This window comes from Manduca sexta, chromosome 5 (assembly GCF_014839805.1).
Source record: "Manduca sexta isolate Smith_Timp_Sample1 chromosome 5, JHU_Msex_v1.0, whole genome shotgun sequence".
In the NCBI taxonomy this organism is placed as follows: Eukaryota; Metazoa; Arthropoda; class Insecta; order Lepidoptera; family Sphingidae; genus Manduca; species Manduca sexta.
Window position 1 is genome coordinate 3,569,358 of NC_051119.1, and position 60,948 is coordinate 3,630,305.

General features: G+C 37.1%; 2 protein-coding genes across 2 annotated transcripts; both read right to left on the bottom strand.

Moving 5' to 3' along the window:
- Positions 1 to 34,088: 34,088 nt before the first annotated feature.
- Positions 34,089 to 38,473, bottom strand: LOC115450298 (UDP-glucosyltransferase 2). The gene is made up of 4 exons (XM_030178297.2): positions 37,137 to 38,473; positions 36,488 to 36,710; positions 35,877 to 36,096; positions 34,089 to 34,468 (listed from the first exon to the last, which is right to left on the bottom strand). The coding sequence occupies exons 1-4, from the start codon at positions 37,956 to 37,958 to the stop codon at positions 34,192 to 34,194; spliced, it is 1,542 nt and encodes a 513-aa protein (XP_030034157.1). The 5' UTR covers positions 37,959 to 38,473; the 3' UTR covers positions 34,089 to 34,191.
- A 129-nt stretch (positions 38,474 to 38,602) lies between these two features.
- Positions 38,603 to 42,435, bottom strand: LOC115450303 (UDP-glucosyltransferase 2). Its single transcript, XM_030178303.2, has 4 exons — positions 41,507 to 42,435; positions 40,548 to 40,770; positions 39,629 to 39,848; positions 38,603 to 38,949 (listed from the first exon to the last, which is right to left on the bottom strand). Exons 1-4 carry the CDS (start codon positions 42,335 to 42,337, stop codon positions 38,652 to 38,654), a joined length of 1,572 nt encoding a protein of 523 aa, XP_030034163.1. The 5' UTR covers positions 42,338 to 42,435; the 3' UTR covers positions 38,603 to 38,651.
- Between the last annotated feature and the right edge of the window lie 18,513 nt (positions 42,436 to 60,948).

The following is a 60,948-nucleotide window of genomic DNA, read 5'->3' on the forward strand; positions in this document are numbered from 1 at the left end:
GAATGGAGGTGTTTTAGGATCGATAAGTCTTCATCCCTCCACGCCTATTGATAATACGTGATAAATATGTAGGTACAGTCGTTAACGACGTTGTTACAACAAAATAGACTGGGTATTTTTGTCTTGAAAATTAGTCGCAGCTCGGAGTTAGGAGGTTAGCGGTGAGATATCCCCCTACTTCGAAAAGCAAGTAAAGCTGTTGGTTCTGCGCCTGATCTCTCTCCGGTCATGTCGGATTTCCGTCTCGCCGAACTATGAGAGTGAAGGAACAGAGAGTGCACCTGTATATTACACACTTGTTCTCTATAATATTTTCGTCATACCTGGTTGATTACTGTTGAGATTGGCTGTCATGGCCCATATTTGGCTAGGAGGGATTCAACAGAGCTTACTCACACGTAGTAACTCCTATTATCCCCAAAGAGATAGAGAGAAGCGCAATACCCGTTAAGCAAGTCCGTACTTGATATTTATTACCGACCAATAAATGGTACAAGCTTTGTGATCTCAACTGTACGTATTTAGAAGCACACGCTTGCCAAATTAGATCGTCCAGCATCCACTCAATTCATCCCCTATCTCCCCACTTTTGTATTTTCCACACGTAGTGGAAAACCCATTAGTTTTCTATCAGACCGTGAAATACACTTAGTTTTGTTTGATGTTGGTGTGACTAGGGTTGGGTTTGACACCTTTGTGACGTATATAGCGGGGTACAACCACCGCTGAGGTCTTGGATTCAAATCATCGGGCAAAGTGATACTGTTTTTTTCTGACCCAATATCAGCTTGATGCAATTTGTACCCGATATGGCGAGATCGCCCTGTTTTAAGGGACGGAAAACACATAGCGAAAAAGAGCAGTATTTGGGCCTCTGTCTACCTCTTTGGAGATAAAAGAGGTGTGAATGTGTTGGCTTTGACTACTCGCTTCCGTGGCATAAGTTGGATCAGTTATTGAGGTTTGAAACGCAGTTCAAGTAATACGAAGTTTAGAATACATTTTACTTGGGATTCAATTCCGGAACCGGTATACAACAGTGACTACACACTGTTGCTTGGCGGCAGAAATAGATATTGCAGTGGTATCTACCCAGATGGACCCTTACATATGAGAGACCTACAACCAGTAAAGTGCATAAGTTAATTTTATCAATATTTATGCTATAAGACTTCGCTGTCATAGTCATTTCAGAATATTAACCCTTCAAGGTAAAAATAATTTTGTACTTTCGAGTTGGTTTGTAAATTTAATGTTTGTTAAAAGTTTTTGTTACTGAAGAGCTTTAAGTTTACTTGTTAGCCTTCAGGTTTATTATCGCAATAAAGCTTTCATTTATAAGAGCTTTCGTCTGTACCAATTAAAATTTAAATTCAATAGTCATCAATCTTAACATTATTAGAATTGATTCAATAACTATTCGAGTGCCGACAACAATAAAATTATCAATTGATATTTTAAGGTTTCTATAGTTATGCCAAACAAAAGAGGGCTTTTTGGAGTTCACATAAATACCAACAAGAAACGACTATCTTTCGTCAGTCGACATAATTTTCAAGGGTGAGATCGATTTGTAGCCATTATAATTAAGTGACAGTTCATGTGAGATCAGTTTATTAATAAAGCCCTCCACATTATAAGACTTAAATTCTTATATCTCATAGTAACAAGCGCACTACAATGCTACGCAGTAATTTTATTTGTTTTCTACGGTGATGATATTTATTAACAGTCGTTTTGTTAACCTCAGGCGAGCATTGCTCATCTTTTATTAAGTGGCAAAAAATGCAGCGTATGTAAGTTATAGTAAAGTCGGAGTTAAACTTCTCTAAAACGTCAGCTAATTTCTAATTGATCCAGAGAATAGACAAAGCCGGGGTAATTGTATGACGAGGGGTCGCGTCAAGTGGCCCGGAAGGCGATAACGCAATTTATGACATGCACGTCCTGGGGGAAATTCTGATGTAGGAGACATAAGTCGACAGTAGAATATGTGGTCAGAAACGTTATTTTTATCCTACTAGAGACTCGTCTTGACTTAGCTTCGGTAGTGGTACATTATAATATAATAATAATATCAGCCCTGTATTATATACTGTCCCACTGTTGGGCACGGGCCTCCCGAGAGGGATTTGGCCTTAGTCCACCACGCTGGCCTAGTGCGGATTGGTAGACTTCAAACACCCTCGAAAATTCTTAATAGAGAATATCTCAGGTAAGCAGGTTTCCTCGCGATGTTTTCCTTCACCGTTAAAGCAAGAGATATTTCACAAAGAATACACACATAATTTTTTAGCAAAATCAGAGGTGTGTACCCTTGGGATTTGGACCTGCGGACATTCGTCCCGGCAGTCCGTTCCACAACCAACTAGGCTATCGCCGCTTTAGTGGTACATTAGGTTCTCGAAATTCGTAACAAATTGCTGACGGTTACAACCGAGATTTTTTTTAAATCTTTATATTTTCTCAGATTATAAGTAGCCTATATCCTTCCCAAGGCCTCAAACTATCACCATATCAAATTTCATCGAAATCCGATCGGTAGTTTTTGAGTTTATTACGTTCGAACAGACTGACGCGACGAAGGACTTTGTTTTATATCGACGGCTGACAGGCTAATTGTCTTAAGATTTTTTTGCGACACTGAGTTTCAAACATAGTAAAAATCAGCACATTTTTCTATGATTTTTTAACCTAATTAAAATTTTTCGATAAAAAATGGCTCTTAAGTCAATTAGACTTTCACATAATATGAGAGTCCACCTGGGTAGGTATTACCGCAATGTCTCCTTCTGCCGTCAAGCATCAGTGTGAAGTCACTGTTGTGTTCCGGTTTGAAGGACATCGTAGCCAATATAACTACTGGACATAATAAGATTTAACCTCTCATGTCTCAGGATGGCGAGCGCAGTGAAATACCAAACAATTCTTTGTAATGGTGTTGGATGGTGTTTCTACTGTTTATGGGCGGTCGTATCGCTTACCATCAGGCGAACGGTAAGCTCGTCTCGTCATTCAAAGCAAATAAAAAAAAAACCCCGTCAATATGTAATTTTTACAACAAACGAAAGGCCATTAATCGGTAAATGAAATAAAATGATTAGCCGCATGCGAGATGCGTCCTTAATATTAAATGTATACATTCCCATTTCCGATATTATGTCGACATACTCGAAAATGTCATGTGAATTACCCCCTAATACGTGCTGGACAACGCTTTGTTGGTTTAAATTTTGATTTATCGTTAATTTGCCTTTGCTGTTTACGCTTTTAAACGATTTGGCTTGTTTTTAGCGATCAGGACAACGTATCTGCACCAGTGCCTGTAGCTAAGACGACTGCAATCGTTAACGCTAACAGGGAACAAAAAAAATATATCAAAATTACATGATGATTGATACCTGTATTATATACTGTCCCACTGTTGGGCACGGGCCTCTTCTACTACTGAGAGGGAATAGGCCTTAGTCCATCACGCTGGCCTAGTGCCGATTCGTATAATTCACACACCCTCGAAAATTCCTATAGAGAATTTCTCAGATATGCAGGTTACACGATGTTTTCTTTCACCGTTAAAGCAAGCGATAATTCACAAAGAATACACATAATTTGTAGAAAAGTCAGAGGTGTGTGCTCTTGGGATTTGAACCTGCGGACATTCGTCTCGGTAGTCCGTTCCACACTTAACTAGGCTATCGCCGCTTTTTATTGATACCTTCCTAACCGAATTTCGGGCACGGTGACGAATCTCAACAGAGATCAGCCAGGTACGCAGGATATATTATAGTGCACGAGTATGCGCAATACACAAGTATCTTCTGTTCCTTCACTTTCATAGTCCGGTGAGACGGCAATCCGACATGACCGGAGAGATCAGGCGTAGGACCAACAGCTTTACGTGCTTTCCGAGGCAGGAAGATATCACACCGCCAACTTCCTGACTCCGAGCTGCGACTTAGTAATTTTTAAAATGGAAAGACCCAGAATAAATTACATATCCAATCAATAAAACGACTAAACTGAGGCACGGAGGTATCACACCGCCAACTTCCTGACTCCGAGCCGTGACTTTTAAGATGGAAAAACCCAGAAATAATGACAAATCCAATCGATAAGTCGATGAACTTATCTATAGAGTATCTTTAAATAATTTAGGCCAGCAGACAATGGTATTAAAATAATAGTTAAATTTACGATTGATCGTAAAAGAATCGTTATTCGCTGTAACAGGCTATCAAAATTTGTAAAGATATTGTTTCCATTAATATAAAGGTTGGAAGATGTTAAAAGGTCTATATAAAGAGAAACTACAGGAGTAGATACTACTAGTAGCGACTTCCATAATTATTTTTCATATAGTGATATCTTAGGTTTCATATGTTCACAAACATTTTAATTTTCACACAATAATTTGAATTTAAAAGGTAGGAGGTACCTTTAGGAAGGAAGGGGGGCGAGTCTACTATTTAATAAGTGACTCGCCTTTCTTCGATAGTGTGACAGTGGAGATATAGATACGTAGGAGTTCAAGAAAATTATTACAATCACCATACAATTGGTGTAAAGCCCGCCATGGTGGCCGACGCGTATCGTGTCCTTGGGCTGACGAGAGAAGATTGCCTCTCGCCGATCAACTATGCCCGCTTGTTTGAAGAATATACACACAAACACACACACATTTTATCCCCGAAGGGGTATGCAGAGGCGCAACCATGGCACCCACTTTTCGCCAAGTGTGTTCCGTCCCATGATGTAATAGGGGGCGAGCCTATCGCCATATCGGGCACAAATTCCAGACTCCGGGCTGATACTGAGCAGAAAAACCCAAATATCACTTTGCCCGACCCGGGATTCGAACCCAGGACCTCAGAGCGCTGCCGTACCGCGCATGCAGTACAACTACGCCACCGAGGCAGTCAGAAGATTATAGCCTGTGTATATTCTTAAAACAAGCCAGCATGGCAATCATCTCTCGTCAGTCGATACTTTATTTAGACCCTTTTCCACCAGGTGCAGTGGGGTCCCTTTGCCATGTCCGTATGAAAAAGGTTAGTTGGTATAATGGCTGTGCCTTTCAGCTGTGAGCCATGAGCTCTAGGATTCTATTCCCAGATCAGGCCTTATTTTTGGAATATTCGAACACAATTTCTCCAAGATAGATTTTTTCAGAATAAATTGATATTAAGCAAGCGACTAGTCGTAAAATTAAACCAAAATATTCTATAACATGTAAAAAGTGTGTTACGCCGATCTCAATTTAGAATGATAGAATAAATAGATCATTCAGAGATTGACATGAAGACATTGTATTTTACTTAACCGAGAATGACTCAAAAGACAGCTATCCAGCGCCGTAAATAAAAAACATTCGTAAACAAGAGGAATAACAACGTTTTCACGTACCGAGTCCCTACGCGCATCAATCAAACGTTTACGCGTCGTTTCTGATTACGTATAATAGATTATGTGCCTTATCCATTTGACAGAAGGTCGTTTTTCACTGTCAAGTCAACAGCTTTGTTTCGGAAATCGAAACCGCGACGTTTGTGAAATAAAGACGCGTAGGAATTAGAGTTTGTTGGATTTTCGGCTACTTTTTAGGCCTAATGGTTCATTTAGACTATTGGTTAATAAATATAACTGAATTATTAGTACCAAATACATCTAAAGCTATTTAGGTACACATGTTTGTGACTATTATATATTCGGCAAATATCTAAATGATAAAACATTTTTAACTAAATATTTTTTTTAGATTCATTTAATTAACGTAACTATTTCTTATGTTTATGCGTATATAATTAATGAAATAAAACTATCCGCCCGTGACCACGAATGCTGCAAAGTCTTCGAAATGTCGGAAGAACATCTATAATATAAAAATGAATCGCTGAATGTCTTGCTAAGCGCACATCTCGAGAGCAGCTGAACCGATTTCGCTAATTCTTTTTTTATAATATTCCTTGAAGTACGAGGATGGATTCTTACGGAGAGAAGAATTAAAAAAAAATGCCTGAAAAAGTCTAAAAACAACACATTTCTATATTCCCATACAAAAGATTCGTAACAATACTTAAAAGTCAGTTTGAACTTTAATACCGTACCATAAAGTTTAAGTGTTAGTGGAGGGGTTCCGGGAAGGCAAAACAATTGAGTGACGTTAGTATCGTATAAATGTTAATGTCAATATATCGACTGTTAGGTAGTACGAAGTTCGCCGGGTCAGCTAGTTTTAATATAAAAACCGCGATGAAATCCGTAAAATAGTTTTATTTCAACATGTAAGGTTCTGTTCGCCGCTCCGCTTGCACGAAAAACTTCTAGCATATAATCCCACTGTGTACTCTTTGCGGATAAAATGTAGCGTTTATTATGTAAAGACATGATCTATGTTTGTGCCAAACGCTAGTTTATTCTGCGTTTACTTAAAATACTTTAAACTATATAGTTAGTTATAGACCAGTCATCAGGGCCCAATTTTTGCTCCAAAATTTAGTATCAATTGTTAATAAATCGCTGTCTTATTTAAAATGTCAGTGTGACAAGACGTCACAGCGTCCTTAGATACTACAAAAATAATTGATTTATAGAAAATATGCTAATGTTCGCATTAAAAACGTCCAAATCATGATATGGAAAAACATGAAGTAACATTTATGTTTCGCTATTTCACGGTAGACTGAGTAACCATCGCATGAGCGCAAAATTTTTACTTATTTTTTAATTGCCTTAGAATGACGAGACGAGCATGCCGCTTGTAATAGTAATCAATACAACGACCCATTAACAGCAGCATCATACAGAACGATGAACTACAAAGTACTACGTGATACTGTGAGGTATAACATATTAACAATGCCCTGTTATTATGCTATAACAGCACCAGTGTGTGGTCACTGTTATGTTTCGGTTTGAAGGACATTGTAGCCAGTGCAATTACTGGACATAAGACTTAACATCTTGTCTCAGTATGGCGAGCGCAGTGGAATACCAAACAATACTTTGTAATTCAAGGTGTTGGATGGTGTTTCTACTGTTTATGGCCGGTCGTATCGCTTACCATCAGGCGAACAGCAAGCTCGTCTCGTCATTCAAAGCAATAAAAAAATACAACGTCTGCACGGAGCACAACAGTGCAGTGCATGGCCACTGTTTGTCGGCAGAAATAAACATTGCGGTGGAACCTATCTAGCCGGACTCTCACATATAAGATCTTACCAGTAAACATTTCTCTCCAACAAACCTTGCCTGTTATTCCAAAGTTTTTACCAACTTTCGGTGTAAACACATAGATGCAAACTAAAATGTCCACGTGCTGAAATTAGGCGGGTGATGGTTGCCGCAGTGCAAATTAGTACAAACCGCACGGACGGTAGCATGGATATCTAGCTAAGAATTTTGAAGTGGGTATGGTAAAATCAGCGCTAAGCATTTACAGTCTTATTTATATACTTGTTTTAGAGTTAAGAGGTGGTTAAGAATTGATTAAATAGCTGTCAAAAATATCACCGGTTTCCTAGTTTAAACCTTATTAAGATGGCGGGTTTTGGCTGATCTTGTGAATTTGTGTTTTAACTAAGCATAGCTTTGCGAAATCTTTATAAATAAGACTGTTACTGTTTAGCATATGCTTATCTAAATCATGTTGGCCATGTCGTATTGGAACATATACCAGCCGCACTGGGCGATATAAAAAGATATCAGAATACCTATATTGCTAGCCAAAAAAATGCCTTCTATATTTGTTGTAAATTATGTTGTTTACCACCCAACTAGTTGCATTGTTTTTCTTTCTTTATTTTTTGGTATTAAATCGAAATATACATATAGATTCTTTAATCTGAAGTATAGAGTTTATTTATGAAGTTAAAATTTAAAATTAAGTCACCGAAATATTTTGGTACAAAGCTCATAGCAAAATTGGGTTTATTAGGTAAATAGGAATTTCCGATTATCAGTTAAATATTTTTTCCAACCCCCTACTTCAAAATTCCCTCACAATTTAATATTTTAAAATTACTATTTGAAATTGTCGTCTATATTCATGCTAGTCTTCCCAACCAAGATTGTCGACTGCCATAGCACTGGAATATAAAACTTAATCTTATCGCAATAAGGTCGAATACCCTTTTATTTAAATTTCAAACAATAAATATACAACAGAATTAAGGTATGACTGGGACCTAGCTGTGCTTATAATTGCCTTGTAAATTGTATGATCGTCCAGTATACGTAGAGCTATTATTAGGTCTCTGTTTCTCGTTTCCCTAGGCACCTGTCTCCTTTGTAACCAATGTATGGCTTTGATATTTTACCCAGAGGAATTAGGCATATGAGGTCATCTAGGAAATCAGAGTAATGAGAATCCTGCAGTTTGTACTACGAATTTTAGTGCTTGTAATTTGGACTGCTCTGGTTTACCTTTAGCTCAATACTGGTGATATTTTTAAATGGATGCTCTCAAATTAAATAAAGCTCCGATAGCCTAGTTGGGAACGTACTGCTGAGACGAAAGTCCGCTGGTTCAATACAAAGCACACACTTCTGACTTTTCTAAAATTATGTGTGTATTCTTTGAGAATTACTGCTTGCTTTAACGGTAAAAAAACCTGAGAAGTTCTCTATAGGAATTTTGAGGGTGTTTGAAGTCTACCGATCAGTACTAGGCCAGCGTGGTGGACTATTGTTTAATCCTTCTCAGTACTAGAGGAGGCCCGTGCCCAACAGTGGGACAGTATACAATACAGGGCTGATATTACTACCACCAGAATTTGGATGCCTTCTGATGCAGTCATTGCTAACTTATTAAAGTGGTGTTAGGTATAAACATTAGTTTTACTGGTGGTAGGTCTCTCATATGTGAGAGTCCGCTTGGTTTAGTATCACCGCAATGTCTATTTCGTCCGCCAAGCAGTGTGTAGTCAATTTATGTTCTGGTTTAAAGGGCATTGTAGCCAGTGTAACTACTGGACATAATAAGACTTAACATCTCATGTCGGGATGGCGAGCGCAGTGGAATACCAAACAATACTTTGTAATTCAAGGTGTTGGATGGTGTTTCTGTTTATGGGTGGCCGTATCGCTTACCATCAGGCGAACGGGAAGCTCGCCTCGTCATTCAAAGCAATAAAAAAAATAGTTTCTATTTTGCCTCGTTCAGTTCGATGATTCTAAATACATGTGGATACATTTATTTTGATATCGCTTTGCAATCATCGGATTTCTATATTCACAGCTATGCTTTAGAATGCAGTCGCTATGGAAGGTTGAATGATTGGCTAGTACGCATCAATGTGCTTCGTTTAAAATTTATAAAATGCAATTTTTTTTTACAGGCATTGTAAAATGACACACTGCCCCTAATGGTAAATGGATGATGTGGATTGACGACAGATGATTAATCCCATGGCAGTCGACACAATTATGCCGGCCTGTTGGAACCGGATGTACACAGGCTGATCCCGGAACGCGATACACTTACGTGAGCAATAATGGCGGGTATTATCACCTTGTGTACGGTGGCCGCTATCCGGGCGGATTTAAATATATCCTAGCACAAAAAATCTGGGACGAATTCCAAACCCCAGACTGATACTGAGTAGAAAAACCCAATATCACTGCCCCACCCGCCGATCGAACCCGAGACCTCAGCACTGTACACGCTTCTTATCAAGTTATAAAGTGAATATGGTCAAAAGACAAAAGCAAAATAGAATATATTCCACAGGTAACTGTACTTGGAATATTTGATTTGAGGCTGGACATAAATCTTGATTGTTGCACTAGAAATTCAAGAAGAGATTACTTTTACACCGTAGCGTAATTTTATTTGACTAGTATTTTAAATGCGACTTTGGATATTTGGACGTTTGTTAGAAGTAAACGCAGAAACAACTGAATGGATTTAGATGAAATTTAATACACGGATAGACAATGTTCTAGATCACATATGCTTATTGAACTTTGTAATTTGCTCGTGGTTGAAATAATGCTATTTTTGTTATCATTAAATTGACGCTGGCGTCAAAAAATTTAACGGATTTTTGTTGATGGAAAATATTTTACTTGGGCAAAGTCGCAAGCAACACCTAGTACTCTATATGGCGACCTATTCCATCCTTTACTGTCTATAACAAAATCCTGCTTTTCAAACTTCACCGACATTTTTTTCTAGTTCCATTTTTAACGTAATTGCGAAGTCATTTCTACGTGAAATTGCAACTTTTTCAACACCTTAAAAGCCTGTCGTCCGTCCATTCTCTGCGATGTTCTGATAAGGGCTTTTTTGTTGCCCTACTACCTAGGCTAATCGCTTTGCGCCATTTTACACATAGCAATTGCGGTGTCGCCGACGCACCATACACACGCTACGACCACTGCACTGCGTTTGCCATTTGTGGTGTTCATTTTTTAAGAATTGTTAGTAAAAAAAAATTTTATAGCAATGTAAAATTATGTTTTTTAATGTAAACAATTAGTTAATTAGACAGTAAAATTTCATGTTAAATTAGCAAAAATAAATTAATTAGTGATGGCAACACAGGTAAGAGTGGCGTACGTGACCTGTTTTGCGTGCACCGGCTCCGAACGATGGTTTGATTTTCTATCATCTACATGCGGAAAATAATAATTCTCAGATATAAATCACGCATGATTTTTCTAAATCTAATAATCATGAGTGTATTCTTTGTGAATTATCGCTTGTTTTAACGGTGAACGAAAACATTGGAAGGAAATCTGCATACCTGAGAAATTCTCTATTAGAAATTTTTGAGGGTGTGTGAAGTCTACCAACCCGCACTAGGCTAGCGTAGTGGACTAAGGCCTAATCTCTCTCAGTAGTAGAGGAGGCCCATACCCAATAGTGGGACAGTATATAATACAGGGCTGATATTATTTTTATTATTTTGGCACAATCTAATCGATGGTGAAGACGATTAGTTTCATTTATTAGCCCAGCGTCAAAATGACCCTCTATAGTACTTCTAATTCTAAGTTACACTTTGGTGTAACACAAGACTTTGTTTTGCTATTCACATTGTGTTTGCGTTACATCTGTTATTGTGTTGGTAGCTTTGAAATACACTACTACCCTCATAATGGCTATTGAGTACAGTATTCGACAACAAATATACATAAAGTTAACAGCAAGTAAGGAAGACGGGGCTGCCGAGAACTTACTGTTAAAGCAAGCGATAATTTACAAAAAATACACACATGACTAGAAAAATCAGAGGTGCGTGCCCTTGGATTTGAACCTGCAGACATTCGTCTTGGAAGTCCGTCCCACTCCCAACTAGGTTATCACCGTTTATTGCCCAGAAATATATTTAAACTCTGTCTGACTGCCTCTGTGGCGTAGTTGTACTGCGATACCGCAGTGCTTTGAGGTCCTGGGTTCGAATCTCGGGTCGGGCAAAGTGATATTTGGATTATTCTGCTCAGTATCAGCCCGGAGAGAATTTGAGACCGATATAGCGATAGGTTCGACCCGTATCACATCATGGGACAGAACACACTTGGCGCAAAGTGGATGTCCTGGTTGCGCCTCTGCATACCTCTCCGGGGATAAATGCATGATGTGTGACGCAAATGGCGAGCCAAGCACTTTCATTATTTGAATATATGTGACTGAGGATTCTTGAAAGTATTTTTATCCTCAAAGAGACTTATTATGGCGTGCAGGTGTACTTGTCGATTTATTAGATTTTTTTATACGTTCATGCAAAGTAACCTCACGATAGTCAGTGGAGTGGAGTCTAATAGAATGTCGATTGACGAGAGATGATTACGTTAGAGTTTCTAGCCCGTTCTTCTCTGGTGAAAACTGCTTTGCGAACTGGTGGTAGTTGATATTGGCGGCATCTAAATAGTGTATAACATTTTACAGGTTCAAATAAATTATTTGCTTTATTGCTTGAAATGACGAGACGAGCTTGCCGTTTGCCTTATGGTAAGCAATAAGGCCGCCCATAGACAGTAGAAACACCATCCAACAACTTGAATTACAAAGTATTGTTTGGTATTTCACTGCGCTCGCCATCCTGAGACGTGCGATGTTAAGTCTTATTATGTCCAGTAGTTACACTGGCTACAATATTCTTCAAACCGGAACACAACAATGACTACAAACTGTATTTGATTTCATTTCGATTAACTGTCCTAGTGCATTAGTTCCTTCGGATTTAATCCAAATTTATATAGACGATGCTCAGATCAGGTAAAATATAATTAACACAAAATCTTTAAATTCACAACCATTATATTAAACAGAAAATTAAATACATATAAAAATTAAATACGTACAAACAACCCAGACAGACATAAAGCCACTCAGAAAAGGTCCGCAATTTAACGAATATGACACTTATTTTCACATAAAGTGCACGCCATAACAGTAGGACCCTCGTTGTCCCTTTAGATGACCTCTGAAGCACTTTTGACCAACAAAATTTCCACCACTTTAACTTTGCCGTTGTTGGAGTAGAAACTATCCTTTGTTTACTACGAACATTTGTTTTGTGGTCGCATGTGTATGTTTGCATTTTTTAACAACTTAGACATCTATATATTATTAAAAAAAAATGTTATACGCAAATTGCACGCATGAAGGAGTGTTATATTTGCCATGATTAAAGACAATAGAGGAGTACAGAAAAATAAAATTTATGTAAATTTATGCAGTTTTACCGGAATAAATATTTTCGCGGGATAAATATTAGCTTCTAGCACTGAGAGGTAATAATATAGCTTCCTAATGATAAAGAAAAATTGAAATCGGTTCTGTAGTTCGTTTTATCACTTTTCAACTTTATATATTAGTATAGATATTATCAAATATATTAAATTGGAAGACCGAATTTCGACCACTGGTTACAATTAAATTGATATATCAAACCGAAGAAATAAGAAGAAGAAAGAATTTCCACCACTGATAAGAATGACATTATAAACTCTTAATTTCCACTGAGTTGTCATTTATTTTTCATCAGATGTATTGAATACGCTCTATTATGCTGTATCTTGGGTTCGATCGCCATGTCGAGTAAATTGATATTCGAGTTTTGTTCAGTATCAGTCCGCAGTCTTTCTTTGTGCCCGGTAGTGGCAATAGGTTTGCCCCCTATTTTGGAACCTAATATAACTAGCCAAATGAGGCTTTGAACACCTCTGGCTACGCCTAAACGAGAAAAATGCGTGCTGTTTATGTCATGTTTTACTAGATTCAACGAGCGATGTCGCACACCAAAGCTGTATACGCATTTCCAAGAATATTCAGTATTTTTTATAAAAGCAAATGGCATCATAATAATAATTTCGAACAAAACTAGAAATTCAAGGCAATATAGAATAATTAATATTATATTTCACATCTAACTTTTAGTGGGGTAAGGTTATATTGAGAGAAGTAGCGGAAAGCGGGCTCAGAATAACTTTAAAATTTTATTATACTACACCAGCATTTGCTTGCTATAGCGCGTGCGTCAGTGTCTTTGCGGATTAAGTATTGGCTGTTTTCTAGGATAAAATTATCCTACGTGTTAATCCTTGATGGTGACTTGGCTTCTTTGGTGGCGTAGTTGTACTGCATGCGGGTATGACAGCGCTCTGAGGTCCTTGGTTCGAATCCCGGGTCGAGCAAAGTGATATTTGGGTGTTTCTTCTCAGTATCCCGGAGTCTGGAATTTGTGCTTTATATGGCAATAAATTCGCCCCCTATCGCATCATGGGACGGAACATACTTGGCGAAAAGTGGGTGCTTTAGTTGCGCCTCTGCATACCCCTTCGAGGATAATTGCGTGATGTTGTGTGTGTGTCCGTGTTCAATCCAGGACATGGTCTATCACTAAGCCAAATTTCATCAAAATTCATTCAATTTTACTTTTGACGTTCGGTTATTTTAATCATAATGGTAGTTCTAATTAACTACTATGTCCACATCCTAAAAAATATTTCAACACGCTGCACATATTAAAAACATGCGTAGTTCAACACGTAACAAGCGAAATTTTTCATTCAACCAACAGCGTAAGAATTCGCGCGAAACTTGATAATTCACAAACTTTTCACCATAAAACGCAACCACAAAGTCAATTGAAAAGCCTATCGGAGTTTGTGAAAAACCACCATTTTCTTACGGGACCAAAGCGGAGCACATTACAATATATTTTTATGTGCATCGTAAAAGTGCGATGAGTTTTCACCTTGTACGTTGGGTTGTGTATATGGCATAAGCGGAAGCGATTAGCGGGTACATCTACAACCTAATACGAACAATTGACTGCCTCGGTGGCATAGTTGTAATGCGTACGTGTTTTCGCAACACTCTAGTCCCGGACCCAAGTCCCTGTTCGACCAAAATTATAAAAGGCTTTTCTACCTTGTTATTCCATAGTCTTTCTGCTCTATTATTCCCATCACCTCATGATATGGAACAGACAGTCAAAAATTAGGTGTTCTGGTTGTATCTCAGCTTATAGTGACGATATGTGTGGAGGGGTTGAATAACAAAGCTTTGTGTGGTATTGCACCCCTCCAGCGAGATATTTTATTTATTATTCCAATTGGATGACATGACTGCATTCCACTCGCTTAATTGTACGATACGACCGCCCATAAACAGTAGCAACATCATAAAGAACTTTGATTTACATCTACGTGGCACTCCATCCTTATCCTCAGATATATTGTTTCACAATCCAGTAATAATGATGCAATGTCAAACTGGAAACACACAGAACAATTACAATAAAACATAGCCAGTTGAATATAGAATAAAAACCAGCAAATGAACTTGAAGACTACGTACGGTAACAAATATTAATAGATACAAAAATTTACTGATTACAATTATACAAAAAATATTTATAGAATCTAATCACATTACATACAATTTATGGAATAATACATTATATAAAGTGATGATTGAAGCGGAGATAGTCTTCTTGGGTGTGAAACGGACTGCTGAGAGGAATGTCTGCAGGTTCAAATCCCAAGGACACACACCTCTTACTTTTTTAAAATGATGTGTGTATTTTTTGTGAATTATCGCTCGCTTTAACGGTGAAGGAAAACATCGTGGGGAAACCTGCATATTTGAGAAGTAATATATATAAGAATTTTTAGAATGTGTGAAGTCTACTAATTCGCACTACAGCGTGGTGGACTAAGGCGTAATCCCTCTCAGTAATAGAGGAGGCGCGTGTCCAGCAGTAGGACAGTATATAATACAAGGCTGGTATTGTATATGATCTACTACACAAAATATAATTTCGAAATTCGCTATCGCGTCCTCACAATGTACTCTCTCCGCGCCATTTGCATTAAAATTTAATAAAACCGACTGTATTTAATACGTATTTATCTGTATATCATCATAAAAGTTTATGCCCACGAGGACTTGCGATGTTTTCAAAACTTGAAATTGGCCCTTGCAGATGTTGTGTTATGGTTCAACTCTAGAAAATTTGTTTTTAATAAGCAAGTTCTGTTTTACCGTTTAATAAAGTGTTGTTTTGGAGGTATTTACGACATAATCGTAGTCAGTTGCAATACTGTGTATTATCAGTCTTACTTATAAACTTGTTTTAGCGTTAAGAGGTGGTTAAGAATTGCTCAAATAGCTGTCAAAAACATCGCCGGTTTTCTTGTTTAAACCTTATGAAGAGGCAAGATGGCGGGTTTTGACTTACAGCTGATCGAGTAACTTTGTGTTTCAACTAAGCATAGCTTTGCAAATTTTTTATAAGTAAGACTGATTTGTTGCCGTAGATATCATTGCCTGGTGATATTCATGAATATTAATTAAATTGAAATAAAAAAAAATCTTTCTTTTCCTTATCCAGGCACGCCAGTGACACGGAATTCCCGTGACTTAAAACAAAAAAATACGTAGAGTTTTGGATAAGGTTTTGATACTTGAAAAAAGGTAAATCAGGTAAATCCGCATGCAAAACATATTTACAAGTAGGAGGTAAGGTTATTCATAAACCAAAACCCTTTACATTTAGCACAGTAGGGTAGCCTTGTTACGAGCCTTGAAACGGTAACTGATTAACAGTGTATGAATATTAAATAGCATCTTAAAGGAACCTCAAAGAGGTCACGTAGTTAGCGACCAGTAAATTAATTTACAAACCCTAAAAGATTGATAGACGACGTGAAACTAAATTTAATTAAAGCAAGAGTACAATATTTTTTAATCAGTAAAGTCTCAAGGGCAATTTTCTTGCCGCGAAATTGGTATTCTTGAAAGTAGTGCGTATTACAATTTACGATAAATTAAACACATATTCATGCCCTATTCCGTCTACGGCGGTGAATCCGTCTTATGAAATTATGGGACATATTGACTGCTTTGATAGCCGTTGATGTAAATATGAGCATTTACTTTAGTGACGTTTGTGTTGTGGCAATTCTTATGCCTTTTACGTTAGTGACGTTTGTGTTGTGGTAACTCTTATGTCTTTTACTTGAGCGACGTAAACGGCGTCTTATGGCGTTTACTTTTACAGCAAGACTAACTGTAAGTCAATAATTTAAAATCTTATTTTGGCCGGTAATATACAAAATATGCCCAACAACAAATAATAAAAGAATAATTGGTATTTACCATAGACAAGGAGCAAGTGGGTTAAATAATGTTTTTTAATTTCCATTGAATGATGAGACGAGCACGCTTGCTCAATAACGACCGTCCGTAAACAGTAGCAATTCCATACAGAATTTTGAATTCAAACTGCGTTGCACTTCGCTGCCTTTGTCACCCTGAGACAGCAGTAGGATAATACGATAATAGTAGTCTTGTATGTCTATATAGTCCACTGCTGAGCACGGGCCTCTACTACTGAGAGGGATTAGGCCTTAATCTACCACGCTGGCCTAGTGCGGATTAGTAGACTTCATATACCTTCGAAATTCTTTTTGAATTTTTAAATCTGTAGGTTTCTTAAAGATGTTTTCCATCCCCGTTAAATCAAACGTTAATTGATAATATACACATAACTTCGAGAAGTCAGAACTGTGGGTTTTGTTTTGAACCTGCGAACATCCATCTCGACCTACCGTTCAATTCACTTCACTTAGGACATTGATTCCCAAAGTGATACAGGTGGACCCCCAGAGATCCACGGGAGACTTGACGAGGGTTGTCATTGGCGTGATAAAAAAATGGGGGACCACAATTCGTAACCGGGGATCCACGAAACTTTATCTGGTTTGATAGTCATCATCAGCCCTGTATTCTATACTATCCCACTGCTGTGCACGGGCCTCCTCTACTACTGAGAGGGATTAGGCCTTAGTCCACCACGCTGGCCTAGTGCAGATTGGTAGACTTCACACACCCTCAAAATTCCTATAGAGAACTTCTCAGGTATGCAGGTTTTCTCACGATGTTTTCCTTCACCGTTAAAGCAAGCGATAATTCACAAAGAATACACACATACATTTTTTTTTAGAAAATTCAGAGGTGTATGTCCTTAGGTTTTGAACTTGCGGTTTGATAGTAAAGTACTAAAATTTTAGCTTGACTTTACCTATCAACGTAGGCAGATAATATTGATAGGGGTCGTAAGAGGCACGGTGACCCCAACATAACTCTGCAGACGCCCTGCGATGGCTGTGCGGTAGTTTTAATGCACTTTCTCTGCCAAACTTAAAAGGAGGCCCAAATGTTGAAAGGGATCTATGAGAAAAAAGTTAGGGAGCCTCTGACTTAGGACAATATACAAGCCTGGTATTATTAAGTTTATTGAGGTAAGATTAATTGAAGATGTTAATGTTGTTCAAGCAACTTGTTATGAATAATTTAAATCATGTTGTTTTACTCAAACAGACCTCTAAATATTCAAATTGAGTGTACTTACCAATAAAGTTCATGGAAACCGAGACCAATATTAAGTTAGATCAAGTTGCTATCTTCATGTTTGTTTGTGCATATTAAATACTTCAGTTTCGTCTGCTTTGTTTCTCTTATCGTTTGTACCTTTTTAAATACATCACTAGTTTTTAATTAAATAATAATAATTATTATATTCTTTTTAGTATATATTATTTATACACCGATTTTTCGTTTTAATAAACTGAATTAAATATCGAAATAAAACTAATTTTCAAAAATATCTGAAATACAGTTCTATTGTTGTATGAGTATAAATTTCTAATAGGGCTTCAGACTTATTAAGCTTTGAAATATAAATACAAAACATACGATGTTATAATTTGTAGTTCAAACCTGTAATAAACAAATAAATAGTGAACATTTTTCATAATAAAAAATAGTCAAATTTCATCCAAAACAATTCAGCAATGTCAGAGATAAAAATCCAAACATTTCAAAACTCCGCATTTATAATATCAAGTTATAGGTGTTTGGGTAATCCACAGTTTTAGGTTAACAGCTTCACAATTTAATAAAAAGCAGGGAAAGCAAGTTTTTATACAATATAGCGGTCTCTAGAGACGCTAATCAGGGTAATTGGGTAGGGAGCGTCCCCCGAGCAGACCGCAAACAACCAACTAAATTATGATGGATTTGCTTTGTAGGAGTTATTTTTTATATATAAAAATGCTTGGTGACGCTGCAACAAAGATAACAGCTTTCCTACTAGAAATTAATAAAAAGGACTGGAAAGTATAATGGATAAGAGGTTATGTTTCTAGTTATTTTGGGGCTGAACAAATATGTATATAAGTAACTTATAATAAAATTTACTTTGTTAGGTGAAATCGCTGTAAGGAACCAGGCAGGCTCATGGGAGGTGCGAGACAAAATTGCTACAACATGCAATAATAATATAAGAATAATATCCGCCCTGTATTATATACTGTCCCGCTGTTGGGCACGGGACTCTTCTACTACTGAGAGAGATTATACCTTAGTCTACCACGCTGGCCTAGTGCGATTTGGAAGTCTTCACAAATACTTAAAATTCTTGTAGGGAACTACTTAGATATGCATGTGTCCTCACGATGTTTTCCTTCGCCGTTAAAGCAAGTGATAATTCACAAACGATACACACATAACTTTAGAAAAGTCAGAGGTGTGTGCCTTTGGGATTTGAACATAGGAACATACGTCTCGACAGTCCGTTCCACACCCAACTAGGCAAGCATGATACTATTGAATAGTCATAACTTTACGTAATCATCATCATCATCATCAGCCTATATCTTTGTCCACAGCTGGACATAGGCCTCCTCCAAGTCTCTTTACTCAATAAGTCTATGTAATTTTTTTAAAAGTCAGAGGTGTTTCAACATTATTCTTCTTGGTAGACCCTTCGACTCCCAACTAGGCTATCGGATAGCAACGACAAATATTGCCCTACAATAACTATGAAATTTACAATAGTATCTATTTGGCAACAGTACCTCATTATGGTTTTTGAAATCAAAACAATTCACTAATATTCATTACCGGTGAGTCAAATTCTCTACCTCACGGTTGAGGACACGCCACACTAGACTACTAAGCCGAAGATTTATCATTTATTCGAAGGTACGCGCAGTATTTGGCACAAGCCGTCAATTTTGCGAAACACGTTGTACATAAAGGGCGAATTCCTTTGGCTTATCTGCGGTAAAGCTATGGAATGCTTATTGCGAGGCATTTATACTGGAATCAAATTTGTTAGTGATAAAGGTGATTAATTGTTGTATTCCAGCTTTTTTCTTTGTTCACGGGTAGGCAGAGGTATTATTACACTGATATTATGCCAGCTATTTTAGGTATCATGTAGGAAATGATTGAAGTATGTACGAGATTGTAAGCGGCGATAGCCTAGTTGGGTGTGGAACGGACTGCCGAGACGAATGTCCGCAGGTTCAAATTCCAAGGGCACACACCTCTGACTTTTCTAAAAAATCATGTGTGTATTCTTTGTGAATTTATTGTTCTCTTTTAACGGTGAAGGAAAACATTGTGAGGAAACCTGCACACCTGAGAAGTTCTCTATAGGAATTTCGAAGGTGTGTGAAGTCTACCAACCCGCACTAGGCCAGCGTGGTGGACTAAGGCCTAATCCCTCTCAGTAGTAGAGGAGGCCCGTGCTCAGCAGTGGGCAAGTATACAATACAGGGCTAATATTATTATGTATGAGATTAGAATTATTAGAAATTGCGATAGCCTAGTTGGGAGTAGAACGGACTGCCGAGACGAATGTCCGCAGCTTCAAAACTTAAGGGATGTTTGACTTTTCTAAAGTTATGTGTGTATTCTTTGTGAATTATTACTTGCCGTAGCGGTGAACGAAAACATCGTGAGGAAACCTTCATACCTAAGAAGTTCTCTATAAGAATTTTGAGGGTATGAGAAGTCTGTCAATCCCCACTACGCCGGAGTGGTGGACTAAGGCCTAAACCCTCTCAGTAGTAGAGGAGGCCCGTGCCCAGCAGTGGGATAGTATACAATACAGGGCTGATATTATTATTATATTATGTATGAGATGTATATGATTTACGTGCCGTTTTTGGAAACTCAAATATAAAAATAAAAAAATAAATAAAGAAGGAGCGGAATGCAAAGTATATACGTAGGAATGAGGGGCAAATAAAAGAAGTGGAATCCACTGAAAGTCTTTACTTTTGATCCAATTAATTTTTAATTACACGGTTGCGCGCACGCCCGAGCGTCTGCCGTATCCACCATTTCTCGCGAGAGAAAGAGAAAGCACTTTTACCTTTCTCTCATGCTCCGGAAATCAGGTATGCGTACAAAAACATTTTATTATAATTCTGTTAAAATACGATCGGATATTCCCCACATATATGTAATATGTACCTTGCATTCAGCCCTTTCTTTATCCAGAGGTAGACAGAGATAAGCAAAGTGTGGAGCTTTAGTTGCGCCTCTGCTCAAATAACGCATGAATGGGCAACCAATTGGTTCAAACCTTTCAGTTAAATTCTAACGAAACAAGTGGCCCGTGCAATGGGTTAAACAAATTTGTCCAAGTTACAACAAAGTTAGTATCAGCACGTCTTCGCAGACCAATTCCGTATGATATTCATAATACCGCGCACAAACCGTATAGATTTGTGGCGGTACAATAAATGCATACATCGCCATCTCGTCAACATCGCTGGAACTGCAAGATGATCGATGCGTTGACACAAACGTAGTGATAACACACAGCAATCACGTTAGATGGCGACAAACGATCCTGGATTACGCTTGCACAATTTTAGCGACGCGTTGCATATATAGCACCACCGAATAGGAACCGTCGGAGGGGCCGCGGCCGGTCAGGCGCAACATTAGTCTGTCTAGGAATCTTCCCCTTCCATAGAGGAACGCTACCATCTGTTCTTCTATAGCGGTGTCAACCTTTACGCCGCTAAAGATTAAAATGAGAAATATACACCGATATATACATATTCGTATATACTACGTATTAGATTTAGCGTGCCGAACATTCACTGTGTTCAACTGAATTGAACTGCAATCCATTCAAACTGATATTAGTATACTCAATATTGACAGCTTGTGGTTTTGTGTACGAAGTGGCGCTCATGATATAAAAACTCGAGTCTAAGTGTAAACCTAGATTTGAAGAAAATATATTAGTCAAATAAGTAAAATTATTTGTTGTTCAAGTGAATAAATAAGTTATAACAGTGACGTTTTGGTTACCATTTTAGTTCACATTTTGAACAAATAGTTTATATGGACGTTCGTGTCTATAGAATATACGTCAATATAAATATAGTATATATTTTTAGGTCGGTGCTACAATCAAAAATAATTAAACGTCCGCTGCAATGGCATGTGCTCTCATTTATAATGTATTACCTCTTCTACATACTCCATTTCATTGGTAATTAAAAACGGATGGTGTATAAGGCTCAACCTATAGATTTTTACTGGGCCCTATTTCAGACAGCTGATATTGAGCAGTAGAGACCAATATTTATTTATTTATTTATTTATTTAAGGACCTCCAACAAAGGATACACGGCATATAATAAATACAATGTCGTACTATTGGTACAATTAACAATGTGACGTGCCTCTACAATTATAGAAGACCACAGCATGCAAATTTATATATTAGTACACGGTAAAAACAATAATATTTGTTACTTGTAATGTTTTAAAAGCATCTAGCACAATAGTTTTACCTATTTTATATGCTTTTAAAAATATAAATGGAATACGTAAAAGAAAATAATAACCTCGTGAAACTCTCAAGGATTTAGATACAGAATTAAAGTACAATTTCGCAACCGATGAAACTATAATTTGAATAATATAGTTTATATGTTGTTATACATTAATTTTGGAAGGTGTTTATGGAGTCAATTGCAAACTTCGAAAATTTGATTAAGATAGTTTGGGTAATTGTTTTGACTTAATATTTGTTATAAGATTGGTACCACGTGCTCTAAATAATAAAGATTGCGAAATATCGTATTATAATACATTATGGGTTGAGTAAACCTGGCCAAAGTGGGTGCATCGACTGCCCTACTGCCTATTTCTTAGGGGATAAAATCTTGATTATTTTTGACATAATATGGGTGTTATAAAGACTTATTTTGGTAGTCCATAATTTAGTGAAAAACATACTTATCTTCTTGAAAATAATGCTACAATAGTGTCTCGAACCATAGGTGTAAAATAAATCGTGTAAGTTATGAACAAAATAAATATTAATAAAAATATATATTTTAATTTTACGTGCCCAATACCATTACTACTACACTAACAAAATTTCAAATACATCATAATAAGTAAAATGCATTCACGCACACGCCATGTTCGTTATAAAATCATAAAAAAAAAACTGGGATTTTTGGTGAAAATGTTCGTTAATCATAATTGATTTTTGACACAATATTAGCAAAGGTAAAGAAGAGCATGTCATTTATTAATCCAATGTCAAAATGACCCTGTATGTCTGCCTACCCCTGAAGAGGGAAAAAAGCGTGACGTTGAGTTATGGTCTAGCTATATTACCTTGAACTGGCAACGTATAATTTGTAAACTGAGAAGTCCTAAGTTTCGTTTGGAGGGTATTTGAAGTGTTTTTGGAATTTAACCTGCTTAGTGAAGTAGAACTGCGAATCAATACGACACCACTTTGAAGTCCAGGTTTCAGATCATTTGCAAAGTGATATTTGGGTTTTTCTACTAGGAGCCTGAAATCTAGAATTTATAAACAAATCTAAAAACAAACTGATAATTGATCCTCTTCACCATTATTTGTCACATAAAGAAAAAGCACACGCGTAACCTCGTTTCTTTAAATCAATGCCATGTCGCATTATTTCCGAACGTTACTTTGTCCGTAATATGTTTTCTTGGTATGTTTATATATAACGTAATTTGATTGTTGCCAATGCTTTTACGTTTCTTGAGGCGTATTTTTGGGATATAAGGATATATTTCGAACTAAGTGTTGTTCCAATACTCCCGCCTATAATGTATTTTCACTACAAAACTCCTAAAAAACTGCAGCGATTAATAACTCTATATATAACACGCCTAGGCGGCTATAGTCTAGTTGGGTGTGGAACGGACTGCCAAGACGAATGTCCACAGGTTCATCCCAAGGGCACACACCTCTGACTTTTCTAAAATCGTGTGTGTATTCTTAGTGAATTTATCGTTCGCTTTAACGGTGAAGGAAAAACATCGTGAGGAAACCTGCACATCTGAGAAGTTCTCTATAGGAAATTCGAAGGTATCGAGTCTACCAATCCGCACTAGGCCAGCGTGGTGGACTAAAGCCTAATCCCTCTCAGTAGTAGAGGAGGCCCGTGCTCAGCAGTGGGCAAGTATATAATACAGGGTTGATATTATTATTATTATATGCAACACGCCAGCATTACTGGGATAAAAGTTACCGGTGTGTTAATCAAGGACATAATTGTTTCTGTGCTTATTTTTATTATTCTACAGGGTCATTTTGACATTGCGTTACTAAATGAAACCACATACTCGTCTTCACCTTTGCTGACTGCCAAAAATCATGGATTAATAACTAATATTTTCACCAAAAATCCAAAAATTTAAGATGTTTTGATGATTTTGTAGTGTAATGCGAATATGGCGTGTGCGTGAGTGTATTTCTGACTGAAAGTATGATGTTGCCGCTGTGATGAATTCTATTAGAGTAGTAGTATTAGAGCGCGTTAAATAAAATTACTTTTTATTAATATTTATTTTGTTCGAATCTTACACTTTTTTATTTTACATCTACGGCTCAAGTAACTTATTGTAAAGTGTTATTTCCAAGTAGGTAAGTACGTGGTTTTAATTTAGTAACGCGATGTCATAATGACCTTGTATAAAGCTGAAGAGTTTGTTTGAAAGCGCTAGTTCTAATTTAAAAAATCTTTTAGTATTAAATATTCCATTTATCGAAAAAGGCTTTATAACATCACGCTATGACCAATAGGAGCGGAGCATCAATGAAACATATTGCAAGAAAGGGGGTTTTTCCCTTTTGAGTTTCCGTTGCGTGCGTTGTAGTTAAAGTTAGGCAATAAACATGTATGACGGAATTCCTCTTAACATAAATTAACGCGTCATTGGTAGTCGTTCGTTTTGGCACTTTTTAGGGTTCCTTACCTCAAAAGGAAAAACGGAACCCTTATTCTAAGCCAACACAATCAAAAGATACAGCCGTTTTTGTCGCAAATTTTCGAAACTCGTAAGGGAATCAAAACCTATAGGGAACCTTCTCGTGAACTCTGAATCTTGAAATTTGGTACGAAGCAACGTCTTAAAGTACAGATAAAGGAAAAATTTCGAAATTCTGAAATTTTTTGACCTTTGTCTTTACTTTATGCTCCAGTTTTCCATATTGTAATGTTATGGATTTCATTTTGCAATAAATTACCATAACTATGACTCGATTGTCGCGATGAGTGAATTTTTAATTATATACTTACAGATTTGTAGGGAACCCTCGGTGCGCGAGTCCGACTCGCACTTGGCCGGTTTTTTATAATTGTCATAGTGAAGTAATAGCGGAGAAGGGTCCAAATAATCCGATTACTATCAGGGTAACCTTATTCTCTATTCCGCACGTTATGTTAACAGTGCGTAACAAGCACGGAACACAACGCATCATGTTTACGACTATAGAAATTTGGCTTACAGAATACCATTCCACGCACATCTCTCAAGGATAACATGACACGGCCGCGTTACGCGTTTAGACTATCATACGGAATAAGGGCCCAGGTTCTCTTTATGTAGAATTGATGTAGAATTTAATTATCATTCTCTTTCATTATTTTTTTTTTATTATTAATTATCATATCTTTCCCTATCGGAAAAGTTTCATTTTCTCCATTGTTAATCTATACTTATAATAAATCTGTAGAGAGGTCAATTCTGTACATGAAATATATTTCCAAAATAACTATCAGGGGGTGATTAGGGATCGATACTGATGCCAAAAATGCAATTAGTAAAATTTTTGTCTGTCTGTCTGTCTGTCTGTCTGTCTGTCTGTCTGTATAACCGTTATAGAAACAAAAACTACTCGACGGATTTTAACGAAACTTGATACAATTATTTGTCATACTCCTGTGCTGGTTATAGTATACTTTTCATCACGCTACAATTAATAGGAGCAGAGCAGTGAAGGGAAATGTTGGGAAAACGGGAGAAGTTACTCCATTTATTAAGCTTCCGTCGCGTGTGCAACCTTAATGGTTAAAGCTACACAGAAATCATGTATGACGGAAATGTTCTCCTTAAAATTATGTAAAAAATATCCCACGACAGCATAAGTCTATCTTTTATGGTTGACTCACAATGACACGTGTAACTCCCGATAGCTTAGCAGTTCGAAGCTTTATCATTATATTTGTTTACTAATCTTAGGAACTATCGGTCCAAACTGAAAAATTCTTTTTGCGTTGGATAGCCCTTTATTTGTGGATTGCTATAGGCTATATATCATCACGCTATACCCAATAGGAGCGGAGCAGCAATGGCTAATCTCTGGAACTACCGGTCCAAACTGAAAAATTATTTTTGCGTTGGATAGCCCTTTGTTCGTGGAATGCTCTAAGTTATATATCATCACGCTATGACCAATAGGAGCGGAGCAGTAATGGCTAATCTTAGGAACTACCAGTTGGAACTGAAAAATTCGTTTTGTGTTGGATAGCCCTTTATTTGTGGGGTGCTATAGGCTGTATATCATCACGCTATGACCAATAATGAAACATGTTACAAATACGGGGACAATTTATTAGTTTTGAGAGCTTCCGTTGCGTGCGCTGCGTAAACGGTTAAAGTTATGCAACAATGATGTATGTCGGGATTATTCCTCTTAAAAAGTTCTAAAAAATATATTATAAAACAAAAGTCCCCCGCTGCATCCGTTTGCCTGAACGTCTTAAACTCAAAAACTACCCAACGTATTAAGATAAAATTTGGTATGGAGACAGTTTGAAACCCTGGGAAGAACATAGGCTCCCGGGAAACTACTACTTTTATAATGGAAAACTTTAGCCTGAAAAACTTTATAACGCGGGCGGAGCTGCGAGCAAAAGCTAGTTAATAATAATAATATCAGCCCTGTATTATATACTGTTCCACTGCTGAGCATGGGCCTCCTGTACCACTGAGAGGGATTAGGCCTTAGTCCACCACGCTGGCCTAGTGCGGATTGGTAGACTTCACACACCTTCGAAATTCCTATAGAGAATTTCTCAGATGTGCAGGTTTCCTCACGATGTTTTCCTTCACCGTTAAAGCGAACGATAAATTCACAAAGAATACACACATGATTTTTTAGAAAATTGAGAGGTGCGTGCCCCTTGGGATTTGAACCTGCGGACATTCGTCTCGGCAGTCCGTTCCACACCCAACTAGGCTATCGCCGCTTCTTCATTGTTAATTACAGTAAGATAATTTGTCAAATTTGTTAGTTGTATATCTGTATATACAAAAGAAAGTGGTGTTAGTTACACTATTTATAACTCAAGAACGGATGAAGCGATTTGGCTGAAAATTGGTGGAGAGGTAGCTTAGAACCAGGAGACGGACATAGACACTTTTTATCCCACGGGAACGGGACGTGACATAAGACGTGGTTTAAGAAAACAAAATTTGGTATGGAGATAGTATAAGATTCTGGAAAGGTTATAGGCTACTATCCCGGGAAAATACATAGTGGGACTTTTATCCCGGAAAACTCCTTGACGCGGGCGAAGCCGCGAGCAAAAGCTAGTTATTGTTAAAACAAAGATTTATTATATTATTATTAAATATCTTGATACCTATCTGCTTACTCTTCATAGATGTAAGCGTAAATTATATTAATTAGGAGTGATGTCAGCAGAAACTAACATAGAATTTTTCGCAATCACAAAAGCTGCATAATTAAAAAAAAAAAATTAAAAAGTTATTCGCGCAGGTTTTAAAACTTTCGTAGTTTTCTTTAATCACGAGTAACTACTAAAATTTTAAAATAACCTCGGTTGTAAATTGCACCTTGCTTATATAAATTTAGAGTTCATAATCCTTTGTCAGATACTTGAATAAGCTTAAAATATTATGCAGCCGTGCCTACTTTGATAAATAACACTTTGTTTCGTGTTGAGGGAGTGCTTTATTTCTTAAATTGTTGTACCGGGAATATTCTTAATAGAAACTTCTCAAAATGCACAGCTAGGGATCCGTATCTCAAAAGGATAAGGCTATATTAAAGAAATATTTTGATTTCATACAAAATTTTGTAGGCACGGGTAAAAGTGGACGTATGGAACGACATAGTCGTGAAATAACGACCAAACGCCTTAAATAAAGATTTAAAAAAAAAGGAACCCCTATAGTATGACTAGTTTTTGCTCCCAGTTACGCCCGGGTGAAGAACTTTTCCGGGATAAAAGTCTCACTTTATATTTCTCCGAAATACAAAATAGCCTATAACCTTTTCAGTTTCTTAAAATACAATCAAATTACATAAATATCTGTTTAGAGGATTTTGAGAAAATGGATAACATACAGACAAAAAAGAGGAGTTTGTTTTATAATATCTATAGATTTTGTTGTCCGTCTATATGTCTGTCTAGATCCTTTTTCTCAGGAAAGCGTAGAAACATCAAGCTGAAATTTATTTCAAATACTCGGGACTATGGTTTTTTTTCAGATGTGAAAAAATCAGACTATAAGTAAGTCAACACGATCAGAAGACATGACCGTTTATCAGCCTTTTTCAATAACCGATCCCAATCTCAATCTTTAATCTGATGCCAAGAATGAGCCAATCAAATTAACTCATTTGTAAACGTCAAAACTATTTTGTTCTGATTGGTTCGTTTTTGAGATAGATCAAAAAAAAAAAAATAGAGATCGCTTATTGAAAACGGCGGTTAGTCGCATAATATTTTGCTCCCTTTGACCTAAAATAATATAATTTGGCATGAAACATCTTACAATACGTGTAAAAGAAAAAATCATGCAAATTCATTCAATGGTTTCCCCATTTATTTCTAACAAACATCTAAACATAATTTGTTTGCATTTATAATATAATATTACGCTTCTAGCAACAACAGAATATTATACAAAATAACTATTCAAAATATCTGGAAATTAGTAAAATTTCACGAACAAACAAACTAACGTTTTATTACACAAAAAATGGGACTAGTTCGTGATTGCGTCAGAATATTTGAAAACATACGATGCGATATTCGAAATGAAACGCCGCGTTTTATTCTAAAATCGTTTACTAAATATAGAAAGAATGAAAAATTATTATTAGTCCAATGATGATTCTATCCTAACTTAATTTCGGCTACGGCGGCTAATCTCAACGGAGGTCAGTTAAGTACGCAGGAGATATTATAGTGCACAAGTGTGTGCGCAGTACACATGTGCACTCTCTGTTCCATCATTCTCATAGTCCGGTGAGACGGCAATCCGACATGACCAGAGAGAGATCAGGCGCAGGACCAATGGCTTTACGTGCTTTCCGAGGCACGGCGGTATCACACCGCCAACTTACTGACTCCGAGCTGCGACTGAGTAATACTTTTAGATAGAAAAACCCAGTCACTATCATTTTGGCCCGACCCGGGATTCGAACCCAGCACTTCAGCGCGGTAGTCGTACCCGTACCTTGTACAATCGCAACAACACCACCGAGACAGCCCCGTGTTAATCGGTGATTATTTGTCCACACATTGCCCCAAAACATAATTGTAGTAAATACTACAAATGGTACAGGAAATAAAGATCAACCCCCTTATTCATAGAGCGGAGCATTGCTGTGATAACAAGTCTGTTTCTCAGCTTTGTTTATGTGACAGCTTGCTGTTTGTTCAGCTTTGTTTATCTGACAGCCAACTAGACTATTGTATCTCAATATTAGCCAATCAAAACGGCCCTATGTCTACGCACTGCGAAGGCTGCCATGCCGTCAGCACTGAGAAACAGACATGTTATCACAGCAAAGATAGAGCTTAGATATATAACGTCTCTCCCTCTGTAAAGATAAATAAGTGGATTAGGTTCCATATAGTATCGACTGACGGGGGTAATTACCCTTCTCAAGTTAACACAATTATACCAGTCTGATTACAAAACTGATTACAGAACAGACTGCCTCGGTGGCGTAGCTGTACTGCATGCGCGGTACGACAGCGCTCTGAGGTCCTGGGTTCGAATCCCGGGTCGGGCAAAGTGATATTTGGGTTTTTCTGCTCAGTATCAGCCCGGAGTCTGGAATTTGTGCCCGATATGGCGATAGGCTCGCCCCCTATCACATCATGGGACGGAACACACTCGCCGAAAAGTGGGTGCAATGGTTGCGCCTCTGCATACCCCTTCGGGGATAAAATGCGTGATGTTGTGTGTGTTGTGTGATTACAGAACGCGACACTTCCGGAGTCACTATTTGATATTTGACTGTCTCTGTGGCGTCGTTGTGCTTACGCAGTATTAATACGATTCGTACAACCCTGATTTCTACCTAGCATGATTCGTGAGGTTATTGATATTAAAAATCAACTGAATTTTAATAGATAAGATGGTTGGAAGCTTGCATATGCCTGAGATCCTGTTCTACAATTAATTAAATCGAAACTCAAAAGACCAGCTGCCAGACACTGAAAATTCTGCTTAGACCGGACTGTCAAGAGCAAAAAAATAAAATTTTGTATAATTGTTATATGTAAATAGATATTGTGACTGACGTTTCGGATGACCAACTCCTCGATCCCCCGTGACCAAGGCTGCAAAATCTTCAAAACATTGGGTGAAAATTACAATATAAAAAACCGCAATAAAATTCGAAAAATAGTTTTATTTATGTGAACTATTGCTGGTTTTACACCTTGTATGTGATCGATGTATATTATATCTGGTAACCTTTGGAGGAGGCTCAAGTTCACCAGTGGACATCCTGCGGCTGATGATAATGATATGGTTGCTCCAGGATCCAAATACTACAACTACCAACTATCCATATCCTTGAGGTGAAAACGCCTCCTTAGTTCATTATTTTGTTTCCCGCTTTGCTATGGGAAGTGGACAATTAATATTTCCAACTCCTTCCTATCTTTCTATTTGATTAATTACGTTGCGGGATAATGACAAATTCGTTTTCCCTGAGGCTCGCTGAGCTTCACCGCTCGGTGTCATAAAGTACCACTGCTGATCCTGGCTTACAGTTGTAGTGTAAGTTGTAGTGGTGGGTACAAGCAACTAACACAAACCAAGCGTTTTTAACAAAATAACAATCCGTATGTCCATCTACACCACTTGAATTCCAACAGTTTTTTGGCACCACAGAATGCGACCTGACTTTCGATGTCCAACTGCGCCACTATGAGAATTCCTTTATTGGCGTTACTGTGAATGGTGGAATTAACTTTGAAAAAGTTTCGTGGCACCTGGACTACTATGGGAATTTCGTTAGTGAAATGTTTTTGGGGTTATGGGAACTATTGCTTCTTTGTGCTCTGTGGTTCGTGTAGTAGAAGAAGGTCTAGACTTTGATGCTCGTTAGACTAATATTTTTTTTTATTAGGTCCAATAAACTATACAACGTACATATTATTGCTAATACAATTATTTAAATTTTATTTTCTGTTTAAGTCTAGATTTGTTTTTAATCTAAAATCCGCTCGACCTATTATATTATTGTGAATTATTTTGAAATGGATCTTGCAATCTGGATTTGAACAAAATTTTCCTAAAATTAGACCCCCGAAAGATTCTGCTGACGTAAGTATGTGGCTGTCTTTAAAAAATATAAAACATTTATTTGCACAACACCATATTCGAAACAGGAAGATATACATAATAGAATAAAATAAAGAACACGGACACACATATACAAAACAAAAAAAAAAAAAATAATCACGACTTTACTGCAAATGACTGAAAAGGTGATTTGGCCCATATCTTAGCATTAAAATACCTAAACCATACTTATCTTCGAACTTTTAAGCCTAAAGCCACCAGAAACAACTAGTTACATGCACAATAGTGGATCCGGTAATCTCGACAGCGGAAGTGACGTGTGACGCGCTGTAGCTTTCGACGTTTTCATTTATTCACTGCGGCTCGCAATTTTCCCCAGTATTAACTTGATAAAAATTGAGTTATAGTAAAATATCGTTCTATTTCCAAGCTTGTACGTTTTAGGGATAAGCAGAGATGTCAAATCCACAGTTCATATTTTTTTTATACATAAAGCCATTTATTCACATTTAGCATTCGTTGAGGAACGTCAATCTGTCAAGTGATCCACATAGTATTTGTTATTATGTGTTATGTCAATAATTTTATGCAGGATTTATACAATTTTAACACCGTCATAGCTTTGTCATTTACATAATAATATCAGCCCTGTATACTGTCCCACTACTGGGTACGGGCTTCGTCTACTGCTTAGAGTGATTAGGCCTTAGTCCACCACGCTGGCCTAATGCTGAATGGAAGACTTCACACACCCTCAAAATTCTTTAGAAAATTTCTCAGGTGTGCAGGTTTCCTCACGACTTTTTCCTTCACCGTTAAAACAAGCGATAATTCACAAAGAATACACACATAATGTTAGCAAACTCAGATATGTGCTTTTGGGTTTTGGTAATTATATCAATTTGCGTATAAGAGGCCGTTTAAGTATTACGTAACGCTATTTTGGGGAGAGGGGGCGTCTTGTAAAACGTTACGATGCGTTACAGGGGTGGGAAGGGAGTCTCGTACAAAGCGTTATGTAATATTGTTTTTTTTTATTTTAAAACAATAACAAAGGTATTTTAACGACTTTCTGGTATTTTGCGAAAAATGATTGTGATTACAAAAAAAAAAAATCACTTTAGAGTTACACAACTTTTAGAGGGCGGCGGGGCGTATAGGAAAACGTTACGGCGCGTAACATGCGGGGATGGGGGGTCAAAATCTTCAAAAATAGCGTTACGTAATACTTGAACGGCCCCTGAGCTGTCAACTCACAATAGTTTTCTGAGATCATCATGCTGTCGACTATATAAAGAATTCCTATACCCCGCATCTTCATTCCCGCATATAAATTACCAATTCTGAGACAAGGAGCTTCGATCGGGGATTATTGGCACATGAATATTAACATCATTCCTATCCAACTAAGTAAGGAAAGTGATTACATTGATTAGTGCGGGTTTTGGAAAACAAAGTAACTCACGCCTCCAGCGTTAAACGTTTGCTGTTGGCTTATGCTGATCTAGATCCTATTGGCATTGTTGTGGTTGGACATATACCATCCACACTGGGTGAGTATTTCCGTACGTATGTCTGTAGGTACTCACCCAACTATAAAAAAATATCAGCCCTGTATTATATATACTGTCCTACTGTTGGGCACGGGCCTCCTTTACGAACTGAGAGGGATTAGGCCTTAGTCCACCACGCTGGCCTAATGCGGATTGGTAGACTTCACACACTCTCGAAAATTCCTATAGAGAATTTCTTAGGTATGCAGGTTTCCTCACGATGTTTTCCTTCACCGTTAAAGCAAGGGATAATTCACAAAGAAAACACACATATTTTTTAAATAAAAGTCAGAGGTGTGTGCCCATGGGATTTGAACCTGTGGACATTCGTCTCGGCAGTCCGTTCCACAATCAACTAGGCTATCGCCGCTTTTAACCCAACTATAAAATTCCTCAAAACTGTATTTTCATTTTATTTTTTCTTTTTATATAATTATCAATAATTAGTTTTGTTTACTGTTAATTATGTTTACCACCCAATCTGTGACCAATAAATGTTTTTTTCTTTCTTTCCTTTGTTCTCGAAGGGGTAGGCATAAGTGCAACCATGGCACACATTTCGCCTGTGGTTCTATCCCATGATGTGACAGGGAACGAGATTATTGCTATATGCGGTACAAATTCCAGATTTTAGGCTGATGCTGGATAGCAAAACTCAATATGACTGCTCGATCCGGGATTCGAACCCAGAACCTCATTGCAGTGTAGTACGATACCATTCCGCTTTAATGTCATATAAGCTTTCGAAAATAAATATAGGATACGATTTGTTTTACTCATTTGACTATAAGAGTATAAAGGCTGTCCTTCGTTAAAACATTAAAATTAACCTATTGCTCGGATTTTATCGCGGTTTTAATATTTTAGTTTTCTCCCGACGTGTCGAAGACTTTGCAGCCTTCATGGTCACAGGGGAGACTGAGGTGTTGGTCATCCGTAAAGTCTAAGTTACAATATCTACCTAATTTTTACAATTACACAACTTTTTAAATTTTGGCTGTTGGTGGTCCGATCTACGCAGAATGAGCTCACAGTGTCTTGAAGTCTGGCAGCCGGTCTTTTGGGTTCCTTTTGGGGTCTTTTTGGCTGCCAATTGGCAATTTATGTTAATATAAATACATTATAATTAAATACTCTTTGAAAGTGCTGGTGCAGTTTTATTACTTGGAACGGTTGGATTGTATCTTACATTTAACCATATTAAGATATATGTATAAACAAATTTATAATATACTATTGTTTATTATCCTGAATAAATAAAAAAGAAAAGACAATATTTATAATAAATAATACAGAGATAACTCACAATATCATTGAATTAATAAATATAAGTAAAATTTTAGAATAGTATAATGATACTTTATAGAAATATTCGATCCATTTGCTTAAAAATTTGCTATTTTTCTATACAATAACATCTTTATTAACTCCATTTTACCGTACTAATTTCGGCACCTAACACTTTTTAACCTTAACAGGAGTAACATTAATAAATTTCCACAAAATATACACAATGAAGATGACTATAGATACAGCTGTTACTAAGCCAGCGAGCAGTAGTGAGACCAGCTGTATCTCGTAGTACTGCGTCCAGGACATGTTGGCCGCCGGGGACTTAAGGTGCTCCGCCCCGTGCCTTAGTACATGCTCCGTCCACCAGGCAGCTCGCTCTACGGGGCGTTGAGGCTGGTCTGCTAGTACTTCTCGGAGCTTCTCTATGTTTTCACGGTAGCTGTAATCAATATTATCTGTCAAGCCTATCTAAAGGTTTCCCCTGGAAACGATCTGAATCAATATCAATGTACATAGTTAAATAGTCACTATTTTTATATAAATAAGGTCAGTTATAGGTCAATTATCTAAAGGTATCCAACACATTCACAAGTTACGCTTGTGTAGAGTCAGTGAATTAACATACGACAATCGTTGAAAAATTGAATTGAACACGTAATGATGATGTTGATGTGCAACGATATATCTGTCATCTGTCCCTATAATTATAGTTATACTAGCTTTTGCTCGCGACTCCTTCCGCGTGAAGGAGTTTTCCGGGATAAAAATCCCGCTATATATTTTTCCGGGATAAAAGTCTGTAACCTTCCCAGGGTTATAAACTATCTCCATATCAAATTTCATATAAATCCGTTTAGGAGATTTTGCGAAAATCGATAACACACAGGCAAAAGGAACGCTTACAAGATCACAATATTGTTCGTCTGTCTGTTTGTTAAAACCCTTTTTCTTAAGAACGCGTAAGGGTTTTATTCAGCTATGAAAAAATCAAATTTATAACTGAATGCGATCAAAAGATATAATGTCACATATTTTGCGATCTCAGAAGCGAATCACAACCTATGGGGTATTTAACGCTGACTTTGAATCGTGAAATTTTGCAAGAAGCAATGTCTTACAGTACGTGTAAAGGAAAAAATCTGAAACCTGTTATTTGTACTTTAATAAAAAAAACGAACTCATCATTACAAACTTATTGGTGTAGATGTAATAACCGTGTGTAGGTATCGAGCGGCAAACTGAAGTATGAACATATATACTTTTTTTTATTGCTTTGAATGATGAGACGAGCTTGCCATTCGCCTGATGGTAAGCGATATGACCGTGACCGCCCATAAACAGTAGAAACACCATCCAAAACCTTCAATTACAAAGTATTGTTTGGTATTTCACTGCGCTTGCCATCCTGAGACATGAGATGTTAAAATCCTATTATGTCTAGTAGTTACACTGGCTACGATGTCCTAACAGGAACACAACAGTGACTGCACGCTGCTGCTTAGCGCCATAAATAGTCATTGCGGTGTTACCTACTCAGGCGGGCTCTCACATATGAGAGACCTACCGGTAAGACCTAGATACCTTTCCTACAAATCTTACGTAACTCTCGGTGCAAGTATAACACGCACTCGTCCGGTTTTTGAACATACTGTGTAGAATTTTATTGATGTGAGTACAGTGAATGTGCCATCTTTAGTTAACTTACCTATATCGCCATTATTTAGAACCATTACTAGTGTTTACAGACGTTAACAAATGGTTGACGGCATATTCAGCAGTGGACTTCTAAAGGCTGATGAAGAAGATGTTCTCATACACGCAAGCAGAAGAAGATATAGATTTCTAACCTTTTATCTTCTATCAGCGAAAGAATAGCATTCTTTAAAGAGTCTTCTGAAATGTCTTTGAAATCCAGTCTCACGCCTATTTTGAGTTGGACATATCGCTCCACGTTGAACCACTGGTCTGCCAACATTGGTATCCCGAGCAATGGAACTCCGGCTGTGATGGCTTCGTCAGTTGATTGGAGACCTCCTTGGGTTATGAACACCTTGATCTTTGGATGCCCTAAAAATGGAGATTAAAGCACCAAGCAGACGCTATAAATTGTCCCGTTATATATGCCATAAAATTGCGCAAGCTGTTAATATTTAGTTTCATTTGTCTTATAGAAATTGCTATCTGAATAACGATGTGGAAGAAATATTTATAATAAATTAAGGTATTCTTTTGAATCTGAGGTAATGGTTTATTAAAAAAGAATGTTGTCATTAGTATAATAGGCTAATTCTATAATAATAGTTCTTATACATACACACACAGTATCGTATTTATTTCTCTTTCAAAGGAAGGTTAAGACATCCACATTTTTTTATGTTAGTTTTAATCTAATAGGGACTAACTTATTGCAAAAATAATAGTACATTTGTTTTGTTCTGATATTATTATAATAGCTTACTCAACAAATCAGCCTGCGGCAGCCATTTTTTTAATTTCACGTTAGCAGGTTGTCCAGGCAAATCGTCTTTGTTGAACTTCCACAAGACGTCGTAAGGCAGTTTTGAAAACACCTTCAGAAAGATCTGTATTCTTTCTGGTGGTAATGCTGATGGTACCACGTTTGTTCCCATGCTGAAGTATATTACGCCATGTTTAGATGAGTCGAGATACTTTTGGAGATCCTAAAATAATCAAATTTAATAATCGTTATTGTATTATATGCAGACTTTTAATTTCGGCAAAGTCACCTCACTTAGTCTGGTGTTAAGCAAACAATTTACTATGTGGCATATCTCATGTAAGAGGCGGAGTTCGTCTAGAATTCCACCACCATGTCTATTTCTGGATCTAATCTGGAAAATTAGGCACTGTAGAGTCTCGGATTCAGGTACATTGTATCCAATTTAATTACAGGGCATTATGAGACTTAATATATTGTAATTATAAGACTTAAGATCTTATGTTTTCAGTTAACAAGTACCAAACAACCATCTGCGTGACAGGTGTGTAATTCAAATTTCAAAATAGAGTAGTCATTGTTTCAGTCATATCGTTTACCATTAGGTGAGGACCTTCTTCGTCCGTTCATTCAATTGCATATAGATTACCTGAGGAAGTTTCTTCTCTGGTGTCTGATGTACTCCACCCATGAAAATAACATTTGGCGGCACCGGCCGGTTGTCCTCCCAAATCGGATGCACATTCAGAAACACCATCACCACATTTTTCGACAACTCTTCTACACCCGGCGTGTCTTCTCCAAACATTCTTCTGAGCATAGCATTTTCTTTTGCCGCATGGCGTTCATACATATCATTATAATAATAATATATGTACAATTCACTAAGTCTATCCCATATGGTCAAATTGACTAATTTATAACGGATCATCGATCCGTATAGAATTGGGTGTGTCGGTGCGCCTACTATATCAAAAGTTGACATCATCGATCCAAATGAACTCACATAAATCACAGGAGCTTTGTATAAGTGTGAGAAAATCAAACCTGAACGAATACAATGTTCCAACAGTATCAGATCAAACGTTTCGTTCTTGTTGTTAATTAATGCTTGCACCTCCGGGACTGACAATTGCAGCTCAATTATTGTTTTAAAGAATTCTACTGCCGCTTTCATAACTCTTATAACATCTTTCAAATCTCCAGTACTGAATGGTTCAATATATTCCTCTCGCCGATCGTATGATATATTGTGAACGTCAATTTCTCTTAAATTCTTTGGCGCTTGTCCTTTCGGAAAAGCCGGGTTTGGTGTGATAACTGTGACTTCATGTCCTCGTCTCGCTAACTCCTGCACCAAGGGTCTTAAGGCCAGCTGGTGGCTGATGGAAGGCGTTGGGAATACTCCCAATATCTTAGCGCCATCGATAGAATTTAAAGTAGGAATTAGTAATATAAAGGAAAGCAACATGTTACGAACTTCGTGCCTGATGGAAGATAATACACGAAATGGAGTGTCGTTAATGTCCAATGAATTTATATGGAAATCATGCTTCGTGAGAAGATAACTTTTTATGGACGTTAAAATGTACCCGAGCTAACACGTAAATATAAAATTCGATACATTATTATGTTAAGGCGTCTTTTTGCAAATAAGGTTCAGCTTTCCTCTTATAGCCTGGAAAGGGTTCTGAATGACCTAGATAGTATTATAATACAGATGGCAGTCAACTGAAACAATAGGACACTTGATAGTGATTATTAACGCCTGTGAACTTTCATATAGCATTGTCGTATATTCTATAGACACGAACGTCCATGAAGAAATTAGAACTAAATTTCGCTGCAGTGCTAAATCATCAATCGTCGGCTAACCAAACTTTTTAAACATGCAGTGCTAAGGCGTTTTAAATAGAATATAAAAAAAGGAAACCAAAACCGGTTTGCAGTACACTTCAGTTGAAAAGAGTGAGTGTTCGGAAAGCAAAATTTACTACGTAGTACATATATGTCAATGATAGACAGTGTTTGTAGATAGATTGCCGACTTTAAATCAACAAGGTTGGTTAAATGGTATAAATACAGCCAGAAACAGGTGAACAAAGTAACACGCCATTACAATAAACTATGCGATATCACCTTTATTTCTAAATGTACAACATTATTAATCTTCTTTACCTATATTTTTAATTTTAATATTTACAAAATTGCTGCTAATTAATCTCAACAAAGTATATACAATGAAGACGACTATCGATAAAGCTGTTACTAAGCCAGCGAGCAGTAGTAAGAGCAGCTGTATCTCGTAGTACTGCGTCCAGGACATGTTGGCGGCCGGGGACCTGAGATGCTCCGCTCCTCCGTGCCGTAGTACATGCTCTGTCCACCACACAGCTCGCTCTACTGGACTCTGAGGCTCATCATGCATCACCTGACGAAGTTTGTCGATGTTGCGTCGGTAGCTGAAAGTAATAACATGTCGTTGTTTTGAGTTTGTTTGAAAACTCTTATCTTCGTAACTTTTTCTTTGATTTCTATAATTGTTTTAGTAAAGGGACGCTATCCCAGAGTAATACAATAATAATAATCCTTCAGATCTTCTTTGTTACTGAAAGGGTTTAGGTTTTAGTTCAACACGCTGGTCAACCGTAGTCTAAAGTACTACTCTAGACTACGGTTGGTAGCCTTTAAATATAACATATTTTTATATAATTATATATTATAGTATATATCCCACAGAAGGATCATGTTAAGTCATCATGTCGCTATCACAGATAAAACCTGTTTGCAACTACGTTAAAATGTTTATCTCCAATTCCTTATCAGGCTGTGATAATTTGACTGTGTGTGTAATTTGTTGTATTACGATATAATTTATATTCGCCTCGATAGCAGTCACCGTACACAAGGTGTTAAAACCTGCCATAGTGACCCACATAAGTGTGTCGCGTTCCGAGATCAGCCTGTGTATATCCCGTTCCAAATAGCCGGCATAATTGTGTCTACTGTCGAGGGGTAATCATCTCTCGTCAGTTGACATTCTATTAGCCCGCACTCCACTTACCATCAGGTCCAGTTGGGTAACTTTGCTTTCCCCTTATACCAAAAATAAAGAATAGGTAGGAAATAGTAATAATTAACCTTTCATCTTCTATAATAGTATTAATAGCATTCTTGAATATATCTTCGGTCATCGTATGCAAATTAAGTTGAATTGCTATTTTGTGGTAAACTTGACGCTCAGCATTGAACCATTGATCTCCTAGCATAGGAATAGTGACCATCGGCACTCCAGCTGTGATAGCTTCGTCGGTTGATTGAAGTCCTCCTTGTGTTATGAACAGTTTTATTTTTGGATGTCCTGAAAAAGTGCATTTTTTTACTCCAGATGTTTGTCATAGTAACAACAAATTATTAATAATTCAGATTTATTTTTCAGATTTTATCGCGGTTTTTTATATTATAATTTGTTTCTGACGTTGCGACTTTGCAGCCATCATTGTGACGCGGACTGAGGTGTCGGTCAATCGAAAACTCAAGATTACTAGCTAAATACATTTTGCAAATATATGTATTGTTTTTTTAATAAAAACATAAGGTATCATTAAAATTTTGTATTATAGTAAAGTGTACGTGGATATTGTAACTTTGTATTTTTGGACATGTCAGTCCGCCCCGTGACCATGAAGGCTGCAAAGTCTTCAAAACGTTGGGAGAAAATTATAATCTAAAATCTGTGATAAAATCTGTAAAGAAGTTTTTTTTTTAATGTCTTACATTCGCGTAAACACAAGAAATCACATTTTTTTTAAACATGATCTCATAATCGCTGGTACACAAAATTGGACCTTACTAAAAACTAAAATTCTCGCTAGCTTCATCTTAGCTAATATCCAGATTTCCAAAATATTAAAATGGTTAGTACCTCAACTTCGAGAAGATTGAGTAGTGATAGTGTCGAGCTCCGTGCAATGTAGTGCTTTGTAACTCAAGGTTTTGGTTCTACACCTAAAGCAGTCCTGATGCTTCCTCGTATTGTTATTTATACAAAAAAACTCACGCAACAAATCAGCTTGCGGTATCCACTTCTCTATCCTGACGTTAGAAGGTTTTCCTGGCAGATCTTCTTTGTCATATTTCCACAAAACATCGTAAGGCAGCTTGGAGAACACGTTGAGCATCACTTGAATTTTATCTCGTGGCAACTGAGAAGGATGTACGCTGGTCCCCAAGCTGAAGTATATCACGCCATGTTTGGATGCATCTAGGTAAGACTTGTAATCCTTAAAAAAACAACAGTAGCTACTGTTAAAATAATTTTGTCAACTGTAATGATAAGGAAGATGTATTTAAGATAAAAGTAGGCTGCATGATATTTTCGGAGTGACATGCTTTGAAGAACGTTTTAGTCAGTGTAACTACTGGACATATACGACATTTTATGTCTCAGGATGCCGAGGGCAGTGGAATACCAAAAAATAATTTGTAATTCAAGGTGTTGGATGGTATTTACTGTTTATGAGCGGTCGTATCGCTTGCCATAAACTTGAAGTATATGCTTATACTGACAAAATATTATACAGGGTAATTTTAGGATTGCATTACTAAATGAACTACATGCCTATTTTCTTGTAAATAACACTTTGTAATAAGTTAATTGAACCGTAAATATAAAATAAACAAGTAAGTTTCGAACACGATTTTTAACAGCAATTCTTTGCTCATAATTAATTAAATACTGCATCAAATGCCTAGAGATTATTTGTTTAATTTGTATTGTAATATCGCTTAGCTGCCTTTATACTTGGTAAAGAGACTCGTCAATGACATAAGTCTTTATTATTAGTTTATGGAGGAAACATATTTAAGTTATTTATAGTTGGAGGCTTTTTTTAGCAAACTCAGTCCGCTGTAAGCCTTTCTAAAATGAAATAAATAAACGAAATTATCAAAAATCTGATTTAAACTTTTTATTTCTCTATTGTAAGGATGGAAACTTATATCATATTTATTTATTACCTGAGGCAATTCCTTCTCTGGCTTTTGATGCACGCCTCCCATGTAAATAACATTTGGCGGCACCGGCCGGTTGTCCTCCCAAATCGGATGCACGTTCAGAAACACCATCGCCACATTATTTTTTAACTCCGAAACACTAGGTGTATCTTCTCCAACAATTTTCTTGATCATAGCATCTTCCTCTGCTTCGTATTCGTCAATCAAATTACTGAGCACGTAATAGTTATAAAATGCATTTATCTTCTCCCACATAGTCAAGTTAAAAAGTCTTTGATGCATGCACGTAGGGTATAAAATTGGATGACTCGGCGCTCCGAGCGACGCAAATATTTTTCCATGCATCGAGCCAAAAGAACTTATTTCTATGACTGGAACGTTGTATATGTGAGAAAAAACCAGGGCCGGCCGAGTGCAATGTTCAGATAGAATCAAATCGAATGTCACATTATTGTTGTTAATCAAATCTTGTACATCAGGTGATAGTATTTGCATTTCCACGTATTTTATTATGAAATGTAATATCATTTTTAATTGGAGGTACAATCCATCATTGTTGCCTTCTGGTAGATTACTTATTAGTTTCCTCCATGCTTCATAAGTGATATCGTGGACGTCGATCTCTCTGAAGTTTTTTGGAGTTTCGTCTTTCGAAAAAGCTGGATTTGGAGTGATCACTGTGACTTCGTGTCCTCTTCGTGCTAGTTCTTGTGTTATAGGCCGGAATGCTGACTGATGGCTGATTGCAGGCATTGGAAATATAGCGAGTATTCTTGAACAATCGTTGAAATGTATAAAAATGGAACACAAAACAATAATTCTAAAGTAAATCATTTTAAGAAGTGCTAATGTACAGAACGCGACACAAACTGATGACAAGGTTAGATAAAACAATAAAGCAATCGAGACATTGTAATATAATAAACACGTCGATAATTAAGTATAAAATATTCTACCTAGAATAAAAACGAAGTGCGTTATGCATATTTATAAGTTTGCGAATGTGCAGTGAAGATCGTTATTAACATTTTAGGGTTCCGTACCTCAAAAGGAAGCATAAGTATAGAATCGTTTTGCTATCCGTTTGTCTACTTATCTGTCCGTCGAGACCATTTTTCTCAAAAAATATCAAGTTGAAATTTATATCAAATAATAATTTAGGTCTACGGTTTCTTTGAAGGGATGTGACGGTTAATGTCGCATATTTTGCGAATTTTTTTTATTACACCAAATGTGAAAGTACAAACATTAAATAGCAATAATATTAAAATAGACAATAGTTTAATTATCGGTCTTATAACATTCCACGTTTTCTTCCGGACAACAATTTAACAAGGGAACCGAGACTTATAGGATTTTTTAGTTTGAATCATGAAGTTTAGTATAAAGCAATATAAGGGACACATGACAAGGAAAAAATCTGAATACCCTAAATAGTAAATATGTACTGCGAATTTGCTATTACAAACTTATTATTTTTTCAGTTCCGTGTGATCCGTTATTGCGCTCGGACGTGTTTATTATTTATCTTGGTCATAGTAATCGCCGCGTACCTTACTCGTGTTAGCAGGGAAACCGGTTCTGCCGGGCGATCCCTGCTATCATATCGTGCGCATGAACGAATCAAATCGGAGTATTGCAATTAACGATCCATGTTCGAGCGGTGATGAATTAGGCGATGATTCTAATATGAATCTTGAGGACTACACACAAGAGAACGAACAGGACTTGTTGGGAAGGAAAAGATCTAGGGACGAAAATTCATCTGAAGAGGGATGGACCATAATGACTAGAAGACAGAATAAATTAGCTCGCCGCTGTGAGAACCAGAATGACGCGGATAAACAAGACAAAATACAAATATGCGTAACTTGTAAAGACCCTTTACCAAAACAATTTGCGTTAGCGCGATTATTTAAGACTATTGGCATTCCTGGTGATAGTATCCATCGAGTTAAATATGTACATCAACATAAAATACTTGTAACATTTAATAAAGAGTCTGAAGCAGACGAATTTATGGCATGTAAGGCTTTTTCTGAGTTGAACTGGAATTGCCAAAAGACATCGGAGGTAGGAATCTCATACGGCCTTATTAAATCTGTGGAGCTAGACATATCGGACGAAGAGTTTATGAACAATGTAACTAGCAGCGCGGATATTTTATCTTTTAAAAGATTAAATAAGCGATGCCCTAATAATACAGACGGTAATGGGTGGACACCAAGTGAAACGATTCGGCTGGGATTTAAAGGTTCTTCTCTTCCAAGTTATGTCTACATCTTTGGATTAAGAGTACCAGTGGAAACATTCGTGTTTCCGGTGACACAATGTGCAAAATGTTGGAAGTATGGCCACCCTACTAAATTATGCCCTTTCAAAAAGTTGTTTGTCCAAAGTGTTCTCAAAATCACGAGAATTGTAGAATCACATCATTTACATGTGTAAACTGTTCTGGTGGACATATGGCATTTGAAAAAAATTGCCCAGTTTTTAAAAAGAAAAACAAATGCGTGAATTAATGGCGCACTTTAACTGTACTTATAGAAAAGCACTTTTACTGTATGTTCCTCCTTCTCCCGATAATAATACACATGCGGTGACTGAACCGTTACAGGAAATAAGAGAAGTGGCTAACTCGAATACGCCAAAGAATAAACTTACTCAACTTCAAGGAGAAGACAACAACTGTACAAAATCTCAGGTAAATCAGTCCGATACAACTTCCAATCAACCCTTGCAATCCAGACCTACTCCCAAACGCATTCTACAGAAAAAAAATCGTCGGCCGCCTACTCCAGTGGATGATGGAATATGGCATATTGACAATGACGTTTCAGATTGTTCCGAAAATGAAAATTTGACTAATGTAGATGAGGCTCACAAATCAAATAAATACTCTCATAATTTAACGTTGTGGCATCTGATTAAAAAAATTACAGATATTATTAAAAATAAAGATTCCCTTCAGGATAAAATTCGGCAATCAGTTTATATCCTCTCAGAATGGTTAATACAGAAAATTATAAGCAATCTATCTATAGAAGCAATATTCGAGAAACTTATCGGAAATGGCTAATAATCATATTAGTTTGAAGATTATACAGTGGAATTGCCAGAGTTTAAGGTCTAAAACCAGCTCACTTGAATGCTACCTAAACCAAGAAAAAGTTCATATTGCTGTACTGAGTGAAACTTGGCTTGAATCTGGAAGTCATTATAAAATTAGCGGCTATAATACGCACAGATTAGACAGAGATGATGGGTATGGCGGTGTTGCTATTTTAACTCATTATTCTGTAAGAGCTGTGGTTTGTACAACACAAAGTCGTAACCCTGGTATTGAATTGTTACATGTTAAAATTCTAAATTGTCAACAGATTGAAAATATCATTTCATTATATTGCCCTTCGTCAGTACGTACCATTCAGAATGATTGGGACGCGATTTTTTCTATTGCAAATAATAAAACGCTCATTTTAGGAGATTTTAATGCCCATCACTCAAATTGGTCTTTTAAAACGGACCGACGAGGTTCTGAACTGCTTGATTCCATGTTAGATTATAACTTTATTCATTTAAATGATGGTAGTATCACTAGAATTAGAATGGTAAACGGAGTTCTGCAACAATCTAGTCCTGATATTTCATTCATTTCTTCCGATTTATCTTTAATATTTACATGGAAAACTACAAATGAATCTCTTGGTAGCGATCATTTAATTATTAATTTAAGCAGCGTATTATACTACAATCCTGAGTTTCATAAAAAAAGAAATTTCAAAATGGCTAACTGGTCGTTATATACTACTTATATAGATCATCATTTACAAAACTGCATGATCCCAAATGACCCTCAAGACATGTATGACTTATTGTACAATATTATGCAAGAGGCTGCCAAATTACACATTCCCTACACGAAAATTCCATTACATCTATCTAATAAATTTAAACTTAAACCATATTGGTCTATAGAACTTTCGAAAGTGGTTGCGGAGAGACGATTAGCTCTTGCCAGTCTAAGAAGATGCCCCAATCCTAGAAACTTCGAAAACCTTAAAGAAAAAATAAGGCTTGCCCAAAAACTTATTCGTCAAGCTAAAAGTAGATCTTTCCAATCGTTTTGTTCGTCTATTGATGAAACCACATCTCTATCAGAAATGTGGCAAAAAATGAGGTGGTTGAAAGGGCGCCAGGTCCCTAATAACTGTATTGAAAAACAAAAAGTAGAGTTTCTACTCAGAGAACTCACCCCTGATTATGTTTGTCCCTCCCAACCCACTTTTAACTCTAATAATACAAAACTAGAATCGGAAATATCTATGTCAGAACTAAATAACTGTATCAAAAATAGTGATACCGCACCTGGATCAGATCAAATTTCTTTTTCAATGATTAAACACCTCCCACGTTCAGGTAAAATGTTGTTACTTCATATATATAATAAATGCTTTTCTCTTGGCTTCGTCCCACCGCAATGGCGTCATATTAAAATTATTCCTATCCCAAAAACAGCGGCACAGCTTCAAATCTACGACCAATTTCTTTAATCTCTTGTATTTGCAAAATTTTCCATGGTATTTTATGTAAGCGTTTAGAATGGTTTTTTGAAAAACAATGTTTGTTTCCTGAAAATATGGTAGGTTTTCGTAAGGCACGTTCATGTCTTGATAATCTTACGCGATTAGTATCTGATATTCAACTAGGATTCTCTAAAAATTTTACAACTGCGGCATGCTTCTTAGATATCGAAAGCGCATATAATAATGTAGATATTTCTTGCTTGTTAAATATTTTAGACAAGTTTGGTGTGGGGTCAAAGTATTGTGTTTATTTGTGGTCATTTTTAACAAATAGACAATTACGTATATCAACATTTGGTTGTGAAATTGTTAGATTCACTGGTCGTGGATTAGCTCAAGGCGACCCACTGTCTCCACTCTTATTTAATATTCTTTCTTTACATATATGTAAAAATGTGAATCAGGTTAATATTTCTCAGTATGCTGACGACTTTGTGTTGTACTCTACAAATGCCTCTTTAGAACTAGCATTAAACAAATTACAATCTGCTTTACAAGGTACCAATCGAATGTTAAATGAGATAGGTTTAAGTATTTCCCCAGCCAAGACTAATATTTGTATTTTTAAAAAAGGCTCGTTTAGGAGATCTATTTATTTTAGTTTCGATAATTATTCAATTAAAGTAGTTAAACATGTCAAGTATTTGGGACTCTGGTTGGATAGCTCATTAAGATGGGGTAAACATATAAATGAAACTGCACAAAAAGTTATGAAATTCATAAATGTACTTAAAATTTTATCGGGTCCAGGTTGGGGACTACATCCAAAACACTTGAGACGTTTATATATATCTATTATCCGTAGTAGAATTGACTATGGCAGCTTTTTATTCGACAATAGTTGTCAATATAAACTACTTAAATTGGATAGAATACAAAACCAAGCATTGCGTATAGTAGGTAGTTTTATAAGAAGTACTCCCATACACGTAATGGAAAGCGAACTTTGCCTTCCACCACTTAGTGTCCGTAGGAGATATCTAGCTAGTAAATTCTTTTTAAAGTCAAAGTCATTTCGTGGTAACAAAACTGTTAATGTATTAGAAAATCTGTCACTCTTTGCCGGTGGTAATTATTGGTCGAATAAAAAGCTTCCGTTGTTAATTGATATTTATTCTCAATTTTGCTCCGTAAAAATTCACTCAAGTGTGCATTGTGAGCTGTTTTCTTTAAATACCTGGATAAGTAACTTTGATATGTCCCACATCATTTTTGATTATATACCTACTGTATGTCAAGCTAAACGTCATTATAATACTCATCATTTAAAATATTTGTGTATATCTTACATTCAAGAACAATATATAGATTACTATAAAATATTTACTGACGGTTCTAAGGATAGGTACTCGGGAGGTGCTGCCTTTTTAGATCCTTTACAACAATGTTATATGAAGCTTAAGGTTGATTCAGATATTGCTATTATGCATATTGAATTGATTGCGATAGCAGAGGCCTTGTCTTATATCCAATCAATTGACGGTGATAAGTTTGTCATTTTGACCGACTCTAAATCCGCATTGCAACATTTGGCTAGGCTCACCTCTCACGTGCGAGGTATTCTGATAGCCTACGCGATATATGAAACAATTTTAAAACTTCAATCTTCAAAAACTGTATGCCTTCAATGGATCCCGTCTCATATTCAGTTGGAAGATAATGATAATGTCGATATACTAGCCAAACAAGCATGTGTTGACGGAATTCCCTTTGGTATAATGCCACTTTACTCGGACTATTTTAAGATTGCTAAAAGACGATGTTTTGAATTGTGGCAACAGTATTTTGATAAAAGGTCTAGAGAAAAAGGAATTTGGTATCGAACTATCCAACCAGAGATTTCTAGAGTTCCGTGGATTAATTGTGATCTGAATAAGAACTTGATTACCATAGCTCTAAGGCTGCGTTCCGGACACATTCCATCGAATAAGTTTTCCTTTTTAATGAAAAAACTTTTATCGCCAAATTGTAATGACTGTGGAGTAATAGACGATGTGTATCATATTTTGATGGAGTGCGTCCGAAATGAAGTAACCAGAAATAATGTCCTAATCAAATCATACGATATTGGATTATGCAACACTATTCTCGCCGATCCACTGTCCGATAGAGCTAAAGCAATATATAAGTTAGTTTTTAGTTGAAGTCATTGTATGTATCCATAGTTATTTTATTAGGCGATATAGTCGCTGAGCGACAAAGCCTTTAAATAAATAAAAAAAAAAAAAAAAACTTATTATTTGCAGTTGGAGTATTAACTGAATCTGGGGATCAAACGGCAAAGTTAAGTTTGTCACGTTTGGACTTATATATACTTAGAAGATAAGTACAAGCAATGAAGTTTTACAAATAGACGCGACATACACTAAAAAAATTGCACATAAAAACAGCGCAGTATTTACTATAATCACAGCCATAGCGGCTCGCATTGATGCAACCCGAGTGGGCCCGAGTGTGCCCGAATGGGCCCGAGCGTCGACCGCCCCGTCGCCATGACAGTCGAATAAAATGCATTTACTACTTAAAAAAATAAGTTAAATAGTGTATACTTATTACTAACGTATGAAATTAAATGTTTTTTTCATTCACAGCTGGAGTATAATGTGTACATCGTCTAAAAACACAGGAAGGCATTTTATTTATAAAAATACAAAAAGTTAGTAAGCCGACTAGCCGCAACAATGGTTGGAGATTAACTAAGTGAATGTCGGGCAATTACCTTGCTTTCGTCTTGTCAGTATTGAGCTCGGACAACGTATCTATGTAATAAAAACATATTAGCGTACAAGTTTGTACGGAACCCTCGGTGCGCGAGTCTAACTCGTTTTCATTATATCTAATGTAGATATGAATTATCTCTAATTATATTAGGCATGTCTGGGTTACGCAGGTCCATTTTATCAGTTTTATGAAGCCTAAAATTAATCTATTCTAATAAGCAAAATCATTCAAACAAATGATAATGATTAAACAAGGTTTCGCTCGCGGTTTGACCCGTTTAAAAGATATTTTACTATTAAAGTCAGACTGCGGACATTTGTCTCGAACAGGAAGTAGAAATGGCGGCGTTGTCACAATCGGCGATTTCTTTCAAGACCTTTGTAATAATTTTTTTGTCAGTCACAAAAGTAAATAATCAAATTCAATACTTTACACGTCTATTTCAATTGGAGTATGTAATCTATACTATTATATAAAGCTGAAGAGTTTGTTTGTTTTAACGCGCTAATCTCAGAAACTAACGGTTCAAACTAAAAATTATTTTTGTGTTGGATCGCCCTTTGTTCCTGGAGTGCTATAGGCTCTATATCATCACGCTATGAGCAATAAGAGCGGAGCAGTAATGAAACATGTTGCAAAAACGGGGAAAATTTATTAGTTTTGAGAGCTTCCGTTGCTTGCGCTGCGTAAACGGTTAAAGTTATGCAACAATGACGTACGACGGGATCGTTCCTCTTAAAAAGTTCTGCAAAAATATAAAACAAAGTGCCCCGCTACATCTGTCTGCCTGAACGTGTTAATCTCAAAAACTACCCAACATATTAAGATGAAATTTGGTATGGAGACAGTTTGAGACCCTGGGAAGAACATAGGCTCCCGGGAAACTACTATTTTTATAACGGAAAACTTTAGCTTGAAAAACTTTATAACGCGGGCGGAGCCGCGAGCAAAAGCTAGTTTATATATAAAAGTCAACCTTTTAAACTTATGTATTAGTGAAGAAAATCGATTATTGACGGCATAAAAGTTTAAAGGCGATTGGAATTTTTGACTTATTAATTTGTTATTGTTGTATACTGTACTATTTTTATATAACCACAGCAAAGTGACCTCACTGCACCTGATGGTAAGTGGAGTGGGGTCCAATAGAATGTCAACTGACGAGAGATGATACTCCTCAGCAATCGACACAATTGGGCCGGTCTTTTGGAGCCGGGTATGTACAGGTTGAGCCCTGTGGCTCGGGGCATCTAAAGAATTCCGCCACGGTATCTCCTGCCTGTCGTAATAGGCGACTAATTGGGGCTTAGAGAGAGTCGCAGGCGAGCAGTGGGGGGCTGCTCGCTCGACTACAGCGACTCTGAGGTGGACGACAATGCGGGCAGTAGGTCTCCCGATGTTGTAGACTCCAAAGGAGTCATTCAGCTTGTGGGGCATCTTAGCCCCTTCAATTCGAGAGGTGCCACAATGCGGTATCGCGCTGGGACGGTTCCGAGCAGCTATCTTAGTGCAACAAGATACCCTGGGGCCGTCCCGTATGCGCCGAAGAAGACCACCGCGGGTTTTGGTTGGTATGCCGGAGGTATACAGGGGTTAGGGACTCGGTCCAACGCTCACTCGGATGATGCTATACTCCCGAGTGTCGACATTGGGCCGTAAGACCGGTGAAACCAACATAACCATTCCACTGACCCTCCGAGTGGTGGTAGCGATAACGCGTTTTTTCCCCGCGTAAAAAAAAAGGGTACATACAGGTTGATACCCGAACGCGACACTACCGTAGGCCACTATGGCGGGTTTTAACACCTTGTGTACGGTTTTCAAGTATATCCTAACATAAACATATTCACTTCTAAACTTATAGGTTTTATCAGCCTCGGTGGCGTAGTTGTATTGCACGTCCGGTACAATAGCGCTCTGAGGTCCTGGGTTCGAATCCCGGGTCGGGCAAAGTGATATTTGGGTTTTTCTGCTCAGTATCAGCCCGGAGTCTGGAATTTGTGCCCGATATGGCGATAGGCTCGCCCCCTATCACATCATGGGACGGAACATACTTGGCGAAAAGTGGGTGCCCTAGTTGCGCCTCTGCATACCCCTTCGGGGATAAAATGCGTGATGTTATGTATGTATGTTATGTATGTACATTTGATATCAAAGTTACTCAACGTACTACTGGGAATATAGATAAAATACACTAAACACTTATTTACAATCACTCATCTTCAAGGAAACGTTGTATCATTAAACAAACATGGCAGTGTTGAGTCTAGAGTCTGTAATGAGTATAATAGAAAGTTTTCTCATATAAACCACAGGCTTACTTACGTTAAAAAATATATATTAGATTGTGAAAAAAAGCGGCGATAGCCTAGTTGGTAGTGGAACGAACTGCCGAGACGAATGTCCGCATGAAACCCAAAGGCACACATCTCTAACTTATTCTAATTAATAATAATAGGCCCGCAGGGGCGGCTTTGTGGCGAGTCGACGGTGAGTGGCACCGCGTTCCCTGATTCCGTGGGGCTAAATAATACCCCCTGACCCTTGGCTTGACTTAACCGGCCGGCTAGGGGTGGAAGTCGCAAGAGCTAAGAACCTCAGCTCCAGGATGGAAGTGCTCAATCTGCTTAATAGCGAGGATACCTGTTCCGGGACGCGACAGTGACTCGCGATGGTGAAAACGGTGCACACCTCTCGACACTCTTAAGCCCCCTACACCGGTGTTGGATCCTTGGCTTACGCCGCTTATGAGATGCTCATCTAGTGGGGGGCAAGTCACCATCTGTCTTGAATAAATGAGATTGAGACATTTTACTTGGCAGGCGTCCCGTTGTCTCAATCAATAGCCCAGCAACCAGTCCAGCTAGATCCCATCCATAGACTCAGTATAATTCCCATCTTTTCTGCAATAGTCCCTGCACCTTGCAAGCGCTGTCTTTGGCTGTATTTCCTCCATAAGTACAGACAGAGAGAGTACTTGCAAGGTGTATAAACCGCAGCTAGAGTAATGTATCTTAAAGGGGCCTCTACGTGTTGGATCCATGTCCCCACGCAAGCCTCCCAAAGGGCCTTTGGATTTAAATACATACATACATACATAACATCACGCATTTTATCCCCAAAGGGGTATGCAGAGGCGCAACTAGGGCACCCACTTTTCGCCAAGTATGTTCCGTCCCATGATGTGATAGGGGGCGAGCCTATCGCCATATCGGGCACAAATTCCAGACTCCGGGCTGATACTGAGCAGAAAAACCCAAATATCACTTTGCCCGACCCGGGATTCGAACCCAGGACCTCAGAGCGCTATTGTACCGGACATGCAATACAACTACGCCACCGAGGCAGTCATTTAAATATGTCGCGCCAAATAAAATCATTCCCTCACCGTATAACGAATATTCGATTTCTGAACGTATCGAACGATATTTTTATACGTACGTTTTTTAGTTGCTTCTCTTCAGAAAATGACATATCTTTTTTTTAATTCATAAGAATTACATAATTTTGTTTATTATTCTTTGTTTTTTTATTTTAAAAATAATAATAAATTATTACCTCACCCTGTTAATCATTCCCTTATTTTTTTAAATATTTATTTTTAAGAGAATATAGACAAAAATATGTCAGACCAAGACTTCTAAATAGATCTCTTCAAGCTACTTTATTGATTTGATAAAAAAAAAGAAAATTTCATTAAAAAAGAAATTTTAATAATGTTTCAAATTTTGAAATTTCGTAGGAAATACCCGTATGATGCCGTTGTTGACATTTGTAACATCTGAACAAACATTTACAATCCTTGGCGCTGTGAGACGGTTTGAAACAATGGTTACTGCGTTCCGTGTCTGCAAGTTGTGCGAATTTATTACATTTGTTTATCGAATGATCACCCAAACAAAATGAATCGAATGAATGAATGTAGCGATATCTGAATCACACTTCACGCATATCGCTACAGGTAAATGGGGAAAAGATGAACTGGCTTTCTACTTAGAGACAGAATTATCGGTGTTATTTGCAAGTCGGGCAAAGTGATATTTGGGTTTTTTCTGCTCAGTATCACTCCGGAGTCTGGAATTTGTGCCCGATATGGCGATAGGCTCGCCCCCATCACATCAATGGGACGGAACATACTTGGCGAAAAATGGGTGCCCTAGTTGCGCCTCTGCATACCCCTTCGGGGATAAATGCGTGATGTTATGTATGTATGTATGTATGTATTTGCAAGAAATACTGTGGTTTTCTTCTGAAACTTCGAATTATTCGACGGTACGCTTTTAAGTGGCTTAGCTTTGTCTGAAGGTCTTCCTACATCAGGACTAACCTGGCTACTCGAAGAAAAATGGTTATCTTGAATTAAAGCATCAGGTCGATTAAACAAAAATAATTTTAACAAAAAATTAAACCGCCTTCAAAAACCACTGAAAACCAAAAAATAATTTCACATAACAGGTATATATTGGATACCAATTTTGGAGTCGGTGCCTAATTAAAATTGCTAGTTAAGCTATATTTGTTGCATAGTCCATCTGAGAGCTAAATATCTTTCACATCAATTAAAAGAAGTAGGTTTGCGTTTACTACTAACAAACATACACAGTGAAAGGTGTAATACCAAGCACATGTATGGTGTTTCATCTTTTTTTTTCCTATTTTCGGGGCATTGAGTGTAATATACCCACATTTGACCAGCTATATGTAATAGGGAAAGAATTTGGGTAGTGTACTGTTCACAAATTTAAATATTTCCTTAATAGCTTCCATTTGCTGTGCTGCGGCGGTGTGTTCATCTCCGGTGACGATCTGACTTGCTGACTTTGTACGCTGGCAGAACATTGTTTTCGTATATTAGTTAATGTATTTATCTAGCTTAACTAGTAATTTTAATTAGGCACCGACTCCAAAATTGGTAACCAATATATAACTGTTATGTGAAATATTTTTTTGGTTTTCAGTGGTTTTTGAAGGCGGTTTGATTTTTTGTTAAAATTATTTTTATTTTTTGCTTTTTTGTGTTAGTAAAAAATAGACCGTCTCGATGGCGTAGTTGTGTTTCGCTCACGATACGACTATCGCGCTGAGGAGTTACACCTCTGAGTACCCCTGAAAAGGGAAAAGGTGTGATGCTATACATATGTATGTAAGAAGTAGATTCAAGCAAACCTAACGCAAAAACACAACTGACATATTTCGATCATAGTGCGACTATCGCGCTCAAATGTTACGCCTCTGCCTACTCCTGGCGGGGAAAAGGTGTTATGCTATATGTATAAGTATGTGAGAAGTACACTCAACCAAAAACTTCGATTTAGTTGGCGGCAAATGCGTGCGAATTTGAATACCTTTCGCTCTCACACATACCACCATCACGCGAATTATTATAGAAATAATTTATGATTATAAACAACGGTTGCGAAACATGTTTGATATATAAATAGTTTCTTCGATGTCGACTGATTGCTATGTCATAAATCCAGGATAATAGGCGAGATACCACGATAAAATTTCCCCGGGCGCGCAAATATTTAACTTTGATCCCGGATCCCTAGAGAGAGGTATATGTACCGGGGAAAGAAATTCAGAAAGTTAACGTATTGGGGCTGAGTTTGAAATTACTTTTTCTTACTTAAAATTGAATGATATAAATTGTGAGGGTGACCGTCTTTTTTGGGTCGTTGTGAAGAAATGCAATTATGTACAATTAGACACTCACGGTTTTATCGTCAAAGGGGTAGGCAGAGCTCTCTCCGCCGTGTATGTTTCGTCCCATGATGTGATCGGGGCGTGTCTATAATCATACTGGGCACAATTCCAGATTCCGGGTTGATGGTGACTAAAAAAATCTAATATCACTTTGCCCGACCCGGAGATCGAACCCAAGACCTCAAGATTATAGTCGTACCGCAATACAACTGCGCGAGGTAGTCAATGCCATCGTTTATAGATTTGTGGGTCCTAATTTAGAATCTCTTGAATATTTATGTGTTACTAACACGAAATTATTTTTAGGTTTTCGTTCCTCTAAAGGAACTATAGGATAACTTTGTTGTCCGTCTGTATATTTCTACGTTCGTCTATCTGTGAAGACCTTTGTCTCTGGAACTTGTGGAGGTATCAAATTGAAATTTATACCAAACTAGATTTTACTCATCTGCGATAAAAAAAAATGGAGCCTTCATTTTAAGTTAGATCTCTAACAATATATCGGTGAAAACTGCATTTAATTCCATGCAGTAGTTTTTATGTGATGCGTGTACAAATACATACGTATTTGTACGGGGGGGACTGAGACTGTCGTCCGAAAAATCAAAGTTAAAATATGTACCTACATTTTACAATTAAACAAAATTTTAAATTGTTCGAGCTATTGACGGTTCGATCTACGCAGAATGAGCTTACAGTGGCTCGAAGTCTGGCAGCCGATCTTTTGGGTTCCGATATAATTAAATGTAGAACAGGTTCTCGGACTTGTGCAAGTTTCTAACCATCTTTTTTTTTATTGAAATTCGGATGTTTTTTAATTCAATAGCCTCACGAATCATCCTAGGCAGGAATCGGTGTTCTATGGCAAGGAGTTTTGTTTTAATATCTAAAATTCGCGTAAACATATTAGATCATATAATTGTAAAAAAAATCCTACTGCAATCTTTGCTTTTACGTACCACAAAAGTTCAAAGAAATCTCATCAACATATATATGGATACAGTGTCACATAAAGGCGAAATCCATGTGTAAGAAGTAACATGCTTTATGCTTTATAAAGTCTGTTTAAAGGCTATTAACTTAGTACATTAACTTTCGTGCGATTTATATAAAGGTGAATTCGTGAATGACTGCAAAATTGTATTTGACTAACAATTTTATCTAGCTTTTGCTCGCGGTTCTACGTTAATTCGGTTTAGAGATTCCTTATGTTTACGCGAATGTTAGACATTAAAATTAAACTATTTTTCGGATTTTATCGCTTTTAATAATAATAATATCAGCCTTGTATTATATACTGTCCCACTGTTGAGCACGGGCCACCTCTACTACTGAGAGGGAATAGGCCTTAGTCCACCGCGCTGGCCTAGTGCGGATTGGTAGACTTCACACACCTTAGAAATTCCTATAGAGAACTTCTCAGATGTGCAGGTTTCCTTACGATGTTTTCCTTTACCGTTAAAGCGAACGATAAATTCGCAAAGAATACACACATGATTTTTTTAGAAAAGTCAGAGGTGTGTGCCCTTGGAATTTGAACCTGCGGACATTCGTCTTGGCAGTCCGTTCCACACCCAACTAGGCTATCGCCGCTTTTATCGCTTTTATATGTAAATTTTCTCCCGACGTTTCGAAAACAGACAGAATAGAGGATTTTATTTTTAAATGTGTACAGATATCATTGCAGCAAGCCTCTTATAAAAAAAAAACATTATTAAATAAATTGTCAATCAACTCCGACTTAACGTCGCGTCGGACTAACTTTAAATTATTTTACTTAAACTGGAGTGTCAATGACAACGAAGGTTGACGTGTGACATGTATCAACATGTTACTGACATTATTTTAGTAAATATAAGATCTGCCTAGCGTTGTAAATTGTATTCAAAGTAGGCAATTAATTTTAAACTTACCTCAACCATCGTTCAACAAAAAATATATAAATAAATAGTATGGTAGACTAATCATATAGATAAAGAATGAAAACTATTATAATATATAAAAAAAAACGTGGAAGTACATACCTACTTTTATTGTAAGTACGTATAAATTTTGCATATCGTTAAAATATGTAAAATACAATGAGCAAGCCGACGTGGTCAGTCATACGAAAAAAAAGGACGCGAAACTGAACCGGCTGGCCAGCGGACCACTGCGTCGGCGACACACTTTTGCTTGCATTTTTCTTTGGATCGGACAGACGTTCAGAGTCCTTGCATTTCGCTAGCTATATTTTTATGTTCTTGTTTTTTTTTTATTTTGTTTAAGGCCGGCGTGGTGGACTAAGACCTAATCCCAATCAATATTAGAAGAGGCCCGTGCCCAGCAGTGGAACAGTATATAATACAGGGCTGATATTATTATTGACTATTATTTATTATTTTGACCTTGGCAAAACCACGTTAAAATCAGTCATTCTGCGTTTCAAATGATTTACTTAATCTAGCTGCAACTTACATATAGGTTTTACTTTAGACATAAGCTTTTTAAAAAGAAGACACGAGCAGTTTGCTTTTATCGTATTAATCAAAGTTTAAAAATAAAACCGAATTAAATTAACAATACGCATTGAAAATTTAAATTTGATTTATAAATAATTCGTATTACAATGAAGAATTATTATAATGTATGAAGAGCATACCAATATAAATGATTTTATATTTAAATTAAATCCATTTATTATCCTTCAAGTATTCAATTTTACTGGTGTTGTGTTCCGGTTAAAAGGTCATGGTAGCCAATGTAATTACTGGATATAAAGGACTTAACATCTCATGTCTCAGGATGGCGAGTGCAGTGGAATACCAAATAATACGTAATTCAAGGTGTTGGATGGTGTTTTTATTGTTTATGGGTAGCCGTATCGCTTACCATCAGAGTAGCGGCAGGCTCGTCTCGTCGTTCAAAGCAATAACAAAAAATATTATACAAGTACCAAGCGGTTGCCAGCAGCTCTTAGAGCGACTTTAATGAGCATGATATAAAAGACCTAGTTCTGAGGTATTTTAATTCACGATTCCGTTTACTTGGACGACAAATTTTTTCCAGTTATTTCGTTTTAAAATAAAACTACTGAACTGAGTTTAATAATATTTTAATGGCATGTATGTGGTAGTATATCTTTCAAATAAAAAAGGCTTTTTCAAATCTGTTATTAAAGGACTGAGTTCTGAGATAATAAACAAATACACTCTTCCTTCTTTGAAGTTAATGAAGTCTATTCTTATGAATTACTGTTTGTCAGCAGTCAGCACCAATCATATATAGGTGTGTCGCGTTCCGGGATCAGCCTGTACATCCGGGTGCAACAGGCCGGCATAATTGTGTTGACTGCCGAGGGGTAATCATCCCTCGTCATTTCATTGGACCCTCCGCCTACCATCAGGTGTATTGGTGTCACTTTGCCGTGACCGTAAAAAAATCATGGCTGTGTAGGATACAAGCTGTCTAAAGTTTATCCCCCTTATTCATAGACGTTATTTATCTAAGGACGGAGCAATGCTGTGATAACAAGTCTGTTTCTCAGCTTTGTTTATCTGACAGCTTGCTAATCACAACGGCCCTATGTCTACGCACTGCGAAGGCTGTCGTATCGTCAGCGCTGAGAAACAGACTTGTTATCACAGCAATGCTCCGTCCTTATACAAAAAACGTCTATGAATAAGGGGGTTAGATTATTTATTTATTTTTCACCTTTAATTAAAAAATATTTAACGCACTCGGTCTTGACTTATTAAATTACAATTCAGTCTTGCTTATAAACTTGTTTTAGCGCTAGGCGGAGGTTAAGAATTGCTTAAATAGCTGTCAAAAAAAACCGCTGCCTTAGTTTAAACCTTATTAAAAGGCAAGATGGTTTTGATTTACAGATCGAGTAAATTTGTGTTCGAACTAAACATAGTTTTGCGAATTTGTAACACGGAAGTCATCAAAAAGTTTGCGAAAGCTCACGAATGTAGACTTCGACAACATGTGAACATTGAGTCACTCAAGCTACCTACTCGATAACACGAACCTTGTGCGAACACTAAAAAGAACTAAGCCTTTCGAACTAGTATAGTCAAGTGTAGTACATAATTACTATGAACAAACAATAGTGTAAGTGCTAACTGCTAAGTATATATAACACACCAACAATGTGTTTTTATATGTTGCCAGACTCTAAGAAAGTGTACATTATTCTTAGTTGAAGTAAATTTAATAACCTATAAAATTAAGTTAGAATTGTATTGCTTATGAGTAATAGACCAGATTGTAATTTACTGCTAAGAGCCCGGTTCTTACAACAAATGAAAAAACTCTCAAAATCGAATTGAATATTGAAATTGGGGTTATTTATTGAAAGCTGATGCTCGGGCAACGCCGCGAGCGTCATCTAGTATTATACAAAGTGGTGTGATGTACCTAAAGTGGAATTTGTCGTACAAACAGATTTCACACTAAAACAAGTTAATATATCAAGTGTTTGAGCTTCCAGCGTGTACGTGTTAATCACAGTTAATCGATGCCGGCTGGCCATTGAGGGCGCGACAGCTGCGATTTCTGAACGACTTTTTGTCGTTGTTTTTAAAAACTTGCGATTATCACATAAAAATTACCTGTATATTATTCAAAAGTTAAGATTATTCCTGTTTTTAAAGCTATAGTCGTTGAAGAGAGTTGAGTGAAATGAAGATGATGGTATTTCCGTCATACGTGAAAGTCCGCCTGGGTAGGTACTACCGCAATGTCTATTTCTCTTCTATTTGACATTGCGGTGACTACACACTGCTGTATGTAGTCACTGTTTTGTTCTGGTTAGAAGGACATTGTAGCCAGTGTAAATACTGAACATAATAAAACTTAATATCCCATGTCTCAGGATGGCGAGCGCAGTCGAAAACCAAACAATACTTTGTGATGCAAGGTGTTGATGGTGTTTCTGCTGTTTATAGGCGGGTGTATCGTCAACCATCAGGTAAACGGCAAGCTCGTCTCGTCATTCAAAGAAATAAAACAAAATAAAGATGAAAATACATATTTTTTTATTATTACAATTTTTTTAGGTACTTCAAGTTGTTGCGGCACTTTTTAAACAGAAAAAATCTGGTGATTCTCTTATTTATTCTTGCATTTATATAATAATTTTCACGTAACCGCACTGTAATTAATATTCAATAATAATATCAAGACTGTGTTATATAATGTCCACTACTGAGCATGCGCCTCTACTACTGAGAAGTTTAGCCTATTCCACCACGCTGGCCTAGTGCGGGTTGGCAGACTTCACATACCTTCTAAAGTTCTCAGGTCTCTTCACGGTTTTAATAATATTGCCAATAATTTCATATGCTTTGAGAAGTCTTAGGTTCTATGTAGTTTCTGCACGATTTTAATATTCCCAATAATAAACGGAAAACACAATCGATGCGACAAAATGTCGAGCAGTGAATGGCCAGCCTCTCCATATTTACCGACATCAATCTCCGTCAAGTGATATTAGTGTAATTTCTAGTAATAATATATAACTATGAACTGTTAACCAATAAAGTTTCAAGTACACGTCATGTAAACCATTTCATATTAATCTAGCTTTTGATCGCGGTTTCGCACGTGTAGAGATTTTCCGGGATAAAAGTTCCGCAATAGATTTTTCCGGGATAAAAGTCCCGCAATACATTTTTCCGGCATAAAAGGCCCGCAATACTTTTTCCGGGATAAAAAATCTATGTCGTTTTTACCCTCTTAAACTATCTAAATACAAAATTTCATCGAAATCCTTTCAGTACTTTTTAGGTTTACCGTGCAAACAGACGCGATAGGGGCTTTTGTTGTATAATTATAAAATGTAGGTAAATATTGTAACTTATGACTTTGCGGATGACCAACACCTCAGTCCCCCCGTGACCACGAAGGCTGCAGTCATCGAAATTTCGGAAGAAAATTAATATATTAAAACCGCAATAAATTTGAAAAATAGTTAAATTTAAAAAAAAAACTCTTAGTTGCTGTCAAGATTAATTTGCCGCATCTGTCAACAAAAAGTTGCCTCAACCTTAACAGTAACATCCCTTCAATGCTGAATACCAATAAACATAGTCGTAAACATAAATTCGCAAATAAATATAAATTTAACATTATCACGTTATATATCAATTTGTTCGATTTGTTCCCGTACATATTGGATAATAAAATGTATTCAGTATGTACAGTCAGCAACAAAAATAACTGAAGAAATTCAAAACAAAATTACTTGATTTTTTTTTCTCTTTATGTAAAAAGTAAACTGCTAAGGTGGCACAGTTGTATTGTGTTACCACAACAGCTTTGAAGTGTTGGATTCGAATCCTGGATAGGAATAAGTGACATTGTTTTCTGTGCTCAGTATAATTAGGAGTCTGGAATTTGTACCCGATATAACAATAGACTCGCCTATCACATCATGGGATGGAA

Bases quoted from the DNA above. Each gene is read 5' to 3' on its own strand.
- LOC115450298 (XM_030178297.2), bottom strand. From the start codon at position 37,958: ATGTTGCTTTCCTTTATATTACTAATTCCTACTTTAAATTCTATCGAT. The intron at 36,711-37,136 runs GTAATCTATATG...TGATTATTTTAG, and splicing joins CAGAGAAGAAACTTCCTCAG to GATCTCCAAAAGTATCTCGA. The intron at 34,469-35,876 runs GTTAGAAATCTA...TATTGATTACAG, and splicing joins TCGCTGATAGAAGATAAAAG to CTACCGTGAAAACATAGAGA.
- LOC115450303 (XM_030178303.2), bottom strand. From the start codon at position 42,337: ATGATTTACTTTAGAATTATTGTTTTGTGTTCCATTTTTATACATTTC. The intron at 40,771-41,506 runs GTAATAAATAAA...TGTTTTTTTAAG, and splicing joins CAGAGAAGGAATTGCCTCAG to GATTACAAGTCTTACCTAGA. The intron at 39,849-40,547 runs GTGAGTTTTTTT...GCACTTTTTCAG, and splicing joins ACCGCAAGCTGATTTGTTGC to GACATCCAAAAATAAAACTG.